At 38.2% G+C, this 72,089-nt stretch overlaps 2 protein-coding genes and 1 long non-coding RNA gene across 4 annotated transcripts; 2 read left to right on the forward strand and 1 right to left on the reverse strand.

The window, feature by feature from the left end:
* Nucleotides 1–23,601: 23,601 nt before the first annotated feature.
* Nucleotides 23,602–24,503, reverse strand: LOC138880140 (uncharacterized). The gene is made up of 2 exons (XM_070159804.1): nucleotides 24,283–24,503; nucleotides 23,602–23,896 (listed from the first exon to the last, which is right to left on the reverse strand). The coding sequence occupies exons 1-2, from the start codon at nucleotides 24,501–24,503 to the stop codon at nucleotides 23,602–23,604; spliced, it is 516 nt and encodes a 171-aa protein (XP_070015905.1).
* A 4,242-nt stretch (nucleotides 24,504–28,745) lies between these two features.
* Nucleotides 28,746–34,782, forward strand: LOC104246355 (pentatricopeptide repeat-containing protein At1g80150, mitochondrial). 2 transcript variants are annotated; one of them, XM_070160699.1, is made up of 4 exons: nucleotides 28,746–31,043; nucleotides 32,173–32,264; nucleotides 33,078–33,268; nucleotides 34,268–34,782. In XM_070160699.1, exon 1 carries the CDS (start codon nucleotides 29,567–29,569, stop codon nucleotides 30,800–30,802), a length of 1,236 nt encoding a protein of 411 aa, XP_070016800.1. In that variant the 5' UTR covers nucleotides 28,746–29,566; the 3' UTR covers nucleotides 30,803–31,043; nucleotides 32,173–32,264; nucleotides 33,078–33,268; nucleotides 34,268–34,782. The 2 variants fall into 2 exon arrangements, with proteins under 2 accessions (XP_070016800.1, XP_009800467.1); XM_009802165.2 differs by lacking the exon at nucleotides 33,078–33,268.
* Nucleotides 34,783–45,216: 10,434 nt separating this feature from the next.
* On the forward strand, nucleotides 45,217–47,703 carry LOC104246356 (uncharacterized). Its single transcript, XR_715943.2, has 3 exons — nucleotides 45,217–45,296; nucleotides 46,310–46,832; nucleotides 46,902–47,703. It is a non-coding gene; the product is annotated as an uncharacterized lncRNA (long non-coding RNA).
* Nucleotides 47,704–72,089: the final 24,386 nt, after the last annotated feature.

The following is a 72,089-nucleotide window of genomic DNA, read 5'->3' on the forward strand; positions in this document are numbered from 1 at the left end:
TTTGAGTTGACCCACACAGCCTTATAAATCTTCGTCCCCGAGGCGCTGAAGGGCCGTGTTTGCAACACTAAGTTTTCATCATAATTTGAAAAAAAAACAAAGAGTCAGCGGTCAGGTGAATACCGTTTGAATTTTGTCATAATAAGCCGAGCCAGCTTCGGCCGCGTCTTAAACCGTTCTTGCCGAAATAGCCTTAGAGTATCTTTCAGTTGTCAAAAGGTTATTTTCGTAAAAGAACGGACAAGTTTGTAAAGTGTCATAAATAATCCTCCCCGGCCTCAAAATTCATGTGAAATTTGGAAGGGGCCACATTTGCAAAAATAACCGTTTGGTTGCATTTGTCGAACAGAGAAAGGGAGCTAGCCTTTTGTTTTTGAGTTTGTAAAGCTTTTGATTAAAATATGTGGGTTGTTTGATTTTTGAGTTTGTAGGTCATATTCAAACCTTTGAAACCCAGTTTGTTCTAATATGAAAAAGGTTTAGTATTGTTTATCTTTCAGCGGTCCGAACTACGCAAGGTCTGATTCATGCGGGGTCATGATACGTAGGCAATCTCCATAAGATTCGACCAAACAAAAATAAGGAAAAAAAGAGAATGAAAAAAAAAAGAATGAAAAAACGGAACGAAATAATGAAAAAGAGAAAAAAAAAAGAAAAAGGGAAAAACAAAGGTAAAAAAAATAAAAAAAAATAAAATAAAAATAATAATAATAAATATATATATATATATATATATATATATATATATATATGTTGATAATAATAAGGACCGACTGAGTCCATTCTAACATATTTGGTGTTGAATTGTGAAGAAAGTTGAGGTGGTCGGTTTGTGCCTCAAAGAAAAATGACAACTAACGTCGAAGCTGTTACAAGTGCTCCAGAGACTCAGAGTCGGAGGGTTCCTCGTCATGAGTCACAATTTGCGACACAACAAGAGCAGTACCACTCTCCTGAGTACCACTCGTACTCGTTTGATCTTGCTGCAAAAACTGAGAAGCCTGCCCGAAAGATGGTACAGGAAGAAATGACCCGAAGAGTGAAAAGCTTAGAACAATGGTTGGAAAACATGCAAGGGTTGGCAGGCCAAAAGAGTGTTGCCTTCAAAGATCTATGTATGTTCCCCGATGTCCACTTGCCGCCTGGTTTCAAGACTCCAAAATTTGAAAAGTACGATGGACATGGAGATCCCATAGCCCACCTGAAAAGGTATTGCAATCAACTGAGAGGTGCGGGAAGAAATGAAGAATTGTTGATGGCTTATTTTGTGGAAAGCCTTACGGGAGTAGCCTCCGAATGGTTTATGGATCAAGACACGTCTCGCTGGTATGTCTGGGATGACATGGCACAGGCCTTTGTCAGACAGTTCCAATACAACATCGACATTCCCCCAGACCGCATTTCCCTTTCAAACCTGAAGAAGAAACCAAGTGAAAGTTTCAGGGAATATGCCATAAAATGGAGAGAGCAAGCAGCTCGAGTTAAGCCACCCATGGATGACCACGAGCTAATTACTGTCTTCCTTCAAGCGCAAGAGCCAGATTACTTTCAAAATATGGTGTCCGCAGTTGGCAAAACCTTCTCGGAAGCAATTAAAATTGGAGAAATGGTAGAGAATGGTCTTAAGACAGGCAAAATTATAAGTCAAGCTGTTCTTAAAGCCGCAACTCAGGCTGTCCGGGTTGAGTCAGATAATCTTAGCGACACAAATGAGGAGATTGAAGAAATCATGATGACATCAGGGTCTAGAAGAGGTCCCAGGAGAACATCTCGAAGGTATGAGCAGCCTCCTCAAATTTTCTATGGCTCCCCTGAGCAGTATTATCCACCTCAGGACGCTCAATACTCTGTCGCTCCACCTCAGTATGTTGTCCAGCCACCAAAACACCCCAGGAGGCGAGCACGAGCATCACAAAATCTCCAGAAGTCTCCACAAAATTTTCAGGTGCCCTATAACCCACAGCCAAGCCAGTGGTATAAAGGGGAACAAAGGTTGAAAGATAATTTTACACCAATAGGAGAGTCCTATGAAAGCTTATTTGAGAAATTAAAGAATCATGACATGATTGCACCTATTCCTCCAAATCGTGTGGACCCACGTGCAAGAAGCTTTGACCCTTCTAAAAGGTGTGAATACCATTCCAATGCCCAGGGGCACAATGTTGAAAGCTGTCGGGATTTGAAAAGAGAAATAGAAAGAATGATCCAAGAAGGGCGGATTGTGATCAATAACAGTGACATGGAGCACTCGAACCCCCTCGAGAACTTGCCGACGGAGGTTGATGAGGTTGAAGCTGGTAATGGTCTCGGCAGTATTGATGCAAAGCTCAGTGGTTAAAATGCCAATTTTGATAAAGTGGGAGGACGTTTCGTTCCTTGGTCAGCAAGAGAGAAGCTTGTGGTGGCTCATTTTGTTGTCATTTCTGTTGTTCGGATTATTAGGGTTATAAGTCGGATGTTGTCTTGTCCAGTTTGTTTTAGGATTTTGTTCTGGATTGTTTTGTTTGTTTTGTTATTTAAACCATTTCACCGGTAGTCTAATACAAAATCCGGTCTTTTATTATTTCCAGTCATCTTTTTGTTTAGTCCTTTTATCATTTTTGTTCAATGCCGATTCTAGGGACATGACATGCGCACCCAGTTTGGGCCTAGTCTTAAAAGTTAATCATAAAACCCTGGGAAGGTGATCAAAGCATTTAAAGGAAATAAGAACGGTTTGAGATTATTTGGAGCCCGAGTCATGTGGAACTGGGGCAAGTTAAACACAAAGAAAACCGTTAAAGAAAGATTCGCCTAAATTGGCATGAGGGTCGTTCATAATAATGAGAATGAGAGTGTCGCCCAACGGTGCTTTAGAAGTGACAAATGAACAAACAGATGTTGAATATAATTGTCAAGTCCAGCACCATCGGAAGAGACTATAAATCTATTGTTTAAATTGTGTTGTTTGCACTTGGCATGTTTGAAGACTGGAATGACGAAGGCATTTTGTTCTGCTACCTAAACACTTTATCCTTCGTTAACCCCTTTTGAGCCTTATTGTTTTTCTTTCATACCCCTCGTTCGGAATCAGTAAAAACGACTAGAAAACGCAAGCATAGCATATATATATAAAAAAAAAAAAAAAACAACAACAACGAAAAAAGAGGAAAAGAAAAGAAAATAAATTGATAACAAAGAAAAAAAAGAAGAAAATCAAATGAAAAAGAGGAATTGGGAACTACGTTTGACCTGATTCCTCAAAGAGGATACGTAGGCGCTTCACGGCTCGGTCATAGTTTTGAAAAATGAAAAAAAATCAATTAAAATATCCCCAAGCAAGAAACTGGGGCAAAGGTTGCGTTTGTTGTAAATAAATCTAATTCTGAAGGTTGTAATTAATAACCCAAAATCGATTCATTTTTGAGCCTTTAATACCCTTTCTTTCTAGCCCTATCCAAAACCCACGTTACGGTCCAAAGAAAGACCTTCTGATCAGTCTTTGAAAAATGCCAAGTCGGACAAATGAAGAGTCTTACCGGCGAACATAACATTCTGTTCCACAGCAGAAAGGACTCTAATCTCCAACAGAAAGAGTCATACCGACAACACTCCAAATCCCCCCAGCTAGAGAGAGATATAAAACGAGAGAGTCTTATTGGTGAAAACCTTCACAGGCACCTTAAGGCGATGAAAGCTGAGAGAAGAACCCGAAAATGAGAGAGACTTGATAGTGAAAATCTTTCGGGCACTACAAGTTGAATAAGATTGAGAATCAGAGGGGGAATCGCCAATTGAAGATCTTAAAAGATGATTGACGGCAGAGGATAGGCCACATACGCATGTCATGGCCATTAGAGTCGGTATCTGCGTTTGATAGATTTTTATTTATAGTTTCTTTTGTAAAAGAGTCATTCGTTTCCTTTGTCTTTTATTTTGTTTCTTTTATCTTTCTCCTTTCATAGAAAAATTCCCCAATAGAGTCTGTCGGGCCAGAACAAGTATGAAATGACTTCAAATATGCCATCAGCTTTTCAAGATGAGATCTGACTAGTACATCCAAATGGTATAGTCAGCAAGGAACAAGCGCGAGGCCAGTGTCAATAAAGATATCCCCAGCAAAAGGGAATTGACAAAAGGATTGACGAGCGTCAAGAGGGATATCCTTGCCAAAACCAAGGTTATAAACCTCAAAGACAAGGCCCGTGAACAAAGCAAGGAGAGCAGTGAGCATGATTTGGCGAAATCCATACTAGACTAAAAGGTCGGGGAAATGCCAGTTTCCAAGCTATGCCACAAAAGAAGAGGGATATCCCCCAGCAGGAAGGGATTATCCCCAGCACATAATATCATCCCCAACAAGTTGTTGAACGCAGAGCAAGGAAGGAGAAAGGGAAAGCCATCCCAATAGGAGTATCACAACCAACCACCATGTTTTAAACTAACAAATTTTGTTTGATTTGAAACAGGTAAAGGAAATGGCATTGATGCCAGAACTGCATGCCACAAGGGATATTATCAAACTGGGGCAGAAAATTTTCCTTCCATTTAGAAAATTTTCTGGAAGTCAGGTACCCCCAGCTGATAACATTTTACCCAACAGTGTTATCCCTAGCAGGTAAGTAAATAATTCCCCAACAATGTTATCCCTAGCAGTTGCGAGGAGTCCAACACAAGGTTGGAAAGTCGGTATCCTCAGCGGTTCCTTTCGGGGAAAGGCAAAACGACTCTCAAGGGAGGTAGTCTTCGAAGGAAGAAGCTATGCAAAAAAAGAGAGAATAAAATAGATAATAATGAAAAAAAAAGAAAAAAGGGTAAAAAAGTCATCCCCATCTAAATAATCCCCAACAGTTTCGAGGGAGGACAACACAGGTATAAATAATTCCAAAAAAAAAAGAAAGCGAAGGTTTCATTAATAGGAGACGCACTTCCTAGTTTGAAATCATTAGAGTTCTACCCATAGGAGATGCATTTCCTCCTAAGTTCGTTTTAGTTTCACCCATAGGAGATGCATTTCCTCCTAAGTTTGAGTTTTACCCATAGGAGATGCATTTCCTCCTAAGATTGTTTTAGTTTCACCCCATAGGAGATGCATTTCCTCCTAAGGTTGTTTTAGTTTTACCCATAGGAGACGCATTTCCTCCTCGGTTTGTTTTAGTTTCACCCATAGGAGATGCATTTCCTCCTAAGTTTAAGTTTTACCCATAGGAGACGCATTTCCTCCTAAGTTTAAGTTTCACCCATAGGAGATGCATTTCCTCCTAAGTTTGTTTTTACCCATAGGAGACGCATTTCCTCCTAAGTTTATGTTTTACCCATAGGAGATGCATTTCCTCCTAAGTGGTTGTTAAAGATATAAGAAAGATAGAGACCTAGTCTGACGAACCTTCTCCTAGGATCAAAATCTTAGTCTGATGAATCTTTCTCCTAAGATAACCAAAAAACAAAAAATGACCTAGTCTGATGAACCTTCTCCTAGGATCAAAATCTTAGTCTGACGAATTTTTCTCCTAAGATAGAGACCTAGTCTGACGAACCTTCTCCTAGGATCAAAATCTTAGTCTGATGAATCTTTCTCCTAAGATAACCAAAAAACAAAAAATGACCTAGTCTGATGAACCTTCTCCTAGGATCAAAATCTTAGTCTGACGAATTTTTCTCCTAAGATAGAGACCTAGTCTGACGAACCTTCTCCTAGGATCAAAATCTTAGTCTGATGAATCTTTCTCCTAAGATAACCAAAAAACAAAAAATGACCTAGTCTGATGAACCTTCTCCTAGGATCAAAATCTTAGTCTGGCGAATTTTTCTCCTAAGATAGAGACCTAGTCTGACGAACCTTCTCCTAGGATCAAAATCTTAGTCTGATGAATCTTTCTCCTAAGATAACCAAAAAACAAAAAATGACCTAGTCTGATGAACCTTCTCCTAGGATCAAAATCTTAGTCTGACGAATTTTTCTCCTAAGATAGAGACCTAGTCTGACGAACCTTCTCCTAGGATCAAAATCTTAGTCTGATGAATCTTTCTCCTAAGATAACCAAAAAACAAAAAATGACCTAGTCTGATGAACCTTCTCCTAGGATCAAAATCTTAGTCTGACGAATTTTTCTCCTAAGATAGAGACCTAGTCTGACGAACCTTCTCCTAGGATCAAAATCTTAGTCTGATGAATCTTTCTCCTAAGATACCAAAAAAACAAGACCTAGTCTGATGAACCTTCTCCTAGGATCAAAATCTTAGTCTGATAAATCTTTCTCCTAAGATGCTAAAAAAAACATTTTGAAAAAAAAAAAGAAAAAAAAATGAGTCATTTTCCTAAACCTAGGCGCCCACCTGTATAACGAGAGGCATACATTTCAGTCTTTACTTTTCAAGTGTTGAAATTGGGAGCCCGCCCATAATAACAGAGGAATACATTCAGTCTTTACTTTCAAGTGTTGAAATTGGGAGCCCGCCCATAATAACAGAGGAATACATTCAGTCTTTACTTTCAAGTGTTGAAATTGGGAGCCCGCCCATAATAACAGAGGAATACATTCAGTCTTTACTTTCAAGTGTTGAAATTGGGAGCCCGCCCATAGAACAGAGGCATACATTCCAGTCTTTAAATTTCTTGTCAGGCGCCCACCTACATAACGAGTGGAATACTTTTCAGTCTTTAAATTTCTTGCCAGGCGCCCACCTGTATAACGAGTGGAATACTTTTCAGTCTTTAAATTTTATCCCAGGCGCCCACCTGTATAACGAGAGGAATACATTTTGCATTTCATGTTCCAGGCGCCCACCTGTATAACGAGAGGAATACATTTCAGTCTTTACTTTCAAGTGTTGAAATTGGGAGCCCGCCTATAATAACAGAGGCATACATTCAGTTTTTACTTTCAAGTGTTGAAATTGGGAGCCCGCCCATAATAACAGAGGAATACATTCAGTCTTTACTTTCAAGTGTTGAAATTGGGAGCCCGCCCATAATAACAGAGGAATACATTCAGTCTTTACTTTTCAAGTGTTGAAATTGGGAGCCCGCCCATAATAACAGAGGAATACATTCAGTCTTTACTTTTCAAGTGTTGAAATTGGGAGCCCGCCCATAGAACAGAGGCATACATTCCAGTCTTTAAATTTCTTGTCAGGCGCCCACCTACATTACGAGTGGAATACTTTTCAGTCTTTAAATTTCTTTTCAGGCGCCCACCTGTATAACAAGAGGAATACCTTTTAGCCTTATACTGCAGATTTTGGAAATCAGTAACCCCACCAGAAGGTAGAAGGTTACAATAGGAATCCCCAGCTCCGGGAAGCAGAAGGCTACAACAAAAATCCCCAGCATTCAATCCCAGTTAGAAATAGTAAAAGCTCGCCTCAAGAACGCGAATCAATAGTCAATCAACAGAAGCTGGTCACAAAAACAAAAAAACAAGAAGAAAAAAAAAGAGAAAAAAAGAAAGAAAAGAACCCAAAATACGGAAGTGGAGAACAAATGTGGTCTGCTCAAGAACTAGCACCTACAACTAGCAAGTGTCAAGGTTCAAATCCAAAGTCTGTATGAAGCACCATTCAAGACTCAAGATCAAGTTTCAGAAGACTTAGAGATAGAAATCCTTGTAACTAGTAGCTGATAGGCTTAGTTAGTCTTTTTCAGTTTTCATTTTTGTTGTAATGACAGGACCGCGGACCGGAACCTCAACGGAACGGCCCCTCGATCGGCTCTCCACCTCGGTACCCTCTACCATCTCTCTCATATCCGAACTACACGTGGCCTGATTCCTGTAAAACCAAGGATATGTAGGCAGCTCAGATACCAGGGCTCGGTCACATTCCCTCCCTTTCCTTAAGTGTAGTCCGTCCAAGTAATGGTCGGGTCAAAAACACGTCTAGTCGTTCTTTGTCGGAAAACTCTTCGTGTTTCCAGTCAAAGAGGGGCAGCTGTAAGCACGTGATTTTTGACCCTCCCCGGGAATTTTTACGTTCTTAGCTTAAATACTTAATTTAGGACTAATATAGCTATTTTGACTATTTTTACTTTATTTTTCTCGCAAAAGAAAAAAAAATTACAAAAAAATATATATATAAATTTTAGTTTATGTATCCCTCATAAACTTGAAAAAAATAAAAAATTGCACTTTATTTTTGTACTTTATATAATTTCGAAAATTACAAAAAATATAATTCTATTAAGGTTTTGTAGTCATTTTAATTTGGAAAAAATGCAAAAATATTACTTTATATTTTATCTTTATATAAAAACGAAAATTACAAAAAAATAGTTTTATTAATATTTTGTAGCTATTTTAAATCTTGAAAAATATTAAGAAAATAATAATATAGTTTTGTTTTAAATAATTAGTCTTATTTTAGTAGCTATTTTGCTTATATAGGACTAGTTAAGCAACGTCGTGTTCCTATTTCTCGGGTCCGGGCAAAAGAATAATATTCGGGTTCAAACTACCCGGTTTTAGGCCTAATTTTCGGACCTAGCCCATAATAAACCGAGTCCAGGACACATGGGGAACCCCACCACGCGTGGGGGACATAAGTCTCGAACCCCACCACGCGTGGGGCTCATTTTTCTTGGCAAACCCATTACAAAACACGGACAAAACATTTTGAACAAGGGGGATTTTTTGAAAATTTGGAGACTGGCCACTGTTCCTTCGTCTTCTTCCTAAAAGAAGAAGAACAAAAACAAGCAAAACCCTACTGTGAAAACAAAACCAACGTCGCAACCAACTCCTCCTCCCACCTTCACCACCGAGCAACCAGCCCCCCTCGTCGTCATTTCCAGACGACAACCAAACAACCCGTCACCTCCACGTCCAAACACCATCGCCCAAACACCACATCCATCAACACCCTGAAACCACCACCGGACAGTCCCGACCGTAGCGGCTTCACCATTTTTAGTCCGACGAGCAGCTGTTGCTGCGTGCCAAGCAGCTGTGGCTGCGTTTCTGAGCAGCTGTCGTTGCGCGTCTTAACCTTCCCATCGTGACCCATCTCCGACCTGTTGCATCGTCCAACCAGCTTCCCCCCGTTGTCGCTGTCCTCCACCAAACAGACCATCGACCATCTTAGCCCAGTTCCCTCCATCTCGTCACCTTGGTTGTTCCCCGTCGATAGCCCAGTTCCCTTCGCAGCAACCAAACAATCCTTGGTTGTTGACAGTTGTGGGTCCGAGCTTTCTATTTCCATCGAGGTCGTCTTTGGTTCATCGAGGTCCAGTACGTCGAGGTGTTCGTCCGAGGTTTCATCATTGTTCCTCGTCGAGTGAGGTCCGGTTCGAGTTCCGTAGGAGGCACTGTTGTCGTTCTAGGATTGTCGAGGTTCGAAGGTTGGTGTTCTTCGTCCTTTGTTTCATTTCGTTCGTTTCGCATATTATGGTTCAAGGCGAATGAGAGTATTTGATATTGAGGAATGTCAACAATGCAACTTTTGTTGTTGTGTTAAAAATGCTTATTCTATGTTTAGTTACTGCATGTTTAAAGTAAATGTGAGCATATGAACGGTTTGTTTGTCATCTTTGTTAAATCGTTTTTTTTTTCTCTCATTTTTACCATGGATATTATTACCTGTTAGAATCGTTGTTTTTGTTTAACCTCGGATGACTTTATTGGTAGAAAATCGTAGTTGCCTTAAGTTTGCCCTTAAATAATAAAAACGAGATGAGCTTCGCCACATAAAAAATGTACAGATTGCGGAGCCCTCACAAAAATATATGCATTAAATACTTAGATTCCGGGTCGGGCCGTTCAGTGAATTTCACGGCCCTACCCCAAAATAATAATGTGCTAGTTGCTTCAGGCGCGCCTTTAATAATTTAATTTTCCTAAACTCGGGTGCACATTTATGTTACCCAAATCTAAATCTCAACGGAATCGAAATGTGTCTCTAATCACGGGTATATTGATTATGGCGTGGCCCGAGATGCATTTCCATGACGTTGTAAATTCCTTTTAATAACAAATGAGACGAGCCTCGACAAACAAAATGTAGAAGCTGTGTGGCCCTCTAAATGTATATATATTAGAAAATACTTAGAATTCGGGACATGCCGTTTAGCAAATTTTACGGCCTTCCCCAAAATAACAATACGTTAGTTGCTTTAGGCGCGCCTTTAATAATGTTATCTCCCTAAATTCGGGTGCACATTTATGTGACCCAAATCCAAATCTCAACCGAGTCGAGATATGTCAATAACCACGGGTGCATTGATGTAACGTGGTTCGAGATATGTTTTCACGACGTTGCAAGTCCTATAAAATAACAGTGAATGATAAAAGCGGTTAAAAGATAAAATTGGCACATAAGTTCACATTTGTATAAAATCAGATAATCAAGCCGAATATAACAGTTGAGCGACCGTGCTAGAACCACGGAACTCGGGAATGCCTAACACCTTCTCCCGGGTTAACAGAATTCCTTATATGTATTTCTGGTACGCAGACTGTAGTATGGAGTCATTCTTTTCCTCGATTCGGGATCAAAATTGGTGACTTGGGACACCCTAAATCTCCCAAGTGGCGACTCTGAAATAAATAAACCAATCCCGTCTCGATTGTCCTTTAATTGGAAAAAACTCCCTTGCACTCCCATCGGGTGCGTAAAAAGGAGGTGTGACACTAACTCTAGCCAAGACACAAACACAAGGGTTTATGATTTACAAAGGGTTCCTACACAATGCTTCTAACTAAGTTAAGTAGGAGTTACAAATGAAGAACAAATAACAAAGACTCAATAAACCTAAGGAATTAAGATATCTTCAATCTTAGATCTGGTTCTTGAGGTTGCAGCAGCTTTGTTCTTGAGAGAGGTTGTGGCTAGCACTTGAGAGAATATATTCTTTTTGATTTTGAAAGTGTTGGAGAGATGAAATCCCTTGCCTCATGTTGATAATATGTGTGTGTGATATCATCAAGGATGATGCAATAAAGTGTCGTTTAGTTTGGCCTTAGCAAGCTACAGTTGTGCTGCTGTACTGCTTCCAGACGGTACAATGCATCAGTCTGCCAGACGGTACAGTGCAGTAGCTTTTACAACTATAGAGTTGACTGTACAACGACGAGGGAAACTTATCCCTATTTGGTCCCTCTGCTGTTTCCTTATCTGATTTCATAGAGAATTGAACCAGACATCTGATGAGTTATTCGGAATGCAAAGGAACTCAAAGTCCTTATCTTGTTCTCTCATGAAGTAAGTTGTTTTACCTTCCTTGATTGTATTTATACATGTGTGACATCACTTACAATGATGTAAGCAAGGTAGGTAAAAAGCCTTCCACAGAAAGTTGACTGTTGCATTGTTCTTATACAGTAGCGTGTGTAGGCAGCAACTTTCCAACTGGACAGTCTCCTCGGGAACTGATAGGGACCTATTCCCTCAGCTGTTCCTTCCACTCTAAAGAGTTTAGTTATATCCCACGCTAGATCCCAACCTGAAATTTTGTGATCTTAAGGTCCTGTATGTGTAACAGGTTCCTTATCTAGTTCTGGATGGTAAGTTTGTAGATCATCAAAACATAAAGTAAAGTACTTATGCCCAAAGTACTTGTAACCTATCAATTTTCTCCTTTTTGATGATGACAAACTTAGAATTGATATTCCCTCTGAGAACCGAATCTCCACATTGTCAACATATTTATCCTCTTCCCCTCAATTATGCAGCTAATCCTAGAGAAAATGAAAAGTGTTACTTGAAATTATTATTGAATTATGTGAGAGGACCCTCTTAGTTTAATGACTGACTTACTGCTAATGGAAGAAAGTGCAAAATATTCAAAGAAACTTCAAAAGAAAGAGAGTTATTAGAATTCAATAGCAACATTTTAGAATCTATATGTGAGGTTGTCACCTTGAAAATGTCATTAGTTCTCCAAAATTTATTGTAATTATACTGGTGCATTGTATCCACCCAATGTTAGAAATCTGTGGGAAACATATATTACGGAGATAAGTTAAAGGATCACATCGCCTGCTAAAAGACATTAATTATTCTTTTAGAAAATACAGGCGCGAGTATTAAAAAATATGATATACTTAAACTTGATCATGGGTTTGATAATGTTTCATCAATAATGAAGAGAAATAATTGAGTAGAAGTATACAAAATTACATATTGAAGATTCAGTATGTAATCAAAGCCAAATTTTGAACAAGAGCAAGCTTTCTAGACTTAACCTGAAATGGTCAATTTTGGTAGAGTAGGACTGTTCTTTGTTGATGAACTTGGAGAAACCAGAAAAATATTCTAATTATGCACTACTATCAAAAGCGTAATCATGTTAGCAACAGTAATAAATATTATAGGAACAACGATTTGACCAAGGATTGTACGACTCACTCTAGATTCGACATATATACCTCTTCGAATACTGAGAGATTCACCAAAAATATATGTTGACAAGTTTGATAAGAAAAGAAAATATGATAATCTAGGAGTGAAGCACCTATGGACAAGTATCAGACATTTGAAATAATTGATAAGAGCTTTAGAGATACAAGACATAAATATTGGTTAAAAGGTAACTAGGTAAAGATATCAGAGGATATTTCTATCAAGTACTGCTTATTGTTCTATAAATGATGATGATATCGACTGCAAGTGTAAGTTTGGTGGAATTATACTTATGACATCAAATGAAAAAGATTCAGCAAATATGAGAGCAAGAATCGATCTAATATTTAATGATTTCTTGCTTATAAAAAATGATCATTTCTTTTTCTATATTATTTCTTTATAAATTTAATTTGTTGCTCTTTTTATTTAATTAACTGAAGATCTACGTGCAACACACGTATAAAAAAACTCGTATAACTAAAATTCACATGAGATCTATAATGGAGTAATCAATTTTAAATTTTATGAAATATTCTTTTTTTGGTAACTAAATTTTTTTTATTAATCACCGAGGATAAACTTTACAAAGCTATAGTTAGTTAACTCAACTAACTATCTAAAGACAAGAAAAATTATTCATACCTCTATCTGTCAACTTAAAGTTATTTAGAACATACAAGTCTGAAAATAGCTTCTAGTTCTAACAGATGATCTAGTACAACACATGAAAGCTATATCTTTTGTACTGAAACTCCAATCTTTGTTCGTTTGCTCAAATATCCTGTGATTCCTTTCTATCCAAATAGCTTGAATTGTTTCAGTATATAACAATTTGAAGACCAGGGCAACTGTTGATTTCCCCTTGACATTCTCAATAATCTAGTATTGATATTGATTCCATGCATTTGGAAATAGTGTCTTATTTCCCCATAGTAGAACCTTGTCCCATATCTTCCTTGAGATTTTATATTGAACAGAAGGTGTTCATTTGTCTCATTGTATTCTTGACAGAGGCTACACTTTAGTTCCACATTGAGCCTCCATTTTGCTAATCTATCCACAGTAAGTAGCCTTCCATGCAAGTGAAGCCACATGGTAAATCTTGCTCTAGGTCTAGCTTTATTGGAGAACATTAGGCATTTCCATGATATTCTTGGGAGATCACCTAGAAGCTGCAAGTAAGCCGGTTTAATCAAGTTTTTTACCTGGAGCAGATTGATCAAATTGTAGCATGATGTCTCTTGCATAAAAAATCTTTCGAATCATACAACATGCACTTTGTGGCACCTTCATACAAACAAACTGATGTTCCTTAATGTAGTAACTATGAATCCATCGAATTCACAACCTGCCAATTTTATGTGCTAAGTTCCAACAGGTTTTTACTACTGATGCCTTGTTCCAAATCCATAGGTTCATAAAGTTAAGTCCAACTGCTGATTTAGGAGAACAGACCTTTTCCTAGGCAATCAAAGCCATCTTATTTATAGTATTGACACCTGACCATACATAACTATGACAATATGCATCAATTATGTCCAATACCTTGGCAGGGATCATGAAAAGTTGGGACCAATATGCTTGTGATGGGTTTTCAATGTCTTTGTCTTATGCTTCTTATGTTTTGATGATCTAACAAACTTATTGTCAAGAACTAGATAGAGAACCTGACCCAACTGGTATACGTTTCAAATGAACAATGTCCAGTCTGATCTCCAACAAATGAGTGAACAACCACAAGGAAGAACATAACAGGGACCTGGTCCCTTAGAGTTCTCCGACAGAAGTACAAGTCAATTGTACATCTGGAACATAACAACAGAAAGTGATTGTCCGCAACTGTTACAAAGAGGAATAGAACAGGGACCTAGTCCCTTAGGGTTTTCTGACAGAAGTACAAGTCAACTATACAGTTGGAACGCAACTGCAGAAAGTGACTATCCACAATGGTACACGCGATAGTGCAGTAGACAGTGCAACAATCACTTCTCATTGGGAAGAAGCGTGTACCAAGAATTGACATCACCATTGTGATATCTTTTGTAGTATAACAACCTGGTGCAAGGCACTACATATTCACTTATGCATTTAGTGATATTCTCTAAAGCTTTAAAGTGTTCATCCGACATTAAAGTCACTGATGTGTCAAGCACAAGAAGACAACTCCACTAAAGGATCAGTATCACAATGAGCCTATGTGTATCCGTAGTTGAGTTGTAATCTTGTTATTCGTTCTTCATTGTAAATCTTATCTTGCTTTCTTAGAAGCTATGTTTTAGAAAATCCAAAATCCTTAAACTTTGTGAGTTTATGTTGTGACTAGGATTAGTCATAAGTTTAAAGTCTTTGTAACTAGAGAGTCACAAAGTGGCTTATGGTAAGAATATCACAAGTTAGTTAAGTTGAAGTCTTTGTAATAGAGTTATTACAAAGTGGCTTGTAATAGTGAGATTATAAGTTAGTGAAGTTGAAAGCCTACAAGTACAGTTCGTGATTTTTGTCCCCTTGTGTGTGATTTTTCCACGCAAAAATCCCTTGTCTCTTTTACTTACTACTTCATAAGTATTCTCAGTAAAAACTCATAAAGGATCAGGTGCTCTATAGTTTGGTGGACTCATATAAGCTATCAATTGGTATCAGAGCGGGTTCTTTCTAAAAGGTTAACACCTAGAAAGGATCTCAATGGCTGTTTCACCCAACTTTGAGGAAGGACAATCAACCTACAGACCTCCTAGATTCAATGGTCAGTACTACGGTTGGTGGAAGACTCGCATGCATGATTTTATAATGACTGAAGATTCAGAACTGTGGGACATCATCTATGATGGTCCACATGTTACTATGAAGAAGCTTGAAGAAACTAGACTAATGGTGCCGCAAGATAGAAAGGAGTACAGTGATATTGACAGAAAAGCCATAGAAAAGAACTATTGTGCCAAGAAAATCTTGGCATATGGTATAGGACACGATGAGTACAACAGAGTCTCAACTTGTGATACAAGCGTTACAAACCGCACACGAAGGAACTACTCAGGTTAAACAATCTAAGATTGACATGCTCACCATAGAGTATGAGCTTTTCAGGATGAAGGATGATGAGTTTATACAGGATATGCACACCAGATTCACATCCATTATAAATGAGCTTCATTCACTTGGAGATGTTATTCCAGAAACAAGCTTATAAGGAAAATTCTCAGTGTTCTACTTGTTCTTGGGAAAGTAAGGTAAATGCCATCACTGAAGCTAAAAATCTATAAACTCTAACCATGGATGAGCTAATTGGTAATCTGAAGACATACGAAATAGAAAGAAATAAAGACAGTGAAAGGAGAGAGCCAAAGAAGGAAAAGAACATGGTACTCAAGGCTGAAAGCAGTGACTCAAGTGAAGAAGATAATGATATGGCCTATCTTACTAAAAGATTTCAAAAGATGGTTCGAAGGAATGGTGGTATACCAAAGAGGGACAGTTCAAGTAAGGCAAGGAACAATGATCTCTGTCACAGGTGAGGAAAGCCAGGGCATTTCATTAAAGAATGTCCACTTGTGAAACAGGAGCAATACAAATAAAACCCTGACAAAGCAGCAAAAAAGAACCTGGTTCTAGACAAACGATTCAATCAAAAAAGTGCAGCTGACAATATTGTGAAGCAGACTCTTGTTGCTTGAGGATACTCCTCCAGTGAATCAGAAAGGGAACCAGATGCAGAAAACAGCTCCATGATGGCAGTGGAAACTAAAGCAACGAAGTATGACTCAATGTTCACGCTGATGGCTCAGTCTGATGATGATGAAGAAGATGAAGATGATGAGGTAAATTTTAGGGATGTTCAGAGAAATCTAAAATCCTAGTCTTCTAAGAAGTTAAGGTCATTAGCAAATGTTCTAATTGATGCTTATTATAGCCTTGATAATGATAAGGAGATCCTGACCATAGAACTAGGAGAAGCTGAACAATCTAAAGACGAACTAGTGGTCTGCGTAGTGGACCTAAATGAGACCATAGATAATCTTGAAAAAGAAAAGGAAGTTCTGAATGAAAAAATAACTAGGGTAGAAAATGAGAGAGATGACCTAATGGTAGTGGTTGTTGACTTGAAGGAAACAATAGATGGTCTTAGCAATGAGAAATACACTCTAGAAGAAAAAATTGCAGCTACTGAGCAAGAGAGGGATGATTTTTTAGTGATAATCACTGACCTAGAGGAAACCATTGGGGGACTCAATAGAGAATATAGGACTGTGCGTCTTGGGAAAGGGAAGGAAGTGGCTAGTGAGACACATATCAAGCTTGAAAAGGAATTAACTGATGTGAAGACTAGTCTATGTAGTGAACTTGAGAAAAATCAGCAACTTCAAGCTGAATTGGAGAAAGTAAAAATTGATCTTGAGAAATCTCTGAAGTGGACCTGGTCCTCAGATGCTGTCACTGCCATGTATGATAACAATAGTGGAAACATGCAGGGAATCGAGTTCCAAAGGGAGAAAACTCCTAACAACCCTCATAGCAAGTGCGTCACTGTTCCTGATAACTGGCTGTGTACCCACTATGGGAACAATAGACACTTAAAGAAAATTGCCAGGCCAAGGTTCAATCTGTTTAGAAAAACAAAGTGTTTACTAACAAAGTGACTACTAACAAGGGACCAGGTACAACTCGCAAGAAACGAATGTTGCCTGCATGGACTAGAAAAGCCCTTATCTATCCCTTTTATCATAACAAGGGACCCAAACTAGTTTGGGTTCCTAAATCTAACCCATAATTTGTGTGTGTAGGGAACAGTGAGAGGAAACGGACTATAATGGACCATGGACAGTGGATGCTCAAAGCACGTGACTGGAAACACCATGGATTTTTTCTCACTGAAAGCCCTGCAAGAAGGGAATGTATCCTTTAAAAAAAGGGAGAAGGTATATTCTCGGTGTTGGAAAAGTTGGAAAGATTCTTTGGCACTCAATTGAGAACGTGTACTATGTGGATGGCCTAAAGTACAGTTTCCTAGGTGTTTCTCAAATCTGTGATAAAGGGAACAAAATAGAGTTTTTATCAAAAGTGTGCACAGTTACCAATCTGGTAACTGGCAAAGTGCTTTTAGTGGCCAAAAGAAACAAGAACATCTATATTGCTGACTTTGAATCTCTACAAGCTAGTGATATGAGATGCTTGAAGTCAGTTGATGATGATGCAGAACTTTGGCATGGAAGATTGGGGCTTGCAAGCTTCTCACTTCTGAATAAATTGATATAGAAAGACCTAGTTTGTGGTCTGCCAAATTCAAGATTCACCTGGACACTGGTTCTTAGAACAAAGGATGAGACTTTCGAGGTATTTATGGCCTTTGTCAAGAAGATCCAAGTAAAGATAAAATTGAAGGTAGTATGCATCAAACCTGACCACGGGATAGAATTTGACAACGCCAAATTTGATGATCTTATAACAAAAATGGAATCACACACAACTTCTCAGCACCAAGGACTTCACAACAAAATGGTGTTGCTGAAAGAAAGAACAGAACTTTGGAAGACATGTCATGGACAATGCTCATCGACAGTGGAATCACCAAAATATTTTTGGGCAAAGGTAATAAACACTGCTTGATACTTGGTGAACATGTGTATGATCAGGTCCCTCATGAACAAAACCCACTATAAGCTGCTAACTGGAAAAAAACCAAAGACAACTCATTTGAGAACCTTTTGAATAAAAATGCCATGTTTTCAACAATGGGAAGGACTAGCTTGGGAAGCTTGATGCAGAAGGCGATGAAGGAAACCTTCTGGGATACTCCCCACAAAGAAAAGGCCACAAAATCTGCAACAAAAAGGCACACTGGGTGGATGAAAGTGTTTATGTGTTATTCAATGAGATACCTTTCTCTAACAAAGGAGGAAACAGTGATGATCAATATAATGAACCATCTCTAGTCCTTGGGAAATATCTAAGTTTTCAAATAGGAAGGTTGATATGATGAGTAAGATGAAGGAGACAGGTGAAAAACAATGCAATATCCTCTTCCACTTCTCACAAGGAACCTGGTACTTCAATTACCACCACTGAAGCTGAAGAAGAGTGGAAATGCAGTGCAAGACACTCCACAAGTAACAGAACAAAGGGTGCAGGGAAATCCAATTATCCTACCAAGTTCCTCTACCAACCAAACCTCAGTCCCAAACTAGAAACACAAAAGCTCCCATCTACCTGATGACATAATCACTCCCCTTCATTTTGGATTTAGACAAGAATAAAAAAAATTCAAAAATTCCCTAGTCCCTTTTGTGTTTCCACTCCAGAATAGAATCCAAAATTAAGTCCTAAGGAATCCTAATTGAAGGCTGCCAAAAGAAGTTTCAGATACCTTAAGGGAACACATGACCTGGTCCTGTATTACCCCTCAGGTGACAGTTTTAACCTTGTTGGGTATGCTGATGTTAACTATGCAGGTTGTCTTGTGGACAGGAAAAACACTTCTGGAATGGTTCACTTGCCATGATCTCTTGGGCCACAAGGAAGCAAAACTCAATGGCTTCGTCAACAAATGAAGCAAAATATGTAGCGACAACATCCTAATGTGCTCAAACCCTATAAATTAGGCAGCAACTAGAAGATTTTAGGGTATTTTCTGATGGTATACCTTCTCTATCCAGTTCAAAACAAGAGGATCAAGCATATTGAGGTGAAGCATTATCTTCTGAGGGTTAATGTGGAGAAAGGGTTGATATGTGGAAAGTCCTGCAGCACTGAAGACCAAATTCCAGATTTCTTCACCAAAGGCTTGAGTAGGGAACATTTTGGAAGAAACAAGGTGAAGTTGGGGTTATTAGAATCTAATGGAGGACCTGATTCTCCATCAGTTGGCTATGTAAAACACCTTCAAGTAAAATTAGCTAAAGTGTTTTCTGGCCAAGCCTAACTCACATCGATACTGTTGCAGGTAAACATGCATGACGATCATAGAAGCTAAAGGTACAGTTATGAACTGCGAAAGAAGAGGTGTTAAAATCTTTTTCAAAAAAAAAAAATTGTTCGGGCATCAGGTTCATGTACCACAGGTTAGTAGTAATGTGCTTGTTCTGCATACCTTCTCAAAAATGTTAACAAAATTAACTCAACTGCTATATCATCCAACTTTTCAAAGTTTGCATGTCATGTCTTGTCTTTCAAATCCTTTCATCCCCTCTGCAAGATAACGTTTTCCCACAAACCTACCTCCATTTTTAGAAATATTCAGAACCCGTTTCTCTCTCTTCTCATCATTATCCCTTCTTCCAATAAAACTTTCTTTCTCCCTCACAGCAAGTCATGAACCTTTATCTCTTCTGTATATCTGTGATCCTCTCTTCATCTCTCTCTCTCTCTCTCTACTTACCTACCAAATACTCCTGTAGTGGCAACCGAACGATCGCTTCCTTTTGCCACCATTAACACCACTCCCACTTCCCTATCATCCTTAAAATCATCCCCAGAAATTCACTATTCCACTCTTTCTAATACTATTGTATCCACACCTAGTTCCTCATCTTTTCCTATAGTTTTTCCTTTTCTGACAAACCTTGTTTCCCTTCTATGTATTGAAAACCCTATGTCTCATCATTCCTCTGATCTCATCAAAGAATACTCAGGAGGTTTTACCTCTCAAGTGTTAGAGGTATCTGAGGATGATCCTGATCAGTATCTAAACTCCTCCATCTTGGACTTAGTGACTCTCACAAAGTCACCAGAAAAGGAAGTAGTGCATAACATCATGGCTATCGTTACTGAGAGTCTAATAAATGGAGGAGAATATCTCTTGTCTGAGTATCAGGAGGAAGAAACTTCATTCCTTGGCGATGTAAGAACCATAGTACTCCTCGACACTTTGGCTCATGAGACGTTCCTAGAAAAACCTGTTGAAGAATCTGATTCTCTTCCAAGTAAACCCACTCTTCCACCTCGTGATCATCCTAAGCTCTTAGAATCCTCCTCCAAGTTACCCACTATCATGTCGCAGCAAAAAGAGGGCTTCAAGCCTACATTGCAGAAAAGTAGGAGGAGTGTCAAGACAAGGAAAAGAGGTTGATGAATCAAGGGGAATTTGTTATTGACAAGAGCGTTCCAGTAGGTGGGGTTGACAAAAATGCTCTAAAGGAACTTGGTTCCTTAGTAACACAGTCTATAAAAGCTCAAAATTCTGTAGATGAAGCTTCCGATGAAGCTATTGAGAAACAAAATGGTGCATCCGTGAAGGGCAGCAACAAGTTTAAGAAGAGTCTAGTTGAGCAAGCCATGTCTGAAGATGATATCGTAGGGCTAGTAAGTTAGAAAGGAAAGTTTGTTGAAGAATCTAGAAAACGAAAAAGGGAAACTGTAAGGGAACCTAGTTCTCTGAGGACCATGCCCAGTGACAGTGGTCTTTAGCAGGAGAGATTAAGAACTCAGAAAGTCTTGTGGGGTCGTACGTTTAACCCATCAATTTCAGAGATGGCCGGTATGAGACAAATTTTGGAGATAGTGAAATTTCAGTAATGGGAGCACTTGTTTTAGGGGAGCATGCCTTTGGTGTACGAAGATGCGGTACAAAATTTCTACATATCTCTCTTCACTGTTGAGGGGGATCACATTTGTGCGCTAGTAAATGGAGTAGACATTGTACTTGACACTTCAGCATTGGGAAAGGTTCTCAAAATTCCATGTGAAGGAATGTCCTCGGTCAAAGGTGTATGTGGTGTCAACTTTAGGAGAGCTATCATGAAAGAGCAAGCTATTCAGCAGGGGGAACAAGTGCATAAAAAAATTTATTACTTCCTGAGTATCAGCTTTTTTTTGAACTGGTCAATAAAGTGCTCTTACCTCGTTCTTAGAGGCGGTCTATTGCTACAAAATTAGATATGGTCTTAATGGAGGCTCTTGATGAGTTTGTCCCAATCAATATGCCTGCAATCATGATAGATCATATACAAAAGGTGGCAAACTTTAAAGGTGGGAATCATGGGCTACCATATGACTTTCTTCTCACTCAAGTATTCAGATTTTACAAGGTCCCCTTGGGTAGTCCCAGAGTGGGCACACGGAAGCAACCCTTCTCTAAAACCACTTTGGAAGAATGTGAGTGCATAGAAAGAGTTGGTGGAAGCATCTCGACCATTTCTCAGCTGATCAATGCTCAAAATGTAGCTTCTGAAGAGATCAGAAGGTTGAGGGCTCAAAATGCCATACTGGAAACTCAACTCAGTCAAGCAGTTAAAAGACCCGATTCCGTTAATGAAGAAGTTGCCCGCCTGACAAAGGAAAATGATAAGCTTCGCACAAAATTGCTTGAAGAACAACTGTCTGCAAATGCCCGACTGGACCTGGTTCTTAAAACTATTGCTGCCTCCTCTTCCAAGCCTCCCTCTCTTAATTCTCCTAGGATCCTCTCAGTGACCAACTATCTTTTACTTTAATGTTTTGTGGTTGTTGCTTTCTTTTTCTTTGTCTTTTTGTGATGGCATGCTGGATTTCACCATTACTGCTCCTGTTTTGTTCAATCCATTGTTAATATTAATGAAACAACTCCTCATTTTGCCTGTACAATGTTGTCTTCCTCTGGTTTCTCTTTTCTGTCATGTTGTGTGCACATATATGGCATGAGTTGGCTGTATTAGACATCTTTATGCTAATTGTCTGCTTGTGTATCTTTTTAATGATGCCAAAAGGGGGAAAATGTCAGGGGGTCGGGGGGAACTTGTGTAGAAACTTGATGCAAATATAAGGGATCTGATTAAAGGGAATTAAAAGCAACAGGTCAGGGGGAACTTGTGTAGTTTCTGGTACCTTATCTGGTTATTTTTGCTCTAAACAAATACTATCAATGCCTAAGTTTGTCGTCATAAAAAGGGGGAAATTGATGGGTTTTCAATGTGTTTGTCTTATGCTTCTTATGTTTTGATGATCTAACAAACGTATTGTCAAGAACTAGATAGAGAACCTGACCCACCTGGTATACATTTCAAATGAACAATGTCCAGTCTGATCTCTAGCAAATAAGTGAACAACCACAAGGAAAAACACAACAGGGACCTGGTCCCTTAGGGTTCTCCGACAGAAGTACAAGTCAACTGTACAGCTGGAACGCAACTGCAGAAAGTGGTTGTTCGCAACTGTACATGCGATAGTGCAGTAGACAGTGCAATAATCACTTCTCATTGGGAAGAAGCGTGTACCAAGAATTGATATCACCATTGTGATGTCTTTTGTAGTATAACAACTTGGTGCAAGGCACAACATATTCACTTGTACATTTAGTGATATTCTCTAAAGCATTAAAGTGTTCATCCGGCATTGAAGTCACTGGTGTGTCAAGAATAAGAAGACAACTCTACTAAAGGATCAGTTTCACTATGAGTCTATGTGTATCCATAGTTGAGTTGTAATCTTGTTATTTGTTCTTCATTGTAACTCCTATCTTGCTTTCTTAGAAGCTATGTTTTAGAAAATCCAAAATCCGTAAACTTTCTGAGTTTATGTTGTGACTAGGATTAGTCATAAGTTTAAAGTCTTTGTAACTAGAGAGTCACAAAGTGGCTTGTGGTAAGTGTATCACAAGTTAGTTAAGTTAAAATCTTTGTAATAGAGTTATTACAAAGTGGCTTGTAATAGTGAGATTACAAGTTAGTGAAGTTGAAAGCCTACACGTGTAGGTCGTGATTTTTGTCCCCTTGTGTGGATTTTTTCACGTAAAAATCCCTTGTCTCTTTTACTTACTGCTTCATAAGTATTCTCAGTAGAAACTCATAAAGGATCAGGTGCTCTATAATTTGGTGGACTCATATAAACTATCAACTTGGATACCAAAGATGAGTGATTTAACCAGTTGGATCCTTTCAACATAGGATAATTTCCTAGCTGTCTATGATGAGATTCTTTTGATAATCTTCTGGATAAGAAGCTGCCATTGTGCAATGGTCAGCTTCTTAGTTGACAAAGGTATACCCAAACTTGAAATGTAGGTCCCCATTGACATATCCCAACAACTGCAAGATTTTGTCTCTTTCTGCCTGTATCACTCCTCCACAATATAATGACTTTTGCCTAGGTTAACTTGTAAGCCTAAGGCAGAGGAGAATTGATGAAAACACTGATGAAGGTGGTGTACAGGCCCTACATCTCCATGGGCAAAGAGTAATAGATCATCTACAAAGGACAAAGTATAATCCCCATCTTCACACACTTTGGATAAAATCTAAAAATCTTTTCATTCTTCTAGCTGTTCAATTGCCTACTAAGATACTCCATTGCTATAACACACAATAAAGGGGACATGAGATCCTATTGTCTCAAGCCCCTTGCAGCATCGAAAGGTTCAGTTGGTTCACTATTACCCAAGATAGAGTAGTTCACTATTTTAAGACATTCTGCAATCCAAGCAATGAATTTTCTGGGGAAAGCTAATTCCTCCAATACCTGCTCCAGATAGCACCATTCAACTCTGTCATAATCTTTTTGAAGGTCAATTTTGATCATACACCTAGGAGACATATGCTTTCTATTGTAAGCCTGAACTAGCTCATGAGACAATATGATGTTATCACCTTTTTTCTCCCTGGTATAAAGCCTTCCTATGCTTCAAAAATAATATCAGGCATCACTTTTTGCTATCTTGATGCTAAAACTTTTGATATAATTTTAAAGAAGACAGTGCAGTCGTCAATTGGCATATATTCTTTTACTGTGAGGGGATTCTCATATTTAGATATCAATGTGAGGGCAGTACAGTTAAGTGCTCTGTATAGCTTCCCTATTGTGAAGAAAGCTAAAACAGCCTGGTTTATCTATTCCTTAACTATGTGTCATTTCTTCTTGAAAAAGACTGCATTGTACCCATTAACTCCAGGTGCCTTGTCATCTCCAATCGAGCATAAGTTGTCATAAAGTTCAGTAGTTGTAACTTCTTTGCACAATGCCAATTGTTGTTCATGAGTCAACTTTGGTCATTATTGCATGATCAACCTGTTGATAGCAGGTAGCTCCTTGGCTGATATCTCCATTAGGCTTCTATAAAAGGTGATAATTTCATCACTAATAGCCTTTGGGTCAGTGATCTTATTTCCTGTAAGTGTGTTGAGCTCCACTATTTGTTTTCTGACTATTTTCTCCTTGATTACTGCGGTGAAATACTTAGTATTAACATCACCCCATTTGATCCATCTAATTCTAGATTTCCGTCTCATCACACTTTCCTCTATTGAGGACCATTTTTTCAAATCTTGAGCTGTTTCTTTTTCTTCTATCACCAGGGAATCTGTATACTGTTTGGGCTTGTTGTTCTTGTATACTTCTCAGTTGTTGTCTAGTAACCTCAACCTTCTAAGTGATGTAGCTAAACTCCTCTTCATTGAGCTTCTTGCACAGAAATTTTAAGGCCTTCGGCTTCATCCATATATTCTTCATAGGGTTGTTATCAATTCATTTTTGCCACACCTCCTTGACAAGTGACTCAAACTGGCTATGTTCAGTCCAAATATTGAGGAATCTGAAAGGAGTCTTGGGGTGATTTGGTTATAGATTTCAAGTGGATTAATATTGGAAAATGATCTGAAATAAATGGAACATCATATTCCACTTTAATGTGGCCCCATCATAGCATCCAATCTCCATTACCCAAGGCTCTATCAATTCTACCATACACTTTATCATGACTCAGTTGTTTATTAGACCAGGTGTAGTACTGACCACTCCAATGTAGCTCATTTAGTCCTAAATTGAGTATACAATCTTCAAAATCTTTGGTCTCAGAAACACTGATGAGGTTTCCTCCTACTATATCTATGGGGTAGAGTATAACATTAAAGTCTCCACTCACCAACCAAAGGAGGTTGATCCAAGGCTCTATTGTATTCAATGCAGCCCATAAGGATAGTCTTTTTTCCACAGTGTCAAACCCATAAATGATTATCACCAGTTGCTCAATTGTAGAAATTCCATATGTAACTTTGTAGTGAACCAGCTGGGCCGTAACTAGTAACACGTTCACAGAGAACCTTTCTCATCCCATATTCTATCATTAAGTGCCTCTTGATAGTTATTATAGAATCCCCAACTAGGGGCTATGCTGTTAAGAATCTTCTATGCATTATGTTGCTTAACTCATGTCTCCACTAATCTTGCTAAGTAGATTTTGGTATTTTTGAGGTAATTTCCAAACTCCTTTTGTTTGTACCTCCTATTAATGCCTCTCACATTCCATATGCACCAGGTCATTGAGAGGTACTTGCCCTTCCCCCTTTATCTAGAGCCATGGTGTTATCGTGGGCTTTTGGAGGTAACCGGACCAGGACCGGGACCACAAACTAATGGTCCCGGGCTAAGTGGGCTGGTCCTGAGCCTAAGTGGGCCTGGCCTATTTTTTTTTTAAAACTTTTTATCTAAGGTAATTTCTTATATATATATATATATATATATATATATATATATATATATATATATATATATATATATATATGGGCCCAGTCAGCCAGGCTTTTTTTAAAATTTTTTTATCTAAGGAAATTTCTTGTAAATTATATTATATACTTGTGACTTAAATTTTTTTAATTAAAATATATTGCCTTAGATAATTTACAAGAAATTGCCTTATATAGTATATTGCCTTATATAAGATGTGTATATAGTATAGTATTATAAATACTAAGTGTATAGTAATACAAATGTTTGGAGAATGCGCAAGACAACTCTTTATATGCCTCCTTAAACAGCCTGTGCCCTCCAACTTTGGACGATGAGTGTAGACTCGACCAAATTCTTGCACTTTATTATGTAAACTTCTTCTTTTCTTCTACCACATTAAAGTGTTCCAAAACAAATGGGCACACTCTAGAATCACCGGGTATGATTTAACTTGAATTAAGAATTTGAGTTTGAGAAATGAGAAAAGAGTGAAGACTTGAAGGCTTGAATATTTCAATTTGAGTTTGAGAAATGAGAGAGATTGATGATTTTGTGAGAAAAATGAAAGAATGATGGAGTATTTATAGTTGAAAATAGGGAAAAAGTATAATTATATAAAACAAAGTTAGGGGGGAGGGGAGGGTTAAATGGCTATTTTAGAAAGCCCAAACACTATTTTTGCAGGCCAACAACCATTTTTTAAATGCTGCAACGACTAAAAAATAATTTGGATTTTTTTTATTTTTAAAAAAATAGCCGTTGGGCCTGTTTGAGCCAGGCTAGGACCGGTTGAACCGACCCACTTAGCACCCGGTCCCAGGCCTAACATGCTTCTTCAAGGAGCCGGTCCACCTCCTCTGGTCCCGACTTAAACGGTTAGGCCCGCTTAGGCCCACTACCCATATGGGCTCGCGGGCCTGGGTCGGGCCTAATCGGCCCATATGCCAGCCTTAGTCTAGGCATTTACATCTTTAAGGATAGCAAGATGCTGAGTATGCACCTTTGTTTGCACATCATTGCCTTGTATGCCTTGATCTTGCTTCTGTTGCATCTGCCCATTGCCTTTGATAGGTTTGCCCCTTGAATTCTTAGTTCTCCATACTTGTTACACTCTTTTTGGGCCTCTCTTTTGTCTCTAAACTTCTGGATGTTGCAGGCCAGGTTGTGGTTGGACTTTACATGAGTGACCTACTTGGAGGCATTGGTCACAAAATGCAGGTTTCCAATCATAAGTAACGTTGTGCTGAAAAACCTCCCTGTTGATTCCATCACAACAACTTTTTCATAGAGTGCCTTAGTTGCATTCACCTCTATCAACATCCTAGCAAATGAAATCCGAGATTTTTTTGAGGTGCATTCATCTGCAAATATTGGTGTATCAATGAGACTTGCAATTCTACTAAGAGAATCACTACTCCAGCATCACATAGAAAGGTTTGGAAACTTGATCCATAAAGGAATGTTTGTGAGGAATTCTTTTTCAAAATCAAAGTTCTGTGTCCAAACCTTCAGAATCAAAGGTCTGTGGCTTATAGTGTAAGTTCCCGCATAGAAGATTTACTTCATGTCCTCTACACTTTGAAATTTTACCACATAGTAGTCCTCCTTATGCAGAAACAGATCCGGGACAACTATACTTGCCCAAGTTTTCCCTATGTATCGACTCATCACATTGAAACCAGGTACCTCTCCTATTACATAGACAATAAGCGCACTCTTCCACTTCTCAGCCTCCGTATCTACTTCAGATTTAACTAGTTGAGTCATGGGTTGACCATTCACTATTTGTGGTGGAATGTAGGGGAGAGACATAACATTAGTTGCTCATCCGTTTTTAGCAAATAGGCTTGTCCATGGTACCTTCATTGGGGCACTATAGGATTTATGCTTGTGCTTTCCAGATCCATGACCTTCTCGCTTAGGTTCTTCAAAATTGGCCGCTTCAGAGTTGAATCCTCCTTCAGGATCTCCACTGGTGAACTCACTCCCCCTGGGGTTACTGTTCCGTTGGATTTCTCCATTAGAGTTACAGTACTCAAGCCCAATCCCTTTGGTGTTGTTGCTGGATTTTCATTTATGTCTAATTGTGTGCTGATTTCACTATCGAAGCTCGTCCAATGCTTGTATGGTTAGGATTGTTTCCCTCTGTACTTTGAGCGTTTGTTTTGGATGCATCTGGCTGCATCCTTGCACCAATTGCCTCCAAACGAAACAATTGGTACTGATTTTGGTCGTCCCCTTCCCCTTCCTCTGCCTCGTCCAGGCCACATGGTGTTCACAGTGGCGTAGGTTAATTACCGTGCGCCGAGAGCATGGTGTGAGAAAGAGAGTTTATTCTCTAACGTGGTATGTATATAAAAGTATAGTAGTTTTTATGAAATATTAAACATGGAATAAAAAAATATATTTGTGTTACTTCCTCAAACATGCAAAATACTTTTTTAAAATTTAAACAATTTCGTATAATTCTAAAATTAAATATTATTATGAACAAATGATAGATTTAGTAAAAATTAATTGCTTAAACAAGTTATCATTGGAAGTGCATATTTCGTAATTTATGATTTGTTACATGCATTGCTAATTCGTATATTATCATTTCACATATGAAATAATATGTCAATTACTTAAATCTGATACAAGAATTATTAATAAGGAGATTAGAAATAACAACCCGTTATTATTAGAGAAAATACATAATCTAGTTCACTCATTATTAGAAAATACATAATCTAGTTCACTCATTAATTTCAATATAAAATATTTAGCAAACGAACCTAACTTAGTTTTTTTGTTAAATATTTTCCAAATTGATGTAGGAGAATGGTAGGACAATAGCGTCCCACTTCTATTAGAAATAAAGGAAAAAAGAAAAAAGAAAGTTCCACTCTTAAACCAGGGACCTAATTGAGCAAACAAAAAACTTTAGGGACTAAGATGCATTATTCGTTCCTGAAGCAACAAATCAACTGGGCCCTAGTATTTGAAGCCAAAACCCCAAAAACCTACGCTCACATCACCTCTACCACCAGCTTCCTAGTTTCGCTGGCTGGTTTATACACATTGCAACAATTTCTACAAATATCATTGGAAAAACCCTTTTGCTGAATCATAATTTCTTGCAATATAAGGCCCTTTATATCTCCTGGGAATTTTTTCTTAATCTCTGGTAATTCTCTGATACATAGAAATGCCAGCTTTATAATTTTTTCATATGATTCAGACCCATAAAATCGCAATAGAATGTGTTGCTAAGAACCAAGAACCATCTGGGTGTTAGTTAGTTCTTTTGTTGGTCTTGAGGTTTCTCATTGTATTAGTTTGAATCCATAATTTGTTTTTCTTGGCTTAGTTGTTTGATGAAAATGGAACATGGTTTCTGATGATTTTGATGGTTAATGATGTTGGGGTTCTTCATTCTCGAAATGGGTATTCAACATTTTGCTAATATATTGAACTGAAGGTTAGTGGTATTTTGTGATATTGCTTATATTGAATTGAACATTAGTGGTATTTGAGACATTGCTTATATATTGAAGTGAAGATTAGTGGTATTTTGAGATATTGCTTGTGTATTGAACTGAAGACTAGTGGTACTGTGAGATATCGTTAATATATTGAAGTGAAGATTAGTGGTATTTCGAGATATTGCTTATGTGTTGAACTGAAGATTAGTTGGTATTCAAGATTTTGCATTTCTACTGAAGTGAGGCTTAGTGGTATTTTGAGATATTGCTTGTGTATTGAACTGAATATTAGAGGGTACTCAAGATTTTGTTAATATTGAATGAAAGATTAGTTCTTGGTTGGTGTATATGTTTGAAATTGAGGGAGAGAGCATCAGAACATGCTCGCTCTGCGCCTGGTTCGCAGATTTGGAACTGCGAGTCACATTGCTGCTGCCACAGCTATTGCTTCCTCAGGTGCTGCTGGTAAGAATTCCAGTAAAGGTTTAGTATCTAAAAGAAAGCCGTTAAAAGTAGATGAACCTGCACTTATTAAGCTAAAAAGGGAAAGGAACCCTGAGAAGTTGTTTCAGTTATTTAAGGAGAATGCTCATAATAAGGTTGTTGTTGAGAACCGCTTTGTGTTTGAAGACACGGTTTCTCGCTTAGCAGGTGCGGGCAGGTTTGATTATATTGAAAATCTGCTTGAGCATCAGAAGACTCTGCCGCAAGGTCGGCGTGAAGGTTTCATTATTCGGCTTATAATGCTCTACGGGAAGGCTGGGATGACACAGCATGCTGTAAATACCTTCTATGATATGCATTTATATGGTTGTCCGCGGACTATTAAGTCATTCAACGCTGCACTCAAGGTTTTGACTCAATCTCGTGATTTGAAGGCGATTGAGTCATTCCTGTGGGATGTTCCTGAGAAGTTCTCCATCAATATAGATATACTTTCAGTAAATACAGTCATTAGCTCATTTTGTGAAATGGGTATCTTGGAGAAGGCTTATTTGGTCATGGTTGAGATGGAAAAGTTAGGTATAACACCTGATGTTTTTACATATACGACACTTATATCTGCCTTTTATAAAGTCAACAGATGGCAGATTGGTGATGGATTGTGGAACCTCATGGTCGGTAAGGGATGTATGCCTAATGTTGCTACCTTTAACGTTAGAATTCAATTCTTAGTAAATGTGGGGCTTGCTTGGGAAGCTAATAAATTGTTGCTGTTAATGAAACATATTGGGATAACTCCTGATGAGGTTACGTACAATTTAGTGATCAAAGGCTTTTGCCGAGCAGAGAATCTTGATATGGCAAAAAGAATCTATTCTGCCTTACGTGGTGCAGGCTTCAAGCCAAATGCTAAAATCTATCAGACAATGATTCATTACCTGTCTAGAGCTGGTGAGTTTGATTTGGCATATTCAATGTGTAGAGATAGCATGCAAAAGAATTGGTTTCCAAGTCTTGATAGTATTAAAAAGTTACTTGAAGGGCTGTGCAAAGATGGAACGGAGGAAAAGATGGGAAAGGCTCGATTTTTAATCATCCTGGCTAAGAAAAAGATACCTCCTTTCTCATCAGACGCTTTGAATGTGATGCAGTCAATAATAGCTTGTAGTTAAAAGTACAGAAACGTTAATTTCTGCTCACTGGTTTAGCTGATTTTGCAGCAACTTGTATAATCCACAAAGCTCCATTCTCTTTTTGGTGAAGCAGAAGTGATGAGCTATTAGTTCTATGGATTATGAGCCTCTAAAAAGAAGATAAGTTGTAATTTATCAAGAAATAAGTTCCTACTCTTTCCAGAAAGTGCAATGGGGACTGAAAGATGTTTGGAAGTACACTGGCAACCTAATTTGTTTGGTAAGTTTGTCTTCCATTTTTTTGTGACTCCCCCTTCCATTTTATGTTACTTCTGCTTCAGTGTATTGCTATTGTTGATTTGTTTCTGCATATTTCCCTTCTTGATTCCTGCATCTCTTGTTCTAAATTGCTGGCTACTGGAAACAACCTCTTTGCATGCACAAGGTGGGGGTAAGGTTTGTGTATACTATCTTTCCCAGATCCCACAATGTGGGATTACGCTGGGTATGTTGTTGTTGTGCTGCTTATATAGAAACCCCTTCTGGCAGAAGTATTCATTTATATGTTTGTGTATGTATTTCTTTTACTTTTTCAAGCTCAGACATTAAGTTGCTGTGTTTGAAGGAAGTGAGATGTTTCTTAGAAATTTCTATTTTTCTTGCGTTCAGATTTCTTGGTGTATTTGGGATGTTAAGGGTATGCAGCAGTTTCTCCGTTATCATCTCTCGACAACCACTGCAGTATGATATAGTTGATTAATTATTTATCTTCACTTGTCTCTATACTTGGGAGCGAGTGTTGTGTCCCACTAGATTGTTGTGGTCCAGTTAAAACACTTGTATTACTTGATAATGGAGAAATGGAAAGAATATATCTCTCTCCGTGTACCTTTGACATGTGTACATTATACACTCGTTTAAATATCAGGCTGACACTGGCAATAACAATTAATCAGACGATTAATAATCTTAGGGAATGCCACAAAAAAGTTGACCATCTGATATAATTCACCAAATTATCATGCGTGCTGATACAATTAAACTTTCAAGTTGACTCTTACCATAGCCTTTTCCTGCAAGGCAGCTAGTCAACATGTTACTACCGTAATATGGGTATTAGATGCCTAGATGGACATCTAATGGCTATGGTTTGTTGTTGGATATTAGGATGTTTGACGTGGAGCTGTTTTGCTTTCCATTCAGAAATGATTGTCTCTTCTCTTTTTTTGTTGACAAAGTTCCTTCCAAATGAGAAAGTTTCTTAACAATTTTTCCTTCAATTCCCCCATCTTTTAGCATTCTTTTCTCGTTTTCTTTACTGAACTTCATTAATTAGAAGACATTGTCAAGCCTAGTAGTCTTCCCATGGCCAATATAGTAATGATTGGCTTCTAATTTTTGAACTGCAGGAGAATAATCCAGTGTTCTCATGCGCCTCACCAAAGGATATACCGTTACAATGTATCAATTTGCTTGTGAGTTTGAGCTGGTTGCCTTCAAGGTACTTATACTTCAGCTATTTGGTAAAATTTAGTTCTTTTTATAGAAATAAACAACAACAACAACGACCCAGTATATAGAAATAAACAAGTAAGTGGTATTTAGTTTTCTTTCCCTTTTTTCTTCCCAAGAGAAGCTTGCTGCAACTACATAGTTTTAGAAAAAGAGGAAGCTGGAGGACGGGAGTCTCGATCTCTGCTTCAATGTAGAACTCCCTTTTCTTTCATAGGTTCCCCTATCTTCTCTGAGTGTCCCAGTTGTGCGTAGCTGATTTAAAACACTGAACATGATTTGATAAACAAGATTCCGACCTTCTGTTTTTACACTGTAACATCACCTCCCAAATATGGGCAATGTTCTTCTATATTTTGAACCTCAGCTGGACATTGCCTCTTTCTCCTCTTGCTTTGCTGCAATGCTGGAACATAAAATTATTTTATAAAGACCGACAAATAATATTTCACTTAAAAAACACTTACAATTTCAGAAAGAACTACGACTATCTATACAGTTTTTCTTCTGTACAAACTTTTTCTCCAAAAAAAATTTCCCCCAAATTCTTTTTCCTGAAATTAGCTGACCCCGACTAGCTTAGGATTGAGTTATAGCTGTAGTTGATGTAACTTCTTTTATTCTCTCTATCTTTCCTCTCTGTTTTCTCTGGCCTGTCTCATTTTTCTCTTCGATTGTTCTTATGGAGTGGTTATAAAAATACGTAATCCCTATCATCTCTCTTCCTCTCCCGTTCTGTTACAAGTTAAAACTTATAGTACTTCTTTGAAGAATGTTTATCGATGCTATTTCCTTCTTTCAGAAAACCGTGAATTCTGAAATTGAAGAGAGGGTTTTCATCGACTTCAATTGATCCAACACGGGTCACTCCAATTTCATGCTTATTTAGGATCTTTGGTAAATCATAAGAGGAGGGCAACCTTCAAAAGCTTTTGTGGATGTATGATGAATAATGAACATGTACATAACTATGCAAGGACATCCTATTACCAGGTGTTTCTTTTTGCTTTTACTTTTTTGGATAAGTTCTTTTACCAGGTATCTTCAGGGCTTTCAATATGATTTTTCGGTCATTTACTGGCCAAAAAGAACTGAAAAGCAAAAGAAAAAATAAAAAGAAGAAAAGAAACGAGAAAGGTTTGTGATGCCATTCTTGAAAATAAAATTTACATAATTATAAACTAGATAAAAAGTATTGTTAGTTACAGTTTTTTAACATTGAAAATATTTAAAAAAATATTTGATTTTTTTTTGGGTCAAATAGAAGTTGCACTCTCCGAATAGTAACAGTGTCATATAAAGTAGGAGGGAATAGTATTTTTCTTGGTCTAGCTTGCAGGACTTTGATCTAGTGGTAAGAGCACAATGTGTGATGTGTGGGTTTAGGTTAGACATACTTCATGTCGGGTTCAAACCCTACAAAGTCCTGGTATTTAATTGGAGAAGAATAGAGAGACGGACTCATTATGTACCGAGTTTTGATGTGTATGCTAACGACCCTAGTGGATTTCTCAGTTATATTTCTTTTATTAATTTGCTATTTTAGAATTATACTATCGCATAGAAAGAGGTTGTTTACTTATAAGCGGAACAACGAATCTCGTATACTCCTATGCTAAAATTGAATACCCTAAATTCCTCTCTAGTTTATCCGCAAGTTATACCCAAATTCCTTAGGAGCAAAGATTTGAAATATTACATAACTGAATAAGTGATATGTGACAATTTTACACATCTCAAAGTAACAGTTTCTCTTTTCCATTGCTGGTTTCTCTTTTCCTCTGTTCCGTTACTGAGAAACCAAAATGAATATGTTGCCTACAAAATCCTAGAAATATATCTGAACTCCTTTTACTATAACGTAAAGTAAATCTAACAAAAATTATATTTTGCTGTACTGATAAAAAAGAATCTAACATCAGAATTCGAGATAAAGAGAGTAGCTATATGCTGTTCTGCCTAACATTTGAATGAAATTGCCCCATTTTGCAGTTAAATACATCAACTTGGCAATGCAAAATATAGAAATTTCCCTCTGTGCTTCAGCGATAAACAGCGAGAAGCACGTTAAATGGAGTAGTTTCAGGTATTTGTGAAGCTCACAGCGTCTGAGTATAGAACCAGCAGTCTCCACCTCTTGAAAGATGAGGAAAGCGACTGATTCACAAAGGAGTTTTTGCTGACAGATGATGCCATATCGTGCTCGTTCGTTTCAGTCTGCTATCAATCCATTTGATCAAACAAATAGAAACAGTCAAGTGATGCTTCTCTATTGCTGTGCTTGGCCGGCACTATGGATAACTTCTGGAGCATGGGCCTCAGTCTTCTCTAACGGTTTATGAAGAAACATATGGCATTTTCAGTTCAATGTGCACAACTGTGTGAATCTGCCAGCGCGTTAACATTGCTAGTTCAGCATCGTAGAGAACCTTTAGTTATCAGGGGTTTTGAATTATACTATTTTGCAGGTATAGGCATATTTTCTCCATATAATTTTGGCATTTTTCTTTGGGTTGGTTTGGGGGGGGGGGGGGGGTTCCACTAGGAAAGCGCTTCTTGCTCTCCAATTCCTATTCTTTGTTATTAGTATTGAATTTATTTGTTCCAAACGCGAGAGTCATTCTTTTGATTTAGTAGAGCGAGAGTCCTCCTTTCGATTTAGTAGAGCGATGAACCCTTTTGCGGGAGTATACTGCGGTCATTTTTTTGGTTTGAAATAATAAAAGTAGGAGTAGTATTTCATTGGAGAGCGAGCATTCAGCTCTCTTGTTGTTTTATTGTTGTTATCGGGATAACCTATTTCACCAATTGCACCCTTATACTTTGTGGAGGTTCTATGACCCCTTGTCCTTGTTTGAACCGTAATAAATAACGCCCTCTGAGTCTATGTGGCATACAGAGTGTATCTCACTGGCATAAAAACGTTAAAATTTTACTTTTTAAATTTTATTGTGGTTAACTATATTTTCCTAATCTTTTTTTTTCCATCTTTTTCTTTTCTTTCTTCAACTGTTGCCAAGGGAGCCATTAATGAAGTAAAGAAGCTCAAAAAGAGGGATTTCAATGACTTATAAAATTTTATTTTTCTCTTTGGAAATCATATTTAGAGAAATTCTTTTTCTGATATTTTATTTGTTAATCACACAAAAAGAGTAGTAATACTTTTTTTAGGAAGGTTAATGTAAGCTGCGTGTCGTCCTTGGGGGATTGTCCGCTAGTCAATACATTGCCATTCAAATTACAGTGTCATTAGTCAATTCTAAGTGATCCAATATTACAGTTTGAATATTTGAGTTTTTCGATTGGCTCCTCGTATGGTCGTCTTATCAGTCTGTCTTTTTTTTCCTCAACCTTTTTGTGTTTTTTGATGGACACCTTGATCTTCCTTAAACTATCAGTGCAACTCTTGGACATCGTTGTTACTGTATTCATGTTCTTGCATTGGAAACATGACCATCTTCTTGAAACTCTATTTTTCTGTTGTTACACTAGAGTTGGGTTTGTTTTTCTTAATCTTGAAAAATATGAATCTTCTCTTGAACAATTGCTTCCACAACTGCTCCACTTTTTTTTTTTTTTTTTTTTGGGTAATTAAACATTTTTCATTAATCACCAATGTAACTTTACAAAACCACAGTTGGCTTTAACACAGCCTCCTGTCTCACCTATTCTTCCTATCTAACTATACAAATATCAAGGTTAAACTCAACTCCTATATGCTATTCTACGTTTCATTCAAAATCTAAGTTGCTGCATGAGGATTCTAGTTTGAGTTGTCGCTCTTACATTGTAAACACATGCAACATTTCTAGCTAATTCTTTAGCTTACCTGCTTTGCTTCTCAAATACCCTGAGGTTTCTCTCATTCCAGATCGTATGTATTGCCTCTGCATATATCATTTTGAAAACTGCTGCGCTGCTTGATTTTTCTTTGGCATTCTCTATTGCCCATTTCCAGTGCTGGTCCCATGAGGTTGCCCAGAAAGTTTGTCTTTGCATCCATTTTAACAATCTCTTCCATATACTCCTAGCAAACTCGCATTCAACAAACATATGATTCCTGCTCTCATCACAGGATTGGCATAGTACACATTTAGTATCCACATGCATCCCCCATCGAGCCAATCTATCACTGGTCATCATCCTATCTTGAAAGTATAGCCACATTGTGAACTTAGCCTTTGCCCTTGTATCATCCCCAAACATGAACACCTTCCATTCCACTCTTGGCAATTGGCCCACCATTTTGTAGTATATTTGTCTAATAATGCTCCTGTTATTCTATGTCTGAATTTGAATTGCTTCCACTAAACTCCTTGCTTCCACCACCTTCCTGACTAGCCAAGAAGCTTGCTGTGGTATTGGCATGTCAGAGATTTGTTGTCCTTTTATGTAATAAGCATGTATCCATTTGATCCACATTTTGTCACCTTGTTTGCAAGATCCCAATAGTTCTTTGTTGCTGCTGCTCTGATCCAAACTTTGAGATTGACTAAGTTTAGTCACCTGCACTCTTAGGTGTATATATTTTATCCCAAGCCACTAAAGATCTTCTTGTGATGACATTTTCTCCTGACCATACATAGCTCCTGCAATATGCTTCAATTGTCTTCGGTACTTTGCTAGGAATCAGGAATAACTGTGACCAATAAGCTTGGATGCCAAATAGGACAGATTGAACTAACTGAATCCGGCCTGAATCCGGCCAGCACAGGAAAGCTTTTTTGCAGTCCATGATGAGATTCTGGCCACCATTTTCTCAAAGAGAGGCTGCCATTGAGCTATGGACATCTTTTTGGTGGACAATGGGACTCCCAAGTACTTGACTGGTAATTCTCCTCTAGGATATCCAAATTTCTGCACTATCTCTTCACTTGCCAAATGTGTTACTCCTCCAAAGAAAATTGAGCTCTTTTCCCGGTTAGCTCTCAATCCTGATGCCCCATAGAAATGGTTGAGGCATTATTGTAGATGGGTACTTGAAGTCACATCTCCCCTTGCAAAGAGTAGCAAATCATCTGCAAAGCTCAGATGAGTTATTCCCATTTTTGAACACCTGGGATGATATTTGAAACCCATTTCCTTTTTCAATCCATTCAGGCATCTACTCAAGTATTCCATAGCAATTGCAAATAGGAAAGGGGACATAGGATCTCCCTGCCTCAGTCCCTTAGCAGCTGGGAATGGTTCTGAAGGTTCTCCATTAATAATTATAGAGTAGCTTATAATTTGACACAAGCAAGCACCCACTGTAGAAATCTGTTTGGGGAATCCCAGCTCAGCCATCACCTGTTCTAAGAAGATCCATTCCACAGAATCATATGCTTTGTTAAGTCAATCTTGATCATACACCTAGGAGAGGAGTTCTTCCTTATGTATGCCTTAACAAGCTCATATGATAGGATTATGTTGTCTGATATTTTCCTTCCTGGAATGAATCCTGCTTGAGCTTCACTTATCACACTAGCAATTACTTTCTGCAATCTATTTGCTTGTATTTTAGAAATGATCTTATATAAGACAGTGCAACGTGCAATATGCCTGAATTCCTTTGTTGTAGTTGGGCTACTCACTTTAGGCACAAGTGTAATTGCAGTCCAATTTATGGCTTTGTAAATCTTGTCAGTAATGAAAAATTCCTGAACTGCCTGAACGACCTCCTGCTTCACTATAGGCCAAACTTTTCTAAAAAACAATGAATTGTAGCCATCAATCCCTGGAGCCTTATCCTCATGGATATCACATAGACCCTTATATACCTCTTCTTTTGTCACTTCAATAATTAGGCTGAGCTGCTGATCATGAGTGAGTTTGGGACCATTTTGCATTATCTCTTTATTGATTGCTGGTAAAGACTTAGCAGAAGATCCCATAAGGTTTTTATAAAAGCTGATGAACTCCTCTTTAATACTAACAGGATCAGATATCTTCCTTCCATCCATAGTTGTGATCTCCAAGATCTGTTTTCTGTGGCTTCTTTCTTTCATAATAGCAGAGAAATACTTAGTGTTGGCATCACCTAGTTTGATCCAGTTTACCCTTGACTTTTGCTTCAGAATACTCTCTTCAATTAATGACCATTTCTCTAACTGCTGAAGTGCTTGTTTCTCTTGCTCTAGCAGATTATCAGTGTATTGGCTTTGTATCTTCTCTTGCACTGTGATGAGATCACACCTAGCATTCCCAATTCTCTGTGCAATTCCCTTATATTCTTCAGCATTTAGCCTTTTAAACAAAGGCTTAAGGGCTTTGAGTTTCTTCCATATATCCTCCATTTTATCCTCCGCCATTCTCTTTTTCCATATACCCTCCAGCAAGCTATCAAAGTCCTTGTGATCTGCCCACACATTAAAGAATCTAAAAGGGGATTTGACATTGATCCTTACAGATTAATATTCAACAGCATAGGAGAGTGATCAGATATCAGTGGAACATCATATTCAGTACACACATTACCCCAGTTTGTCATCCACATATCATTTCCAAATACCCTATCAATTCTGCTCAATATCCTATCATTTCCTTGTTGTTTGTTTGACCATGTATAGTAGTCCCCTTTACATGGAAGCTCATTCAAAAGGAGATTATGTATGCAGTCTGAAAAGTCGGCCATTTCACTTATTGTGACTGGATTACCACATTCTGTCTTGTGTGTACAACATGGCATTAAAGTCTCCACCTATTATCCAAGGCTTTGTCATTTGTACGGAGATATCATTCAAGCTTCTCCATAAAGTCTTCCTTTGTTCTACTGTATTAAAGCCATATATCAATGTAAGGCATGTTTTAAATCCATCCAACCTTCCTCTTACTATGCAATGGATTAACTGAGATTCTACCCTTTCAATACCTATACTGTATACCTTAGGGTCCCAAGTAAGCCATATTCTTCCATTTACAGCACTCTGATAGTTGCACTGTAGTGCCCAACCTGGTAATATATTTTTGAACACCCTATTGGCTCTACTCTCTTTCACTCTAGTTTCCAGAAAACCAGCTAGTTTTATGTGTTTATTCTGTAAGTATACCCTTAACTCCTTTTGTTTATATCTCTTATTTATTCCTCGAACATTCCACACTACCCAAGTCATTGTGCTAAGATAGGAGGCCCACTACCTGCTGCAGGCAAGAATTTCTGAGTCCCATTACCACCTGGGTTCCCCATTGTTTTATTCCCTTTCTGCACACTAGTAGCCAAAGTTGGAAATTCCCTGATACAGCTCAGCTCAGGGCTTTTTTGAGGAGTCTGCTCCACCTTGTGATTGTTCCTCATTATTGCTTGATCTTCACATCTTGCTGGAGGGTGCTGTTCCTGTTCAAGGCATTGTTTATCATGTAACTATGCTATTGGTTGTTCTGTTCCTGCTAATACAGCAGGCAGATCCTTCACCTCTATAGGCTTCTTTGCTCTCCACTCCTGCATCACTTTGTTCACTGGTTGAGGCACTGCTTGTGGGGCTGTTATTGCATTAGCAACTGGTCTCCTTCTCCTTCTAGGCTGCTCAAATTGTTGCTGTTCAGTCTCAACTTTCTTGCACGAGTGTCCAATTTTCAAGCATTCTTCACAAAATTCTGGTTTCCAGTCATACTCTATTGCTTGTTCAAACTGTTTCCCATCAGGTTCCCACACTGTAACATACGTTGGGAGTGGTCTAGTGACATTGATCTCAATTAGCATACGAGCATATGAAATCCGCTTCTGCTTGGATGTACACTCATCTGCATACAATGGTTTGCCAATTGCACTTGCAATTCTACTCAATGACTGAACATCCCAGCAACTCATAGGGAGATTTGGCAGTACCACCCAAAGGGGAATTTTAGTGAGAAATTCCTTAGTAAAATCAAAATTGACAGTCCATAAGAGGCTTATTATTAATTGTATATGGTCCTGAGTATATGATTTCATGCATGTCATTTACAGATTGGAACTTAATAACATAGTATCCTTCTTCATGGTAGAATACCTCTGATTGCGACTTGATTCCAGCTCTGCCTTACAAATCTGTGCATATAGTTGTATCCTGGAGTGTCCCCAATTACATAAAAAATTAAGGCACTTCTCCATTTCATTATTTCCTTCTCAACATCCTCTTTTTCTAGTTGTACGACTGTTTTCCCATCAACAATTTGAGGTGGAATGTAAGTTAGCTTCAAACCGTTTTCAGAGCTGCGATTATCTGCAAACAATGAAGTCCACGTTGCTGTTTTCCCTTTCTCCTCACTGGTGCTAGATCTGATGCCGTCTTGCTTGAACTCGCTAGATCTTCAGGTTTCTCGGTCGATTTGTCACTTTGGCCGCTTAGAATTGGACTAATACTTAGATCCAATCTCTTAGCTGGCCCTTGCTTCATCCCTTCATTTGCATGTTGCTTCATTCTAACATCATCCAATGGAACAGGAGATATCACCATGTCAGCTACCGGAGTTTTTTCTAGTTGCATGAGAACTTCAACTGGTTTTCCAACACCAGCTATAGGCTGCAACCTTGGTCTTCCGCGAGCTCGACCCCTTCCCCGTGCCATAACCACGGTGGTCGTACGTCAGACTAACGTGTGCCGGAGGGCATTGGAGTTAGAGAGAGAAAGCGAAAGTTTTTGTACGAGATGAGCTTAGCTGCTCCACTTAGTAAAGCCTTTGCTTTAAGGCCTCAAAATTTTGAGGGCTTCAAAAAGTATTAATATTGAAATATATAATAATATTTTCGTTTAGACAATATTGAATTTTGTAGAAAAAAGAATAAAATCTTTGTAAAAGAAAGAAAGACTATCGACTTTTTAACCGTACAAATATTTTAGAACTTTGAATTAAACAATTCAAAATTTTCATATTGGTAAACAAAATTTTTACAACAAGATCCAAGGTAATATATTGCAAATACATGGCTAATATTTTATTAACTTGAATTAATTCTTAATAATATAAATAATAATATTATTAGGTGAAGTTAAAAATAGATCATGAGATTCCATCTGCTCTACTTCAACGGAAGAATCATCTTCATCAGATTCATATTCTTGAGTTGATCTTTTCGAATTCATCAACCACTTCATTATATCATTTGTGCTTCTTAAACTCCGTAGGATACTTCTATTGACTTCAAGAGGCTATTGGTGTAGAGAATTGTTCGTCGTTGGGGCCACCTACTTTTTCTCAAATTCAAGAATCTATGATCGCTAACTTTGAGAGCGCGATGCAAGAATTTAATGTGCCTGAAATAAAGGATAGACTGGCTGAAAATATGGGTTGTGACACACTATGGAGAAGAACCAGACACAAGATCAAGAAGAAGAAGGTTGTTTTTTCGCTGTTAATGAAGAGTACAATATTGCATATGTGGAATATGGAGTCAAGGCTACGAGTTTTCTTGAACTACTAACTGGTTGCAGGGGTTATGCTATGGGGAACAATCAGTTGCATTCGGTACCTGATCAACCGAATATAGTAACAACAACTATGCCTCAATTCCTAGCTAGAAGCTGGGATCGACTGTATGAATTTTCAATGTCCATGTCGTTTGTACCTGAACCGATTGCTATGCTCAATTCTAATGAAATTGCAACAAGGGAATGTGACACAACACCTTGTCATATTCAACCAGCAACTAATATTACCCTGGATTTTGAGGGACCAACAACTACTATTATTGAAATTCCTGAGGTACATTTAGAATCTGAAGGGAATACTATTCTACAGTTGGATGGACCAGCCTCTGTTGAACCTGAGGTGCACACACGAGAGGGGTGTGAGTTAGTACAACTCGATGAGGGTACGAGTAACGAGGAGGATGTTTTGACGGGGGAAACAATTACTGAAACGGAATCCAACTTTTTTCTAATCTAATGGACGCCATGTTAGATAATACGCCTATGACGGAAATATTGGTTGCAATGAGGATGGATCAGACAGTAATGTTGGACCAATAATCTTGGGAGTCTAAGATGCATTTACAAGAGATGCTGCTATAAGTTTCAGCTAACTTAGTGGAATGTAATTTCAGCTAGGTTCAATTCTTGACTTTGAAAATGTATTTAATGTTTCTCATGGATATGTCTATAACAAATTGTAATAATCTTTCCAGCAATTCATTTGAGATTTGAATAATAACTGTACATATTGCACTTTTGATTGTTTTCTAATTAGTCCTTTGGTTTGATGCTTTTGAGATGCTATGTAATGCTATTAGCCAGAATTTAATGTTCTATTTTTACTTAGACAAAGATTCTTCTGCTGATACTGTTAAACTAATAAGCTTGATCATGTCTTACAAATTGTTTAAACTAATACTAGTACTGAAAGAGAAGAACAGGTGCTTAGCTCTACCATGTTTTAGGTCTCTTCCCCTTTATTCTTTTTCACATTTCATGCATGTTTGAGCCATTTGAAATTCACTTGAAACTGATAATGAAAAACAAGATCATGTTCGAGTTTTTTTTTGAAATTGTATAAAGACAATTCGTATTTGATATAACTATCGTGCAAGTATTTTACCATTTAGAATCAAACAGTCTCTTAACTTGTTACATATTTTATATTAATCTATTATAATTATAGGATATCCCCTTTCGCGAATGACTATTTATCCGGGTGATTTCTCATTTGCGAAGGCAAACTTGATATAATTAAAGAAAATATTAATTTATTGCGACAACTAGAGATCCTTTATCTAGTTTCTTAATATCCCACTGCATAGGCTGTGATAGACAATGAGTCAAAAGCATTTTGGAGTTGATTTACAAACAACTTAATATCTGATTTGGAGTTAGGAGATGAAGCTGGATTAACAATTATGTCTGATACGCAAAAGGTATTTTACCAAAACTTTCTGGTTTAAATTTCTACTTCGTGTGTTATAATTTTGGTTTATTCATCTCTATTTTGTAGGGTTCTGTTTGATTCATTTATGCTTTGTAGGGATTGGTACCAAACATTCATGAATTACTACCAAATTTTGAGCATCGAATGTGTGCTAAGCACATATGATCTAACTGGTCAAAAACTTGGAGAGGTGAGCAGATGAGAAAGCAATTTTGGAGGTATTTTAAGGCTAGTTTTGAGGTGAAGTTGAAAGAAGAACTGGCTGCTTTGGGAAACTTGGAAAAAATATATGTGAAAGCCTATTGAAGTATAACAAAGAGTATTAATGTAGAGCGTTTTTTCTTGAACACTCCAAATATAATATTGTAGAAAATAATATGTGTGAGACCTTTAATTCTTGGATATTGGCACCTAGGCACCAGTCTATTATTAGCATGTTAGAGGACATTAGATATAAAGTAGTTAGGAAACATGTTGATATGATAAAGTTTGCAAAGACTTGGATTGTAGACAGTTCTCCTATGGCAAGGGTGATTCTAGAAGAAAATAAGGAGTTCTCTAGGAAATGCAAAGTTTTGTGGTTTGTAACTGATGGGTTTGAGGTTGATGAGTATGAATACATACATACATACATACATACATACATACATACATACATACATACATACATACATACATACATACATATATATATATATATATATATATATATATATATATATATATATATATATATATATATATATATATATATATATATATATATATATATAATATATATATAGTGAACTTTAGGAGAAGAACATGCACTTGTAGATCGTGGCAGTTAAGAGGGATCCCTTATGCACATGCAATATGTGCAATCTATTACCAAGAAGAAGAACCATATAATTATGTGGATAGCTGGCATAGAAAGGAGACATTTCTCAAGACATATCAATACTTTTTTAAACCAATCCCTAACATGAATATGTGGCCTGATACTAAAAACATGGTAATTGAGCCTCCAGCACCAAAATCAATGCCAGGCAGGCCCTAAAAAAAAGAAGAAAAGTCAAGAATGAGCCTTAAAAAAGTATGGCAAGCTCTCCAAGCAAGGAGTTGTCATGACACGAAATTCCACCACAGGCATCGTGATCGCACTTAGTCTCAAAGACTAGATAAGCCGATTACAATAAGAATTTAAGCCTTTTTTTGAACAGAATTTATTACAAATACCGAAATAAAGCGAAAATAAGCCCTATGCGACAATAGTCATAACAACCTCCCAAGAGTGGAAATACTGAGTCAAAAACTCTAGCTGAATACATGGAAGGGTCTCAATGATCGAAATACAATATTGTTCAAATAATAGGTGACAGTACAATATAAGGAAAGACTCTAAGGGACTGCGACGACCAAGCAGTTCTACCTTGAATCCTCGTGATCGATATGCTAACTCTGTCCGAGTCCGATATCTTCAATACCTGGCTCTGCACAAAAATATATAGAAGTGTAGTATGAGTACACCACGGTCTCTACCCAGTAAGTATCAAGACTAACCTCGATGGAGTAGTGACGAGGTACATCAAGATACTAGTCAAATAACATGTGCAGTATGACAATATATAACTAATAATGGAAGGCAAGAATCAGTAAGAACAACAATTTCAATATGTGCATATAGGCAGTAAAGCAATAAGAATACCGAGAAAACATCATTAAAATCAGATAAAGAACACAAAGGAAGGGAGGACCCACCTTGGTTGAAGCGATGCCATCGTTGAAAAATTATAATAAATATGTGTATGTAATTAGTATGAAAATAAAAATATCGTACAAAGAGTAAAAATAACAACACTTGTTGTTGGACTTTTAAGCCATTGGGCTTTAAAGATGAGTAGTGTGAATTGGGTAATAGCGGGAAATTAAATGGACTGGGTTGGGCTTCAAAAACTGACCCGATTTATTTGGTTAAACTAGTTGACCCAGTTTAATAAGTAACGTTAAAAGAACGTTAAAAGACAATATGTTATCTTCCTATCAGATGTCTACTCACAGTGAACAGACACCATACCTTTTCACAAAGCCAACAATTGCCTATAAATTCAGGCATGGCTTCCATTCTAAGTACTCAGAAATTTAGAAACTAAAAAATTACTTTCTCTCTCTGTGCAAGTTCATTAATCCAAAAAGTCTTGAGCTTTCTTGTTCCTTGAAAATTGTAAGTGTGATTCTCTCCGCTCTTTGCGTTCGTTGGTATCCTGCTTCTAGTATTGCCACTGTCGCAGGAAAGTTTATTCCGTTTTATTCTGGGAGGATTTAATCCATTACCTTGGCAACTGTGAGGAGGTTAAAATTTCTTAAAGACACACAAGTAAATTGTGGACTCGGAATTATATGTTCTATTTCTTCTTCCTCTTGTTTTTCCTTAACAGTGTTGATTTTGGTTAATACACGTTGCCTAACAGCTTAAGGAATTTTATAAAATACGGCAGCGTGGTTTTGCACTGTTATTGCTGCGTTGGTTTTTGCACTGTTATTGCTGCGTTTTCTGGACTGCAGCGTGTCTTTGTGTTTAATTGTGTTTGCTGCAGGTTTTGTTTAAATTCTGCAGGTGTTTGTCTAATTTTGAAACGATTTAAAGGAGAAAAATATATATTGTGATTTGGAATAAAGGAAAAGGAACATCGTTTACTGCCTCTTCATATTTTGTTGTTCCTTGAAATTTGTTTTGTTTGAAAATAAAGGAAAAAGGAACAAAATCGTTTACTGTTGCTTCTATCCAATTTGGTTTCAATCGTTTCTTGCTTCTGATTGGTTAAAACTTTATTATAGGTTTAAGAGGCATTTTTGGTGTTAGCGTTAGTTTAAGTTCAATTGCTAGAGTTATTTTTATTTTGATAACAACGTTTCAGTGCTGTTTTATTTTGGACAGCAGTAGCAATTTAATCTGATTTTGCAGTGTGTTAATTTCTGCTGCAAGTTTAATCTATTTTTGTAGCAGTATTTTTGCATTAATTTTGGAGATTAAAGCTTAATTGCTTTCTACTTCGATACATTTTTTACTCCGGTTTAAAGAATATAAAAACTTTACCGGGGTATTAAATTTGAATACGATTTGAAGAATATAATAAACTTCACCGTTTATGTTTTGAATGTTTGGTTTGGTATTTAGTTTGAAGATATAAAACCTTCACTGATCTTAAAAAGTTCTATTTGTTGCCAACTATACAGAAAAGAATGGCAAATGAGGACCAAACTAATGCTAATGAAATGGGTGCTACTGTTACGAGTGTTGCTGCCTCGTCGAGCCTTTCAACTCCTGCTCATGCTATGACACCAGCAGAAAAGCCCGGAAAGTTTTCCGATATTGACTTCAAACGTTGGCAAATGAAGATGCTCTTCTATCTTACTACGTTGAGTTTGCAGTGATTCATCAAGGAGGATCCTCCGGTCGTGGCTGAAGGCACTCCGGATGACGAACGATTTGTTGTAACTGAAGCATGGAAACATTCTGATTTCTTGTGCAAAAACTACATTTTGAGTTGTTTGAAAGATAACTTGTACAATGTCTATAGTGTCATGGAAACTTCAAAAGCGTTATGGAATGCGCTTGAGAAGAAGTACAAGACTGAGGATGCCAGACTTAAGAAGTTCGTGGCTGCAAGATTTTTGGATTTCAAGATGGTTGACACTAGGTCGGTCATAACTCAAGTTTAAGAATAACAAGTCATTGTGCATGACCTCCTTGCTGAAGGTATGACCAGAATCAATAATTTTATTAACAATATTTATCTCGTTATTAATTATGAATTTATTATTGAAGATATGATCATAAATGAGGCCTTTCAAGTCGCCGCTTTCATTGAGAAGTTACCTCCGTTGTGGAGGGACTTTAAGAACTATCTAAAACACAAGCGTAAGGAAATGACACTTGAAGATTTGATTGTTCGTTTGAGGATAGAAGAAGACAACAAAAATGCTGAAAAGAAGTTACGTGGAAACTCGACAATAATAAGGGCTAACATTGTTGAGGAGGAGCCACAAAATAAGAAGAGAAAGAAGGCTTCTGGACCAAAGAATTACCCAAGCAAGAAAAGTTCAAGGGTAACTGCCACAATTGTGGAAAGTCTGGGCATAATGTCGTGGACTGTCGTGCACCAAAGAATGATGTACAAAAGAATAAGAAGAAGAAGTATCAAGCTAACATGGTTAAAAATGTTGAAAAAATGGAGGATTTGTGTGCCATGTTGTCTGAATGCAACTTGGTAGGAAATCCTAAAGAATGGTGGATTGATTCTGGAGCCACCCGCCATGTTTATGCTAACAAGGAGTTATTTTCTTCCTATGCCCCCGCAGGACCCGACGAGACAATTTTCATGGGAAATTCGTCTACAGCCAAAATTGAAGGAGTTGGCAACATTGTGTTGAAGATGACGTCGAAAAAAATTGTGACTCTAAACCAAGTTCTCCATGTTCCAGAAATTCGCAAGAATCTTGTGTCTACCTCACTTCTTGTCAAGAATGGATTCAAATGTATTTTTGTTTTTAATATTATTATACTAAGTAAGAATGATGTGTATGTAGGAAAAGGTTACCTGAATGAGGGCCTTTTAAGCTAAATGTAATAGTAGTTCTTATCAATAAAGTTAATGCTTCTTCTTACTTACTTGAGTCAAACACTTTATAGCATGCACGCCTAGGTCACATCAACTTCAAAACATTGCGAACAATGATAAATTTGGAAGTATTGCCAAAATTTGAGTGCATTAATTCCAAATGTCAAATATGCGTGGAATCAAAGTATGCTAAGCATCCTATAAGTCCGTTGAAAGGAATTCAAGTCCTTTAGATTTAATTCACACAGATATTTGCGACATGAAGTCAACACCATCTCGTAGTAGGAAAAAGTATTTTATTACTTCTATTGACGATAGTACGAGATATTGCTATATTTATTTACTTAATAGTAAAGATGAAGCAATTGATGCTTTCAAGCAATACATGAGTGAAGTTGAAACACAACTAAACAAAAAGATCAAAATGATAATAAGTGATAGGGGTAGCGAATATGAATCTCCTTTTGAAGAAATATGTTTGGAAAATGGCATTATTCACCAAACAACTTCCCCTTACTCTCCACAATCTAACGAGATTGCGGAGAGAAAGACGTTGAAAGAGATGATGAATGCATTGTTGATAAGTTCTGGTTTACCACAGAACTTGTGGGGGGAAGATATACTTACAGCTAACCAAATAATCAACTGTGTATCTCATAGTAAAACACAGTCCATTCCTTATGAAAAATGGAAAGGAAGGAAGCCCAGCTTAAAATACTTCAAAGTGTGGGGGTGTTTAGCTAAGGTATAAGTTCTTAAACCTAAAAGGGTTAAGATAGTTCCAAAAACGGTTGATTGTGTATTTATTGGATATGCAACCAATAGTAAGACATATCGTTTTCTGGTTTATAAATCAGAAAATCCCGAGATTCAAGTTAATACGGTGATAAAATCAGATAATGCTGAATTATTTGAAAATATTTATCCGTATAATAAGGAAAGTGGTTCATCCTACGAAAAGTTCAGGAGACTTCGGGAAGAAACAACAGATATTGTTCCTAATGAGGAAAATCCGAGAAGAAGTAAACGTCAAAGGACATCCACTTTATTTGGTCCATACTTCCTGAGAAAATGAGCCTCGAACTTTTAAGGAAGCAATGTCTTCTTTAGAAGCACAATATTGGAAAGAGGCGGTCAATAGTGAAATAGAATCTATATTGAACAACCACACTTGAGAATTGGTTGATCTTCCTCCAGGTAACAAAACTTTGGGTTCTAAATGGATTTTCAAGAAGAAAATGAAAGACGATGGTACTATTGACAAATACAAGGCAAGACTTATTGTCAAACGATTTATACAGTGAGAAGGTCTTGATTATTTTGACACATACTCGCCGGTAACAAGAATTACCTCCATTTGGATGCTAATAGCATTTTCCGCCTTGTATGGTCTTCAAATCCATCAAATGGATGTAAAAATAACCTTCTTAAATGGTGATCTAGAGGAAGAAATTTACATGAACCAGCCTGAAGGGTTTGTGGTTCTGGAAAAAGAAAAGAAGGTGTGTCGACTTGTTAAGTCCTTTTATGAACTAAAACAAGCACCCAAGCAATGACATGCGAAATTTGGCCAAACAATGTTGTCAAATGGCTTTAAGATTAATGAATGTGATAAATGTGTTTACATTAAGAACGTTCCAAATCATATAGTCATTGTTTGCTTATATGTTGATGATATGCTAATAATGAGCAAAGACATTGCCGACATTCAAGCTACTAAGCGTATGCTTGCTAGTAAATTTAATATGAAAGACTTAGGAGTTGCCGATGTAATTCTAGGAATTAAAATCCAGAGGACTCCTCAGGGTCTAGCTTTGTATCAATCACATAATGTGAAAATGGTACTTGAAAAATTCAAACACTTGGAATTTAGAAGTGCAAGAACTCCAATTGACTTAAACTATCATCTTGTAAAGAATAAAGGTGAAATCACGTCTCAATTGGATTATGCTCGTGTATTGTGAAGCGTATATCATGAACTGTACATGTCTTGATATAGCTTGTGCAATAAGTAAACTTAGTCGATTCATATGTAATCCCAACAAACATCACTGGATGGCAATGAAACGAGTTCTGGGATATTTGGAATATACCCAAGACTACGCTTTGCACTACAATAAATATCCTGCGGTTATCGAAGGATATAGTGATGCAAATTGGATAACTGGCTCAACAGAAACAAAGTCCACAAGTGGATATGTTTTTACTATTGGTGGAGGAACAGTATCTTGGAAGTCTTCCAAACAGATGTGCATCGCTCGCTCTACAATGGAATCAAAGTTTATAGCTTTGGATAAGGCCGACAAAGAAGCTGAATGAATTTGAAATTTCTTAGAAGACATTTGTTCTGTCCAAAACCTTTGGATCTTATATGCATACATTGCGATAGTGAGGCTGCAATAGGACGGGCAGGGAGCATTATGTATAACGGAAAGTATCGCCATATACGACTAAGGCATAAAACCGTTAGACAACTACTCTATAGTGGAATTATCACTATTGATTATGTAAGATCAAAAGATACTGTGGCGGATCCGCTTACAAAAGGCCTAACTAGAGAGGGAGTTTAGAAATCATCTAAGGGAAAGGAACTATGGCCGAGGACAAGTTATCATGGCGGTAACTCTACCTAGAATTTTGGATATTCCGAGATCTAGGTTCAAGGAGCTCAAACAAAGTTGTGATTGACCGGTTCAACATTGTCAAAGTAAAATCTTTAGTCCCTTCTCCTGATGAAGACAATGTTCAGTAACAAGGATAGAACTTTATACGTTCTTTAATGATTAACTAAGTTTGATGTGGTATTTATCAAATAGTATAAATCTAAAGGATTACACATTTAGGAATCACATATGTAAGTGTGAAGTGAAAGCCGCTTCAATGAGAATTCTATAAGGCCAATTCTCTACGCACTTATGAAACCAGGCGGTGTTCATGGCTAAAACGAACACAACAATGAAAACCAAAAAGACGGTTAAGGGTTGGTTGTGTGACATATGGTTGTCTAGGTATACACTAAAGTTCGACGGTTCAAAGATATCAAATCTACCGATTGACCGAGTATATCCGACATATGCTCACTACGGAAAGTTCAAAGGGAAACCTACTTATCCAGATGCAATTAATCCTTTTTTGCGAATCACACAGTTTCCATGTATGTTTCTTCTTTATATAGCCATTCCCCATTCATGTGGGGGATTGTTGGACTTTTAGCCATTGGGCTTTAAAGATGAGTAGTGTGAATTGGGTAATGGTGGGAAATTAAATGGACTGGGTTGGGCTTCAAAAACTGACCCGATTTATTTGGTTAAACTAGTTGACCCAGTTTAATAAGTAACGTTAAAAGAACGTTAAAAGACAATACGTTGTCTTCCTATCAGATGCCTGCTCACAGTGAACATACACCATACCTTTTCACAAAGCCAACAATTGCCTATAAATTCAGGCCTGGCTTCCATTCTAAGTACTCTGAATTCAGAAACTAAAAAATTACTTTCCCTCTCTCTGCAAGTTCATTAATCCAAAAAGTCTTGAGCTTTCTTGTTCCTTAAAAATTGTAAGTGTGATTCTCTCCGCTCTTTGCGTTCGTTGGTATCATGCTTCTAGTATTGCCACTGTCGCAGGAAGGATTATTCCGTTTTATCCTGGGAGGATTTAATCCATTACCTTGGCAACTGTGAAGGGGTTAAAATTCTTTAAGGACACACAAATAAATTGTGGACTCGGAATTATATATTCTATTTCTTCTTCCTCTTGTTTTTCCTTAACAGTGTTGATTTTGATTAATACACATTGCCTAACACTTGTCATGTTAGCTTACTATGTTAGTTGCTTCTTTTTTCTTGAGAGGGGTCATGTGTTCGAATTCCCTGGCAGACCTGTTCTTTTAAAGGTTTTTAGCCCCATCTGCTAAAAACGATTGTTTTAGTCAATAACATCTTTGTGAGCACCTAGTTTTTTATTATATTTAAAAAATTTATCACTTTTTTGTATGTAAATATATTTCAAGTTTAATCTACATATTTTAGCTCTTATTTCACCTTTTATAAGTATTACTTAAGAAAATCAAAATCACTAAAAAGAGTCGCATTTTTTTACAAACCCATACCCGACCCACCCACTCCCCTCAACTGTATATTCTTTATTCTTTTTATTTTCATTTTTTTCCTTTACATCCTTCTCTTAGCACAATTCCATTCAAAATCAGAAATCCAAGCAAACTTTCTGGCAAAATGAAATGAAGAAATTCGTCATTGGAGCTCTAACATTCCAGATTCAAGGCACAAAGATTTAACCAATTCTAATTTAAATAACAAGTTGCAACGTCTTTGGCAGATCAGAAAAAGTGGACAAAATACTCTTTCTTTTTTCCGATCAAGCTCTAACAAAAGGGTACAAATGATAAAAAAAATATTTGATCAAGCGCTGGTCTCTCCATCTTCAAATCATCATCTTGGATTCATAAATGGATTCTAATGAACCAAAGGTCCCAATAGATCTAAAATCACCAGTGAAGCCGGATTTTCGACGAAATTCCGATGAGTATCTTCACTGATGACAAGAGAAGTTGTCGAAGCTTTTTCCGACCTAACTCCGATGAATTTCTTCACTGATAGTTCTTAATCATGCTTGAACATCTGATTGGAGCACACTGCAAACTTTAAGATTTGTGAATAATAAAAAGAGAAGAAAAGAAAATATAGGGTGGAAGGGGAGATGGAAGGTGACGATCTGGGAAACAAATTTTTATATTTGGCCAGTGGAGAGGGCCGATGACATGGCATGTGAGATGGGTGTGTTGGGGGGTCTGGTTTGCCGGCGAGCTTTGGCAGAGAGATAGAGAGTGAGAGAGAGAAAGGTGGGACCCATAAGGTATTTTTATAAGTTGGTCAAAGAAATGGGCATGGACCTTTAATATTTGGGTTAATATTTGCCTAATTGGTAGTTTAAGAGAAGGGTCCCGCTGCCACGGTGGACTTCTGTTAGGGTTAGGGATGATTTTGTCTACTTTACTAACGGTAGGCGTATATTTTAACCGAAAGTAGAAACGAGTATAAACGTGACTAATTTTCGATAGTATAGGGACAATTTTGGCCTTTTTCCCTATTTTTTAATGAGCAATTAGCAGCAGCCCCCAAAATCCTTTTCATCCACCTTAAACCCACCTGAAAATCAACAAAATCAGACCATCAGCTGTACAAACTGTCACACCCCTTTTTACCACAAAAAAATATATGTGTTATGGATTATGGGTTAAAGAATTATTTTCAATTAAAGTGATAAATTTGAGTAGAGATTATTTTATTTACTGAGTCGCCACTTGAAATTAATTTTTGGGTGTTCCAAATCACCTTTTATTTGAATCCCTAGTCAAAGGAAGCTTTGACTATATTTTTATCGGTCCGCGAAAATAAAGTTCGGATAAGGAATACTATTGACCAGGGAGAAGGTGCAGGGCATTCCCCGAGTCCCATAGTTCTAGCACGGTCGCTTTATTGACTTAAATGTTGGCTTGAATTAATTTTGGACAAACTATGATTTATAAGATTTTCATGTTTTACGTATCAACTTTTATTTCTTAATTATTAGATTTAAAAGAAAAGTGTTTTTTAAATACATTACGTTGTCATAACCACGCTGCGTGAGTGAATGCGTGATCGAAACAAAATTTATTAATTTTATCATAATAACGCTACGCATGCGAATCTACAATTATGGCAAGAATTATTAGTATATTATTACTTTTGAAGTTACTACATTTAAAGGAATTAATTAAATATTAACTATCGCGTTACGCAAGAGAATTCATGATTTTAGTAAAAATGATTAATTAAAGCTAGTAGAAATGGTATGAGATTATTGAATTAAAATATTAAATGTTAATATCACGCTACGCAAGCGAGTCCATGAATGAAAAAAGTTAAAACGCACCTACTAGTTGCCTTGCGTTTAAATTAATTAAAGGTACTTAAGTTATTGGATTATTGTTACACATCAAGAAAATTAACTAATTCTTTATAAGTTTATTCAACTAATCTAGTATTATTTTTGAAGATGGATATTATTTATTGAGAAAGTGGGCCAATTTGCTTATTTCGTTGTGGTATTGGGCCAACATCTATACAAGGGTGCCCAAAATATTTATAGACTTCTTAAAGGCATTGGGCCCGTCGGACAGAATCCGTCTTGGCCTATTATTGGGCTCCAGAAATTTACACAAGCTGAAAGCCCAATGGCTTTAAACTGCTGATTTTCTAAGACATCCCACCTGGGCTAAATTGTGAGTCTGACCTCTTTTGCTCTAAGCCATTAATCTTTATTTTTAGCTAGCAATCAAAACCACCTATTTATAATCTAGCCACTTTCTACCAAAAATCCAAGGTCCTAGCAGAGATGGTCACATGTAAAATCAAAATTTTATCAAAATAACTAAAGGTTTAAGGCATGACTCTTTTGTTCTTTTCTTTAAAGAATAGCCGATCATAAACTGGCCAGAATTGCACAAGGTGCGAAAAGGGTCCTTAAACACATTACAACCTACTTGAAACGTCTAATTTAGTATGCAACAAAACTATAATAGATACTAGTAAAGACAAGTAACACATGAATAAAGGGTGTTTGAACATTTAAAGATTCATTTTCACATATGAACTCCAACAAGATATTCTTCAACAGTCAAAAAATTTATCTAGCACTCATTTATCTAGATGGAAATACTCCCAGCAATCAAGATGAGTTCAAATATTCTTGTTAATATGAAAATATCTGCAATATAAGATTAAAGAATTATCTGGGTCGCAGAATAATAAATATAATAATGAAGAATGGAAGCTCAGCAACAAAAGCAGCAGAAAACATCAACAAAACAAGCAACAAATTCATGTTGGAATAGCCCAAAAACTTAGAGAAGAAATCCGGAACCAAACTCTAAAGAGGACTTATATGTTTCTGAAAGATTTTGCACTCTAAGACTCAACCAAAAACTCACGATTTTCAGCCTACTCTTTATGTGTTCAGCTGCTGAATTTTTTTTTATGTTTTTGTGTGTTCAAGCAATTCTAAAGATGTATGGAAGTGTGATAGGGTGTCCTTGTAAAGTGAGAAAAGGGCAGCCCTTAAGTAGGCAAAGAAAGCTACTTTTTGGACATATTTTGGTTCACCAAAATCTGTCAAAAAAGGGACTGACTTTGTGTGTTAAACACTGTTCAAAGGCTGTCCAAAAGGTGAAAGGACATCCTGAAAACCTGCTGTAACAGAAGCAAAGAGTCATTTCAGCCACCCTACTAGTAAAAAGTAAGCTACTAGAACTCTAACTCATGATCAAACCCATCTAATCTTCAGATTTTAATAACATCAATACCACCCTATTGATTTTGAACTAAAACAAACTCAAACAACTAGCAATTGACAAAACAAAAATAAGACTTTAAATGGAACTAAAACTCAAACTAACTAGACTAAAACAAATTGATTTGTGCAAACTAACCATAGAACAAACAACTAAATTAACAAACTAATGCTCAAAATAGAGACGAGACGAGCATCACTAACAATCGGACGACGACGTTCAACAACTAAATAATTGATTAACTAAGCAAATGATTCGACGATACTAAGATCAGCTTGGTCGATGATAATCTAATAAAAACTAGGATAAATAGAAATGACTAATTTAAATAAACCTAATTTGAGACTCTAGTTAACAACAACAAACCAAAAATAGAAAAACCAGAGTTTAACCTACTGATATAAAAAAATCCGATTTTAAGTGAAATGATGACGATTATGCCTAACGAGTATTCCTGAAACTTTTTGAGCCACGAGAAGACGCCAGAGATGCCAAGAGGCGGATGTCCAACTTCGAAACGTACGTTTCTTTCGGGCAGACGCTAAAAAAAGGGTTTTAGCATCTTGCCAAAAAGAAACGAAGGTCTTTGAGTCAAAAATAGCAAAAAAACTGAGGTTCAAGGCATTTGGTGGTTGGCAGACGACAGTAGAGGAGGTGGTGGTGGTGAGGTTTTTTTGAGGATTTGAGTTGGAGATATGGAGAGAGGGGGAGAAGAGGAGGAAGTGGGGCAATTTTGGTGTAGTTTTTGGACGACGGGCGGTGGCAGCAGTGGTGGCGGCGCGACTAGGGTTTGATTTTGTTGATTTTTGGTGGAGATTTGGGGGATTTAGGTTGTGGATCTAGAAAGAGGGTGCGAAGAGGAAAAGAAGTGTAATTTGGGAGTGTTTGGAGGATGGTCAACACCGGTAGGCAATTTTCAGTGGGCGCCGCCGTCGTACAGGGAGCGAGCGCCAGAGATGGGGGGAGGAAAAAGAGAGAGTGAAGAGAGTGAGGAAGAAGAGAAGAAACAAGGGTAAAATGCGGCAAAATTTTGGGAAGTGGGGTCTTTAGATACCTAAGATAAGGGTAATTTATGGCCATTGGATCCAATTAAAATGGATGGCTGATATTGAATCTCAGCCACTTAAACAAAACTACGTCGTTTTGGAGTGTCTGGTTGGGGCATGAAGGTTGGCGGGTCAGGTACTCTTGGACCAACGAATTGGTCCATGTTTTGGGCTAATTTGTGATTTAAAATGACAAGACCAAATCCTTTTAACCTCATCACTCAATATTTATGAAATCTAATTCTAAAATCTACAAATGCACATAAAATAAACCTAAAAAATGGTGCAATGTAAGAGAAAAGAAAGAGCAAAAATTAGGTATTTATAGCTGCACTTCTTTGCTCGAGAACATGAAGAGTTTTCGTGCAAAGAAAGTGAATGCCATAGATAATTTTGCTCGTGTATCACTCAAATGAAAGCATTTTCAAAAAACATGATCGAACATTGCTTCAAAAGCTACCTACACATCCTTGGTTATAAAGGAATCAGGTCAGTGTAGTTCTGGGAAAATTTTGGAAGCTAGGACTACCAGACACTGGAGTTAAGACTATTGTTGTTGCTGTTGTTGCTGTTGTTATCGTTAATTGTTGCTTACATCAAAAGGAAAAAAGAAGAGAACTACATATGACTGCAAGCTAAGAGTTACAAAATTCCTATCTATATGTCTTGTGGAGTCAAATATTGATTCTTGACCTGCTCGCTTGTGTTGACCTTAGATTGGATCAAATGCTCTTTGAAGAAAATATTATAGCTCACTCTCGATTGCTTGCTTTCTGGACCAGAATTTGAGAAAGTGAAACTCGAAAGCTGGGTTGTTGACACATTATCAAAGCTAACTTCAACTATCTTGTGATCGAAAGGCTTCTTTCTTCTGATGAGAAACTTAATCGACACTTGGGTTATACGACAGAGCCTGCAAAGCCATCAAAGACGAACAAAATGAACAATGAGCTGGATCCCCCTAGGTGAAATGGCTCTACCTGAGTTAACCTATGTAAAACACCTTGAGTGAAGAGTACTTCTACCCAAAACTATGAGCTGGATCCCCCTAGGCGAAATGGCTCTACCTGAGTTAACCTATGTAAAACACCCTTAGCGAGAACTACTTCTTTCCGAAACTATGAGCTGGATCCCCCTAGGAAAAATGGTTTTACTTGAGTTAAGCTGTGTAAAACATCCTAAGCGAATAGTTCTTCTACCCGGAACTATGAGATGAATCTCCCTGGGCGAAACGGTTCTACCTGAGTTAAGCTATGTAAAATACCCTATGCGAAGACTACTTCTACCCGGAACTATGAGCTGGATCCCCCTAGGCAAAATGGTTCTACCTGAGTTAAGCTACATAAAACACCTTGAGCGAAGAGTACTTCTACCCGAAAATATGAGCTAGAGCCCCTAGGGGAATGGTTCTACCTGAGTTAAGCTACGGATATGGGAGGTATGAACAGATGCAAGCTTAAAATTAAAGAAAATGGAGATTTTAAGGAGCTTACGTTTGGTGACATTCGTCCTTTGAAAATCGCCATTCTGTACTGCTTTGTTCCTGCTTCAAACAAAGAAAAATTTATGAGTTTTTAATGTGGTGGTCGGTTTGTGGCCTTGATGCCGTGAGTAGTTTGAATTCACAGCCACTCTGATGTCAAAGAACTGATTTTGTCAGTGTGGTACCGAGGTGCTCGGATACTCTGTAGCACTTTCTGGAGATCTTGTCTTTCTGACATTGCCCCTGGTTGTTTCATACCCAGATATCCATGGTACCGCTAACCCTTGTCCATAAGGCAACGCAATTTTCCTTTAAAATCAAACTTAATTGTTTTGCACCCAGAACCAGTTTGTGTCCGTCGTGCTTATCAACTTTTCCCATGAAGCAAGTCTTGCTTAGGTGACTTTCTAGTTTCTTTGAGATACTTTGTCCGCCTTATCAAAAGAGATCACAGATGGATTCCTGCCTTCATCGGTGCCGCATATGCTCCAAATTGTGCTCCGTACTACGGGGAAGCTGTAGCCAATTTTGCAGCCACTTCTTTTCTTCGCTTTAGATGCAAGATTAGACCGAAAGGGTCTCAAAGTTATGGAAAAAAGCATATGAGCAATTGAAAACAAAAAAGGAATTGTGTCTAAACAAAAGGTGTCCCTTTCGGGGAGAGGAATAGGGAGACTTATCTGGAGGTATGTGCCGACTTTAATGAATCATGACATGCATTTTGGACTGGACGCCTGATCCATCTGAGCTGTCTAGTTCTCAAAATCCGTTGCAAATGTTCATCTTGAAACTGCCCTGGTTGTGCTCATGCCGGAGTATCAAAGTCCCCCATTCGGCTAGTAGCTCCCTTTACGGATTTTCGCTAACTAACCTCTCTTATTTCTCTACTCACCGTCGCCTTATGGTGCCCATATGGGTTTTCACCAATAATACCCTCTCATTTCTCTACTCATTGTCACATTACAATGCCCATACGAGTTTTCACCGATAATATCTCTCATTTCTTTTTTTTTTCTTTTTTTTTGTGACTAAGATACGACATGCGGAATGTTGCCCAACGCCCTTGGCATGGGGACTTTAAACATTCTCAAAGATCGATCAAAAGTTCCTAACAGGGAAGGTTTCCCAACGCCCTTGGCATGGTTTCCTCCACAATATGCATAAGGAGGATTAAAAGTAGAATTACCAACATTAAAACTCTCATAATTCCAAGATGTCATGTTTTTAAAAACCAACAAGTAAAAAATAAATAAATTCAAATACAAGAAAACAAAAATAAAAGTTCAAACTTGCAACCTAGCAATATGTACACCTACAACTACACCGTTTGTTCCCCGGGAACCGTGCCAAAATTTGATCATGCCCAACTATGCCTTATAAAAAAGGACTAAGCTATCGTTACAAATATAATCCGATTTACAAGTCCGGAGTCGAATCCCACAAAGAACTAAGCTTTAGCTTCAGTATTCAGTATCGCTAAAAAACACAAGTCCAAATAATTTCCTAATTATAAAGATTGTGATTCTTATTTTAAACTAATTAACTAGAAACTATTAAAAGCAGTAAAACTATTAACTAAGGAGACTAAGAGTTAGAGACAAGATTAAGGAAGTCTAGAGTTATGATTTCCCCAATTGCCGGAATCCTTTCCGCTAAGTCTTTTATAATTTCGCCTATGTATTCTCTACCGATCATGAGTAATTTGGGTGTTGTAGCTCTCTCTCTCTCGAGCAACTACAATAATTTACTAGACATATTCTCTCGAACTACGCTAGCTGACACTAATTCACCGCTCACTACGATTGCACCAAGGTTTCGTTATCTCTAATCCCGCCTTTAAACCCCCCGTATTGTTCTTTCACATACGTTAGGAGTGATGTTATTCAATATCTACCTAAATATGTACTCTCTCTCGAGCAATACACACTAAATAGGCACAATCAATTGATGGATATTTAATTAATAACAATAAACACATAGTTGAACAAGTAGAGAAATCCAACAACTTAATTATATAAAAACATAACAAGAATTCATCCTACAAAAGGTTCCATCAAAACCTTAGATAACAAATTAGCTATTCATAATAGTATGGAAAACTACAATACTAGAATTCATAAACAATAATTGAAATAGAGGAAGAAAGAGGAAAAAACGTGAAGTTGAATCCTTCTCCTTCTTGCTCCTAGCGTGTTCTTACCTCTCTAAAGCCTTCTCTCCTTCCAAAGTAGTGTCTCTCCCTCAAAATCACGTTTTAGGATGTATTTATAGTGATTAGGGTTTGTTTGGGCCGAAATTGCTTCTCCTAGTTTGGATTGGAAAAGTTGAATTTTTCTGCCCCGATCACGGTTTGGCGAAGTGACCCTCACTTTGTTGTTCGGGACTTTCCTGATTTCTTCTGCTTTGGTCCCGGTCTGGCAAAGTGAGCCTCGCTTTGCAGTGCGGGACTTTTCTCTTCAACTCTTTTTCACCAATTCTTCTCCCATTTGATCACTTTGTGTCCAAGTTTGTTCCTACACATAAGAAACACGTAATGAGAATATTTTAACTTCAAAAGCGGTGTGAACATCCACAACTCACCCAAGAAATAATACATAAACATACTCAAAACATGAACGTTTCACCATTTATCACACGCCCGTCACCTAGCATGCGTGTCACCTAAATACCAATCACATAACACGTATTTTTGGGTTTCATACCCTTAGCACTAAGATTAGAAGTGTTAATTATCTTGAACAAGCCTATTCCAACACCGAACAAGCCAAACCATGCTCCAAAAAAGCCATCACGCGTGTAGCGACCACCAAACGGCCGAAAACTAGTCAAAAGCAACTCAAATACATCATACAAAGCCCAAAGAAACAATTACAAATGATAAAGATCGAATCCTTAATCAAAAGTCAAAACTGGCCAAAAATCACACTCGGGCCCACGCCTCAGAATCCGACAAAACTCAAAAAATCTGACAACCCATTCAACTACAAGTCCAACCATACTAGTTTCACTCATTTTCGACTCCAAATAGATGTTCAAAACTCAAAAATTTATATTATGAAATTTTAGGCCAAAACCCCCAATTTCCTCTTTAAACTTTATCAACCAAAAGCTAAAATCGAAGATAGATTCACGAAATATAACCAAATCCGAGTAGAGAACACTTAACCCAATTCATATGATGAAAATTGCTTTAAGAATCGCGTCAATACGAGTTCCATAGCTCCAAAAATGTAAAAATGGCTGAAACCCTCGAAATAGAGTACTTTATATTCTGCCCAGGCCTCCTCTTACGCTAACGCGGGAAAACCATCGCATTCGCGGTGAACAAAATGAAAACTGCCAAAAAAGACTCTACGTGTTCGCGCTACACCCCACACGAACGTGATGACCACTACTGCCAAAGCTTCGCGAACGCGATTCATACTATGCGACCACGATGAAGGATTCCCCAGCTCCAGTTGCCAAACCTCAACGCTATGCGAATGCGATCCTTCATACGCGAACGCGAAGAAGACTTGCCCTAACTCTATGAGAATGCGGAACATACTTCGTGATCGTGAAGAACAATTGTTGTTGCCATCAGAATACATTACGCGTTCGCGATACTTGCCATGCGAACGCGATAAAGAATTGGGACACAAGACACCAAAACACACCAGCACTGAAAACATGAAAAAAATAATCTGAAATCAATCTGAAACATGCCCGAGCCCCTCGGGACCCCGTCCAAACATACTGACAAGTCACATAACATAACACGGGCCTACTCGAGGCCTCAAAACACACACAACAACATCGAAACGATGTTGATACCTAATTTTTTCCTCATATTTTTCAAATATACATATATAATTTCGAAATAGTACACATTCATTGTTATTGGATTTATAAGCATGCACAAGTATTTTTTATAATTTGTCTATAATTTTTAAAGACTTTAAATCAATTTATTCTTGCATTTGCTTTATAAATATTCAATAATTATCCTTCAAATTATTTTTATGATGATTTATTCATCTAAATTTATTATTTATACCCACATAATGTTTAAATATTTTTCGGTACACTTTTATAAGTACATTTGCATTTTTAGGGCTAAATTGCACATTTTTTAATAATAGCCCATATGCATATATAATTACATTATTTATACAGAAAATTGACTTTTTATATTTTTATAAGATTAAGTAATTATTTTTAATCATTTTTCATGCACAAGTAATTTTTTTTGTTATTTATCAACTATTTTTTTAATAAATTTTTTATTTGTTAGATAGTGGGTATTTAAATAACAACCCATTTTAAGCTTATTTCGGACCAACCCCTAACCCAATTACCTAAAATACACCAGCCCAACACTCTAGCCCAAACCAAATGACCCCTAACCTAATAACCCAACCGGTACCCGTTTAATTGACCCCCCTCCAGCTCCTCTTTAAAATCCTGACCACATTTAGCCTACCCTTTTAAATTACCTAAGCCCAAACCCTAATCACATTTTCTACCATCCACCGCCCCTAAACTCTCAAACACTCTCTTCGTCTCTGCAAACCCCAGCGCTGTAACCTCTAATCCCCTTCGATTCCAAACCAGGAATGGAATCAATCGACGATTCCCTTACCATATTGACCATTTCCTGTTACTAGCTACCCATTTATGGTGTTACATAATTGCTTGCCTAACATGACAAGCATATCTCTCTTATTTTGAACCAAATCTGGTTCAGATCTTTGCCTCTTTCCATCTGTGTTCGTTCTCGTTTCTTTTATGGTATGAATCTCTGAGATTCTTCGCGATTCTTTGCTCACCCTAAAACTAGGGTTCGGATCTTCCTAAGATCTAATACTGGTTCACGATTCTTTAATTATTTTTTTAGTATTTTCGTATATATGTCCCTGTGCATTTTATTATAAATTTTCTTTAATATTTCTCACTAATTTTTACTTAACCTAAAATTAGGGTTTTTGATTCTTTGAAATCGAACCAAATCTGGTTCAATCCTTAATTATTCCCGTCTATATGTCTCTTACCGTTAATTTTGACTAATTTTTACTTACCCTAAATTTAAGGGTTTTTGATTCTTCAAATCTGTTTGATTCTTTAGTTACTTTGTTAAAATCACTGTTTATATGCTTATACGCGTCTCTTTACTAGTTACTTTTGTCGGTTTATATGTTTTACCTAAACTAGGGTTTTGAGTTTTCTTCCCTTAATCAACTGTTAGATGCTTTTCTTTCTAGTACCTTGATTGATTGTTGCCATATTTGTGTGCTCTAATTTAGTGCTATTTAAACCCCTCCCCCATTCCCCTTTAAACAAAGGAAGAACTTGAATATTCTCACTTCCAAAAAAACTATACACTACTATTCTTGTTCTGTGCTTTGATTCTTGGCCGGCTGGAAGCCAAGGCCGTAAATCCTCTATTGCTTGCTTCTATTAGTGATTATTGCAACATTGTTAAATTCCTTTCTATTTCATCTGAATAGGTAAGTTGTCCCTTTCTACTTTGTCACTCGTTTAATATGTTATAGTTATTAGACTAGTTGCTTTCTGCATTTTAGGCATGTCGAATTCAGTTAATTAATTAGTAAATCTATTTAACTCGTGTAGCTTAAGACTGTCTTTTAGTATTAAGTATGTTTTGATACATTTCCTTAAAAAAAGTAGTTCACCATGTATACCTAGCATATCCATCAGTTTGTTGTTAAATTTGTTATCATGTTACTCATATGATTCTGTGATGACTATGGACCCTAGATGGCTGGTGGTACGAACTCTCTGGCATGGCACTGAAATAGGCACCAGAGGAACCCTGATGAACTAGTGGGTGATAAGAACTCTCTGGCATAGCACTGAAATAGGGTCGCGCTGGAGCACCTCGAGGAGGTGGTGGTGCTAGATATGTGGGCCATATAGGATGACCCCTCCCAAACTGACCTCTTCCCCTAGCCGGCGCACCTCTAAACTCTCTAGAGAATCGGGTCCTCCTGTCCTGCTGCATCTGCTCTCTACCCCTCTGGTGGTAGCCCTCAATCCTCCGAGCAATCTCTACCACTAGCTGATAATCAGTGCCCATCTCAACCTCCCAGGCCATACTAGCCTGAATACTGGGGTATAACCCCGCAACAAATCTCCACACTCTCTCTGCATCCGTAGGAAGTATCATAAGTGCATGGCGAGACAACTCAGAAAATCTCGCCTCATAATCGGTCACAGACATTTGACCCTGCTCGAGCTGCTCAAACTGACACTGCAACTCTTCCTTCTAGGAGGGTGGAATATACATATCCAAGAAAAGCTGTGTAAATTGGTCCCAAGTCATGGGTGGAGAACACACTGGCCCGCCGAGGAGATAAGACTGCCACCATCTGCGGGCCCTACCCTCCAACTGGAAAGTAGTGAAATCCACCCCATGCGACTATAATATCCTCATGTTGTGCAGTCTGTCCTTACACCTATCAATGAAGTCATGGGGTTCCTCATGTCTCTCACCTCCGAAGATAGGAGGTTGTAGCCTAGTCCTTCTGTCTAAGAGCTTCTGCGGCTCACCGGCCACAACTGGACGAGGCTCAGGTATGATTGTTGCAACTGGCTAGGCCCCGTCCGCGGGTAGTGTACTCGTAGTCTTATACACTACAGCTACATGCCCAAGAGCCTGAGCAGTAGGGGTTTGTGCTCCCCTTCCCACCTGGGATGTGGTTCGGTCTGCTCCAAATAAACAAGCCTGGGTCATAAAATCCATGAATCGCAACATATGGCCCATGACCTCCTGAAATCTCGGTACTATCATGAAATCTACCGGGGCAGGCTCTACTGCGGGTGCCTCACCCTGCTCGTCAATAATGGGATCATCTAATGGATCCTCCAGTGGTGCAAGTGGAGCAACTCTAGGACGTCCTCGTCCCCTACCTCGGGTCGGTTCCCTTCCCCATACTCTACCTCAGCCTTTAGTAAAAGGGAGTAGCTCCTACCGAGTCTGTAACATCTACTGCTCACGTTCTCACCATCTGTGATAGAATAAGAGAAAGGAACTTCGTATACCATCAATTGCACGATAGGAGATGAATAAAGAGTAGTTTCCTAACACCCTATAGCCTCTTGAAGATAAGTACTGACGTCTCCGTACTGATCCGCAAGACTCTACCAAGTCTGCCCATAACTTGCGAGACTTACGTGAACCTAGTGCTCTGATACCATATTATCATGACCCAATTTTCATTACAGGCCATTATGGCACCCAACACCATTGTTAGGCAAGGTAACATTGATCAAACTAGTAATTTCCCGTTTAAATAAATTATTAAGTGGTAATTTTTCCTTAATTGTTAAAAGATTTGGAAATTTGCAAGTGTAACATAAATAAATGGAAGAAATGAGTACAAATCAAAATCATGTAAGCAAACCAAAATCATAAGTCTACTAGTGTGTGTGCCAAGACCAGGTGTCACAAGTATGTGGGCAATCTAGTAGAATATACAAAAGAATGCTAGCCTATTGTCTGAAAGGAAATATATAGAAAATAAAGCATAAGAGAGACTCTTACTACTGCAGAACGGCTCAGAAGGCAGCTCACGGGGAGTCTCGAGATCGGGATCAAATCTACACGCCGAACTGGTGGCCAGATGCACCTGCCTCAAATCATGTACAATCAAGTACAGAAGTGTAGCCTGATTACATAAAAATATGTACCCGGTTAGTATCTAGTCTAATCTCGATGAAGTAGTGGTGAGGGGTCAACTCCGACACTTATTAGGGCAAACAATATAATAATATGTGATTCTAATTAAGCATGATATAGAGAACTAACAATAAAACTCAGAATAAGAAATAACTGAACAATTCTTTCATCATATTTAAGAACCCAAAACACTTCCTTCATTTAAAACAATGATCTCTAAAACAGTGAATTTATACCAATTATAAAAAGGGGCTTCTAGTTCTATTATCACCCACAAATTCCATCGAGGACGTTCGATACGATCAATCATAAATGTAAATTGTGCACTGCCAAGGGTTGAACGGCTCGAACTAAAGATGCATCTATTAACCTGCTGAGGCGAACGACCAGCTCCTATTAGAGTAGTGGAAATAGTCACCTCGCTCGCGGAATATACTTGCGACGCGGTTAAATATAAAGAGAACATAACCTTTCTCAATTCTTTTCAAAATAAGAATTTACTTTGAACCTTTGAAATTCTAAAAATCCTCAACTTAGTTCTATTCAATACAATCAACAAATATTATTAGTTAATGGTGTCCACAAAGCATGGTGTAAGCCTAAAACTACCCGGGCATAACAGGAATAGTAGCTACGTACGGACTCTCATCACTTCATGCGTACGGAGTCCCCACAAATAAACATATATTAATTAAGTTCACCTATGGGGAAATTTCCCTCTAACAAGGTTAGAAAAGAGATTTACCTCGTCTCAAGGCCTACATTTCAGTCCAAGATTATGCCCAAACCCTCAATTCGGTTCCGAACAATCGAAAACTATCCAAATAGTGTAAAAACTAATCAATATAGGTTTAAAAGTTCATATCTCAACTATTAAAGTAATTTCTCAACTCTAAATGCAAGATTCCTAAAATTTATCCTCGAGCCCATGTGCCCCGATTCTGAAAATATTCGAAGAGAGTTGCTACCCATAACCTTAGGAACATAAAAATATGATTTTCACTAAGTTCCATAGCCAATTTTCGTGGTAAAATCCCATTTTATCAAAAACTTAGGTTTTCCTCTAAACCCATGATTTTCACTAATTTACATGTTATAATCTACCCATAAACTATGTATTAAACTAACATTAGGTAAAAATTACTTTCCTCGCAAAGCTAGGTCAAAATCCCCTCTTTAAGTGCTCTCAAATCGCCCAAAAGTGTGATAAATGACTCAAAAAATGCCTAAGTCCCATTTTTAAAATTCACTGCCCAGCTGCCTCATTCATCGTGAACGTGGAAGGGGCCTCACGTTGGCAAAGGCAAATGGTCCAGACTACCTGGAGGCTCTACATCACGAATGCGACCAAGGTCTCGCGAATGCGGAGGCTGGCTTGGCCTACCCTTCGCGAACGCGAAGAACAGAGCAGCCCATCCCTTCCTAGGCTACTCTACGCGAACGCGAAGTCACCGGCCCCAGATCTTCGCGACCGCAGACTAGCTATCACGAACGTGTAGCACACTTTTCCCCAGTCCCATTTCCTTCTATGCAAACGCGATGGTCCCTTCGCGTCTGTGAAGAAAGAAACCAGAACTGGGATTTTCTGGTTTCTTATACTTTGCTCCGAGGGGCCCGAAACTCACTCGAGCCATTCGGGACCCCTTCCAAAGGCACCAACAAGTCTGTAATCATTATACGAACTTACTGAACTCTCGAAATGAGAAAAAAAACAATGAAACCAAGAATCATACCTCAAAACCAAATTGAATCAAACTTTAAACTTCAAGTTTTCCAAATTCTCCGAATGCGTCGAATCATACTTAGACTACTCGGAATGACACCAAATTTTGAGTGCAAGTCTTAAATGAAATTACGGAACTATTCCCGATCTTGGAATTCTATTTAGACCTCGATATTACTGAAACCCGCTCCAAACCAAATTTAAAGAACTTCTAAAACCTTCAAGAACCAACTTTCACTATTAGGCGCCAAAATATTCCCGGGTTATCCAAAACACGATCCGAACATACGCCCAAGTCTAACATCATCCTACGAACCTATTAGAACTGTTAAATCTCAATTCTGAGGTCTTTTACTCAAAATATTGACCAAAGTCAAACTTGGCCTTTTAAGCCAACCTTAAGGAATCAAGTGTTCCGATTTCAACCCAAACTCTTCCAAATCCCGATCAAACCACCGTTGCAAGTCATAAATCAGTAAAATCAAGTACGAGAAGTCTTATTTAGGGGAACGAGGTTCTAGAAAGAAAAATGACCAGTCGGGTCGTTATAGTATGAGTACAATGGACCCCATGTACTCAATAACTGCCGAGCCTAACCTCGACGAAGTGGTGACAAGGCTAAGGCGAGTCATATACAATAACATGTATGCACTAATAATAATAATAATAAAAGGGAAGGAAAATGGGAAATAAAACTAAGGCAGTTAATTTATGAAAATGAACTCAATCCTCGCAATCAGATAACCCAGAATAACGGATCTCATAATTTCATATAAAAATGTTAAAACCCAACAAAATAAGAACAATGAGTATAACACATACAATAGATTGCAGCGCACAACCTGATCCTACCGTACACACACAATCCTCATTTATTTCACCATAGCATTATTTATCAATATCAAGAATCATGTAACGACCTGGCTGGTCGTTTTGAGAGTAATAGCCTTGATCCCCTATTTACTGCTTCCCCCATATCTGTTTCTACTTATGTGACTTGCCGGGAGGTTTTTATTATTTTTGGAATGTTTTGGGACATAGTCCCTAAATGGAAGCTTAAGTCTTAGGATTTTGACCGTAGTAAGAACTGCATGATGATGACTCTGGATTAGAGTTTTGTCGGTTCCGTTAGCTCTGTTGGGTGATTTTGGACTTAGGGTCGTGTACGGATTGTGTTTTGGAGGTCTGTAGCTGAATTAGGCTTGAAATGGCGAAAGTTAAATTTTTGAATATGACTTGTGTGCAAAATTTGAGGTCAATCAGACGCGGTTTGATATGTTTCGGCATTAGTTATAGAAGTTTGGAGTTTCAAAGTTCATTAAGTTTGGATTGGAGGATGATTCATATTTTTAGCATTGTTTAATATGATTTGAGGACTCGACTAAGTTCGTATGGTGTTTTAGGACTTGTTGGTATGTTTGGTTGAGGTACTGAGGGCCTCGGGTGAGTTTCAGATGCTTAACAGATCGAAAATTGGACTTGTGTAACTGTTGAAGTTTTTGAACTTCTGGTGTAATCGCACCTGCGATGGGTTATCCACAGGTGCAAACGCGCATGTGCGAATGAAAGATTGGAAAAGTGGATTTAGGCAGCCCAGGCTTGGTTCGCAGGTGCGGAAAGATTTACGCAAAAGCGACTTTGCTTCTGCGGAGGGAATGTGCAGAAGAGCGATGTGGCCGCAGGTGCGGCTCCTTGGTCGCAGGTGCGCATCCGCATGTACGCCCTCCTCTCGCAGATGCAGACCCAGGGGACTTAAGTCAAGTCCACACCTGCGATGGAATTTCCGCAGGTGCGATTGGAGGCCCGCAAATGCAAAATCGCTGGGCATAAAAGGGCTACGTTTGAGGGTTTTATCCCATTTTCAGTTTTGGGACTTTGAGAGCTTGGTGTGAGGCAATTTTTCAAGGGTTCTTCAAGGAAATTGTTTGGGTAAGTGATTCTAACCCGGATTGGACTATATTTCATGAATCTATTACTATTTTCATTATCTAATCAGGGATTTGAGTTGGAAATTTGGGGGAAAATAGTAAAAACTACCTAGACTAAATTTTTGAGTTTTGAAAGGCGATTTGAGGTCGGATTCGAGTAATTCTTGTATGGTTGGATTCGTGAGAGAATGGGTGTTCGTATTTTGTGACTTTTGTAATGACCCGACCAGTCGTTTTGAGAATTTAAGCTCCGCTTGGTGGCATAAGGTATTGAACAGCTTCATATTATGTGTATAGACTTGCATGCATGGTTGAATTCAGTTACCGGATGATTCAGAGTCGAATTGGAAGAAGGAATCTAGTCTTGGAAGCTTAAGTAATGAGAATTTGACTGAAATTTGACTTTTATGTAAATGGCTCCGGAATGAGTTTTGGATGATGTCAGCAGCTTCATATAGTGATTTTGGACTTAGGCGTGCGTCCGGATTTGGATTTGGAGGTCTGTAGAGTAATTTGAGGCAATTTGGCGAAAGTTGGAAAAGTTGACGTTCGGAAAATGGAGAAGTTTAACTCATAGTTGACTTTTAAGATATTGGGATTGGAATGTGATTTCGAGAGTTGGAACAGCTCCGTCTTGTCATTTGGGACTCATCTACAAAATTTGACGTCATTTCGGGTTGGTTTGATTGGTACCGACACGAGTTTTCAAAGTTGGAAGATTTGGAAGTTCATAGTTCGATTCATGTCACGATATGCATTTTCAGCATTGTTTGATGTGATTTGAGACCCCGAGCGAGCCCGTGTTAGGTTATAGGAAACATACAGCCGGATCAGATGACTAGGCACTCGCGCCCTCTACTAGAGCCGCCAGAGGCCGGGGCTGGGGTAGAGGTCGAGGACGTCCATGTGGTGCAGCCAGATCTCCCACACGAGCTTCCATAGAGGAGCCATCAGTAGCTCCATTCAGCACGCAGGCACCTGAGATTCCTACTGCTACACCAGGTCTTTAGGAGACCCTTGCACAGTTCCTGAGCATGTTCGATATTGTAGATCATGCAGGGTTGATTCCCCTTACTCTGGCCACATCTCAGGCCGGGGGAGGAGCACAAAATCCCGTCACCTGCACCCAGAGCAGCGTGTTTAGGTTGATTAGATTCCATAGGTTATACTGGTGCCACATGTAGCCCCAGTTTAGCCCGAGGGTAATACAACAGTTTTTGAGGAGGATCAACGTAGGCTCGAGCGGTACAAGAAGTACCACCCTCCTACTTTCGGTGGTTTGGCGATAGAGTATGCTCAATGTTTTCTTGAGGAGTGCCACCGTATCCTCCATACTATGGGCGTGGCAGAGTCGAGTGGGGTTTTTCTCATTGCGTTCTAGCTTAGATGAGTAGCCTATCAGTGGTGGCGTGCTTATGAGTTGGATAGTCTGGCTGAGGTAGCTTCACCTACATGGATTCAGCACTCGGATATGTTTTGAGGAAGTATGTTCCCTAGAGCCTCAGAGATGTATGGCGTGCCGAGTTTGAGCAGTAGCGCCCGGGTGTTATGACTGTGTCGGAGTATGTATTTTGTTTCAGTAATTTGGCTAGACATGCACCGACCTTGGTTGATATAAGTCGAGAGCAGGTCCATCGATTTATCGAGGGGCTCCATCCCAGCATCAGGATTAGCAAAGCCCGGGAGTTGTAGATGGATATCTCGTATCAGCACGTTGTGAGTATTGCTAGGAGAGTGGAGGGAATGCTTGCTCTGGAGAGAGAGAGAGGAGAGGGGGTCCAAGAGGTCTCAAGAGTTTAGCACTTATATTGGCACTCGAGCCCCAGTTGTAGTTCGATATGGTAGGGGCTATGTGAGGTACCCTATTCATTCAGCGCTTCTAGCCGCCAGTGGTATTACGACTACTCCTAGGCCCTACGAGCCTTATTATGCACTTCCCGTATCTACTGTACCTTCTGCATAGGATGCTTTTAGCGATCAGTCCAGTAGACCTTGCCCGAGCCAGCCACAGCAGCCACGCCCTGTGAGAGCTTGTTTTGAGTATGGCGTCACTCGCCATATGGTGAGGGATTGCCCTATACTTATGAGGGGTGCACCTCCACAAACTTCTCAGGCACCACGTGCTCTACCAGGTCCTTAGGCTATGATCACAACACCAGATACCACTCCACCTGATCAACTAGCTCGAGGTGGAGGTCGCCCTAGAGGGGGAGGCCAGGCCAGATACTATGCTCTTCCTGCTCCTACAGAGGTAGTTGCTTCCGACTCTGTCATTACTGGTATTGTTTCGGTCTGTCGTAGGTATGCGTCAGTTTTATTTGATCCATGCTCTATTTATTCCTATGTGTCATCTTAGTTTGCTCTGTATTTAGGTGAATCCCGTGACTCTATAAGTTCTCCTATTTCTGTGTTTGCACCTATGAGAGACTCTATTGTTGTTCATCGTGTGTAGCAGTCGTGTTTGGTTGTTCTTAGTGGTTTTAAGACCAAAGCTAATTTATTATTGCTCAGTATGGTAGATTTTGATATTTTCTTAGGCATAGGCTGGTTGTCGCCCCATTATGCTATTCTTGATTTTCACACCAAGACTGTGACGCTGGCTATGCCAGGCCTACCAGGGTTAGAGTGGAGGGGTACCTTAGATTACACTCCCAATAGAATTATTTCGTTTCTTAGAGCTTAACGAATGGTTGAGAAGGGGTGTGATGCATATCTAACTTATGTGAGAGATGTCAGTATTGATACCCCTACAGTTGAGTCAGTTCTAGTAATGAGAGATTTCCCTGATGTATTTCCAGCTAATCTTCTGGGCATGCCGCTCGACAGAGATATCGACTTTGGTATTGATTTGCTGCCAGGAACTCAGCCCATCTTTATTCCTCCATATTGTATGGCTCCTCCTAAGTTGAAAAAGTTGAAGGAACAATCATAGGAATTGCTTAATAAGGGTTTCATTCGGCCAGTGTATCACCTTCGGGTGCTCCAGTCTTGTTTGTGAAGAAAAAAGATGGTTCTATGCGTATGTGCATTGATTATCACCAATTAAACCAAGTTACAACGAATAACAGGTATCCATTGCCTCGTATTGATGACTTATTTGATCAGTTACAGGGTGCTAGAGTGTTTTCCAAGATTGACTTGCATTCAGGTTATCATCAGTTGAAGATTCGAGAGCCAGATATCCCGAAG

This window comes from Nicotiana sylvestris, chromosome 10, assembly GCF_000393655.2.
Source record: "Nicotiana sylvestris chromosome 10, ASM39365v2, whole genome shotgun sequence".
Lineage (NCBI taxonomy): Eukaryota > Viridiplantae > Streptophyta > Magnoliopsida > Solanales > Solanaceae > Nicotiana > Nicotiana sylvestris.

Bases quoted from the DNA above. Each gene is read 5' to 3' on its own strand.
- LOC138880140 (XM_070159804.1), bottom strand. From the start codon at position 24,503: ATGAGACGGAAATCTAGAATTAGATGGATCAAATGGGGTGATGTTAAT. The intron at 23,897-24,282 runs GTTGATCATGCA...TTATTTTTGAAG, and splicing joins GAGCTACCTGCTATCAACAG to CATAGGAAGGCTTTATACCA.
- LOC104246355 (XM_070160699.1), top strand. From the start codon at position 29,567: ATGCTCGCTCTGCGCCTGGTTCGCAGATTTGGAACTGCGAGTCACATT.